This window comes from Artemia sp. Qi Xiang Cuo, chromosome 1 (genome assembly GCF_049724085.1).
Source record: "Artemia sp. Qi Xiang Cuo chromosome 1, ASM4972408v1, whole genome shotgun sequence".
In the NCBI taxonomy this organism is placed as follows: domain Eukaryota; kingdom Metazoa; phylum Arthropoda; class Branchiopoda; order Anostraca; family Artemiidae; genus Artemia; species Artemia sp. Qi Xiang Cuo.
The window spans coordinates 106,448,220-106,520,308 of record NC_142794.1 but is presented as its reverse complement, the minus strand read 5'-3'; the positions used below and the strand labels follow the sequence as shown (position 1 = coordinate 106,520,308).

Here is a 72,089-nt window from a genome sequence, read left to right as displayed (position 1 = left end):
AAAAGAAATTGTGAAATTGTTAATTTTTTCGATAACATTGTAAAAATCTCCAAATTTTTGGAGAGGATTGGACCTGAGGCCCCTTTTAGTATAGTGGAACAAATTCATAAAAATGAAGGGGAGGGGCAACGGTTATTTTCGATTTTCATAATGAATGTGCGAAAAAAGTCTTTTTACAAAGGGGAGGGGGCATTTGCCCTGCAATATGCATCACTGTTCTTGCCCACTTCCTTGCTGTTGGCCCAATATAAACAGGGTTTAGCTACTTGACTATAATGAGGGCTTATTAGAAACAAAGGTGAAATCATGTTTTACCAAGAGAGAAAAAAATATTGGATAAAGTATAGGAGAGCAACCCTTAACAAAAAAAAGGTAGTACCATTACATTTCCCAATATATGCTCTTTTGAAATAAAATATTTATCGCCATGACAATGATCACCACTTCCAAGATCCGTCAAAAGTATTTTCTTTATATGATTAAAAAGGAATTCCAAATATTAAAAAATTGCTTTAAAAAATGGATGGCAATGAAAGGAAACATGATAGTTTGTTTAATAGAAACATGCTGCAAGCTTGAAGTGAGGATTTAGTTGTTTTATTAATCGCTTTTAATACTAATACTATTTTTTTTACTGCTAGTAGTTGCCTCTTCAACAAAGAACTTCTACCGGGTATTCTTAAATTCTAGTAAGCGGAAGTAAGAACAGGGAATTAAATAGTGACTAAGTTGTTTGACAAGTTTGGGGTGGGGGCTTTGTAAAGCAGCACAAACGTCATATTTGAGTATGAGGCTATTGTATAATGAATTCTTAATAAGCTTTGTCTTCCAACTTAAACACATATTTCTTTCACAGCTTGACTGTGATGGATTTATCTTCTAAAACTAAAAAACCTTAATTAATTGGTGAATATGTGTGGATCAGTCGGTACATAAATGGTCAAGAAATGACAAGGAAGGGGGGGGACAAGAACAATAGACAACAATCTTGTAAGATTTTGAAGAAGATCATTCGCCAATGTTCCTCAAATTCACGGTTGGTTAAAAATCCCTGAGTTTAGCACATTGTTGAAAAATTACCCTTTCTCTGATGATTAATTAATTTAAGAAACTTTTCCCACAAAGTAAGTTTTTCAAAGAAAATAAAAGAACTCAATTAAACAAAAAATGAGCAAAAATAAAATCATATAATCTACCTCCATAAATAAATGAAACCCAAAACGAACAGAAATTACAATAATTAACCGAGTCAAACTCAAAACGAGAAGAAATTAACATAAGTTGGGCGCAAAACCCCTATGCCTTCCCAAAGCCAGAACAAAATTTACGCTTTACTGAAAAAATATTTTTTTTTTACTTTTATAACTTTAATAAATCAAATAATACTAAAATTTTGATTACTAAATATCTGTATATGTATATTAAACAGACAATGCACATTCATTTGTATTTTTTCAGTAAAGTGCAAATTTTGTTCTGGCCTTGGGAAGACATAGGGGTTTTGCGCCCAACTTATGTTAATTTCTGCTCGTTTTGAGTTTAGCTTGGTTAATTATTGTAATTTCTGTTCGTTTTGGGTTTCATTTACTTATCAATGCTGATTTGTGGTAGTTTCACGCTTGTTGTGCTTGGTAGTTCAGGTTATTTTATTTTATTTTTGTTCATTCTTTGTTTAATGGAGTTCTTTACTTTTCTTTGAAAAACTTATTTTGTGGAACAAGATTTTTAAATTAATTTCTGTTCGTTTTATATTGACATAGTCTTTTCAGGGAAAAATAAAATAATACTTTAAATCTTTTCGTTTTGTAAGACTTTGTAGTTTGGGCTGCTATTTGTATGCTGGAGAAAACTTTTCAGCAATTTTTAGCAACATACACTCTTTTAAAAATCTGGACACAAATGGTAGAGTTTAATTTAGTTTCATACCTCCTCTAGTTGACTTGAAATGGAAAACCTGATACCATTTGCAAAAAAATCTGTTTACTTTCTTTGATAGCTTGGATATACTATTTTGATTTGGTTAAATTTTAAGAGTAGAAGTAGCCCAGAAAGTTTGTACATGATACCCTCAGCATTTCTCGGGATACTGCTGAGATGCCTTATTGGGAATTAGTAATAATAATATGCATTTTGATTTAATCTTAAGGAAACATTTAGTTTTTAAACATAATGGGCAAATAGGAGGGTGAGCGTGGGAGGGTGATTAGTTGCCTTTAATAAATAGTACATTGTGCCAACATCGTTCTTATATGCCCTCTGGGCATAACTTAAACCCCTTGCCCTGAGGGTTGTGGAGGAGTATCCTCCTCAAAAACATATTTTCTATCTAGAAATCAACTACGCTGAACAAAATGGCTATCTCAAAATTTTGATTGGATACGTTTGGGGGAATGTTGGGAGTGGGGGGGCTAGTTGCCCTCCAATCACTTTCGACTATTAAAAAGGGCACTGGCAACTCCAATTTCCAATCGAATGATTTCTTTTCGAAGTTTCTGCGACAACTCCTTCGATACGAAGTGCCCGGGTGGAGAAAAAAAACACATTGTGCCCACATCATTCTTTACTTAGGCAGCGCTAGCGAGCTGCCTATGATAAGGCTTTGTTTTGCTACTGCAATGAATCTTTAATCTGTGGAAAGTTGGATCTGAGAAAGCATTGTCATTTAGGCTATCACAAAACTATGGTCAAAAGTCAAGATATGACACAGCATGCTATTGACAATAGTTTACTTGAAAAGGCTCGATCCAGTTGAACAATAGCCTATCGCTCCACTGGATCGAGCCTATAGCATCAATAGCCTCGAAGTTAAAATCACAGAGGTCAAGATTACTGCTTTCTTTGTAGAAAAGAAATTGATGCAACAGAGAGTTGTTAGAAGCAGAAGTAGTATTTATCTCGGACCTTCTAGGATTCTAATTAATTCATATTCTTTTTTAGCGTTCTTAAAAAACGTTCATCATTTATTTACAATTTATTTTGCCTTCTGGAACAAACATTATTAGACAAATTTCTCAGCATCAAACAGTAAAAAACTTTAACATTTTTCACCTAAAAGTCAACAATGTTAAATTTTAAAGCTTATACTTTATCGTCAAAACTACTCACATTCAAAGCCAAATCTTCACTGACATTAAATTTTTTTTTTTAAAGTAAATCTGCAAATCTGAAAGAAACTCCAATTCCCAGACTTGAAAATCAGGAAATTCCTGCAATCTGCAAACCGGAAATCTGGAAATTCCTGCAACCTCTGAACTGGAAATCTGGATACTCCTGTAATCTGCGAACTGAAAATCTAGTCCCAAATCCAATCAGAAGTTCTCAGTTTTTGGCTTGTGAATTTTTTTTTCCTCGCTACGTAGCAGAGCAAAGAAAAATCTAAAATCCAGAGAGCTAATATCAGTAGAGAGCTACTGATTGAAAAAAAAATGACTTTCTTGTGGAAAGTACAAACGCAAGACTTTGAAATGAGCTTCCAGAGCAGTTTCGATAAAAATAATCTTCATGAAAAGTACGGCTTAGAAATATGAATTCAAATCCCCTTTAAATCCTCCAGATTCTAACATTTCAACCATTTTTTCAGGTTTGTCTTTCAATCAGGCATATTTCAATCAGACTTGTTTAATCCAGTAAAGGCATTGCATTCGTCATAATTATATTCTTTTACTGCCGGGGTTCTTTAAAGCGCACACATTCCCAGAATGGGACTCAAGTATGGTTGTTAATGAGTGGCAAACAATACTAGGAAGTGATTTTTCACAAAGTAACATGGTTGAGTTCTACCTCATAGTAGCTGACACAAAACAGCAACTGGCGCCTTTCATTTTTCTCAAGTTTCAAATTCTGAGTGTTATTTCAAGCTTTATACCAGTAGCGACTTCTTTTTGTAAACATTACGCACATTTCATACCGCGCGTAAGGGCTCTGAGCCTTTACTTCACAACCTTAGTTCAGTTGATCTGTGTTGCCACAGTCACAGGTTTCCTGTGAAACTTCACAGGTTTTTTTTTATGGTCACAGGTTCACAGGTTTTTGTGCTAAAGGCTCCTAATATGACCTAATATTCAGCTAAAAGTTGAATTTTCTAGATCTCACATTTTCAAATTATTTTTAGTGATTTTGAGGCGACATCTATGTATCATAAATCTAAAGCTTCATCACATTAATCACAAATGACAGCCACGGCCATTTTGAAACAACGATTTTGAATTGAATTGAAAAAGACGATAGGTCGGAGTGAAAAGGCTTTTATATTATTGGATTTTTTCGCTGTATAAACCGATTTGCAAAAATTATCTGTCTGTTATAACAGTGTAAACAGTTAAATTGTAAACAGTGTCTTTTAAGCTTCTTTTATAAGCCTTTTAAGCTCCTGCTTCAGCAGCACCTAAAACCTTGCTAGACTGGTTATAGTCTTTTGTGCATGATACAATACACTACATTACCCATAGTCCAAAGAGCATTGGGGAATATCATGACCACCAGAAGTTCGCTAAAGTTTAAGTGAAACAGTTGTTATTGGTGGTTACTACGAGATGGCTCAGCTTTGAATCACCCATCAGACGACTATTAGAAACCTGGAATGCCTTGTTATTGTTTTACGGTGGTCACGTGCTAGGTGAGGGCCCTGCAGACACGGCGAGCAAGGAAAAGGCACTTAAAATATACAATGCTTTAAAAGATCCTGTCACGAATGCCTCTCTTTATTTTCTTGACCACGTTCTTGGGCTTACCAATTCCCTAAACACTGACTTTCAGAGTGGTGACACAAGAATCTGTAGACTGGTGAGCAGCTTCATTACGGCGCACGCAATATTACTCCAAATGTTCATAAGAAAACGCCTGATACTGGTAGCGAAATCACCTTTCTCCATAGATCTGGTTCCAGCCAACTATCTTGAACTGGATGACATGAAATTAGACACCAATACCGAATGTTACCTGGAGGAACGTGGATGAAGGATTGCTAAAGACTCAATCAAAGCCTTCAAGATCAAATATCTGAGGTTCTCCAAGCAGATGAGACAAAGAATAAACTGGGAAGATCCAATTTGTCCGATCTTAAGATTTTGGATCCCTGCGTTGCACTCGAATCTTACGAGGTTTTCATTATTCAAATTTCCTAGCACTTTACTACGCTTCTGGTAAGCGATGCAACGATTGTAGAATGCAAGAGAAAAAGCATTGACCGTTATCTGCAAGAGCTCAGGTTGAGCTAAGATGATTTTGGTCAAGATCTAGTCGACAAACTATCTGGTTTCTCGAAGAGTATTTTGCATCTAAAGAACGGTATTGACGAAAAAAGTTTGCTGATCTGTCGACCTTTATGTTGTACCTTTGTTGTCTTCCCCATACAAGCACTGCTGCAAAACGACAGTTCTCTTTCCTGTCGCACATGAAAACGAGACTGCGTAGCAAGTTGAATCCCGGGACAGTTAGTTCATTGACAATGACCAAACAGTTAGTTGGTAAAGCTGCTTCCTGGACTATTCCAAGTAATCTACTGAATAAGGCTATCAAATGGAGGGAGGCAGTTTTTAATAAAGAAGATTGTTCTGAGCCTGACAGCTAACATTCCGACACTGAATAGACTGCTGACTTTGACGGGATGAGTATTTTGTTGCTTCTATGCATTCCAGCTTCAGTGCAAAGGTTCAGCTCGTAATTTTTCCTCATAACAACGATAATTCATCCTTTTTTTCCTTTCGAAGAGAACAATTGTCTTTTATCCAGAATCCGCATTGCCTAAGGACATGTTTTAGTTTTTTTCCCAATTCTTGCTTTAGGATTCTCAATAGGAATTGGAGAAAAATATCTCTTTACATTCGAACAGATTTCCCTTCAGCCTCTAAAGATTCACTTTCAACCTTCATAGAAAATTTTATACATCTGAACCTAGCATCAGGTAACTGTTGATAGTGCTTATCTGTTTTGGACGGTTTGAGCTACTGGTGGAATTTATAATACCATGACTCGGATCAGTTGTGACTTATCAGAAAATATCATTATATCAACCAATCAAATCAACCAATTATGACTCGGATCAGTTGTGATTTATCAATCAATGTCATTATATCAACCAATCAATTTTTTTTGTTTGTATGCCAATCTTGTTTGCCAAAACCTGTAGAACCGTGGTAGTGATAATTATTTTTTTCTTCATTCGAACACGTCCCAGCAGTTACTTGAGAATCATATGCAAGCGGTCTAGTTCAAACCTTGTTTGCAAGACAAATGTGGGTGGCTAATTTTTAGTTCCTATTGCTTTATGTTAGAAGGTGCCAGAAATTGTACTTTGATCATAAAAATTCATCGTGGTTTCTAATAAAACAGGTTGAGTGCTTTAAAAAAATGATTTTTTGAGAATGTGAAATTCATTTCACTGTTGCACTTTTGAAAACTCTAATATCATAACCTGAGTTGTATATAGATGTATGTGGGTGACCAAGTTTGATGTCTAGGGATTGCTTTAGACCTTGGCAAAATTAACGTGCGAATGCCCCTTTTCTTTTTTTATGATCTACCAACTTATTTTACTTATGCAAGAAGTTTTGCTTTCTGTTAGTTAAATAAAATTACTTAAACCAGATTTCTGGTCCGTCAGGTTTGGAAGTGATCGAAATTTAGGAACACTGCATGATTTTAACTTAAATTAAACATAATGCAGTGAAGCCTTTTTCGCTAGATAATTCACCCTACAATTGCCTTAAGTAGCTCAGGGCTACTTCTAAATGTTCAGAAAACTCCAAGATAGAGGAGTTGTTAAACAATTTTAACCACTTGACCAACCAAGTGGCTAAGTAGTTAATATGATTGATGTCTTTTGTTCTAGATTCCGGAATCTGTTAATGAAGTCTGAACTTAACTAAGTTGTTTTGGAACAAACTAAATCTTTTTATTTTAACGTCTATTTTCTTGCGAATTTTTATCTAAGCAGCACAATTTGATATTCTATCTACTTCCATTATAAGTTGAGCTATGGGGCAAAACTTACAGAATTTGAAATAAAATGCACGAACCAAAAAAATTGATAGTTCCTGCCTGGTATTGCGAATAGATTTCTAGTCTTGGAGTTAGGATTTCTGTCAGGTTTGCACATGGCCTTTAAGGAAAATCCTATGTGTCTGAACTTAAGGTGCAATTTCACGATGCAGAAAACCGTGCAGAGGTGATCATACGTTTTTCCATGCAGATTGAAAATTTTTATTTTCGATTTCAAGACATCGTTGGTAATCATTGGTAAAAATCTATTTTTCTTTACTTCCGCGGTGCGGGCATTTTCACCGAAATTTTTTATTAATAGTTCCTAAATACCAATGTCCCGTATCCTTTTCGCATAACTAAAGCAATTATCGAGGTGAAAATGAGTCTCGATGATTGGTCCTTAACTTTCCGACTAAAATACTTAACGGTATTTATATAGAATTTCGCTCTTTGGACATTCTCGTGGCGATATCTTTCTGTCATCTATTGAAATTCAGCAGCAATACACGTAATTTACATATACCGTTAATGTCAGAACTGGAAATACCTGCAGAACTCATGCAGGAAACAGACCGCTAGGTAGCATGCCTCTCGAGTCCATGACGTGTTTTGGGGGCAGAGGCAGATTTTGCCAGGTTTAAGTATCTTTGTTAGTAGCATTCTAGTGCTGCTACTTCAGAGTAACAAATGTAAACTGTAGTAAGAATGTAAGAATGCCTGCACACGCTCTAAAAATGATCACAGGTTTTTTTACATTTTTTCACAGGTTTTGAAAATTTGTAGAAGCAACACTACAGTTGATACTTGGCATTCAATCACATCACAGGGTAATGACATTGGAAATTTTATGGTTGATGGCTGTAAAAACAGCGGAAAAAAACGAGAGCTGGCCACACACAATTTTCATTTTTGTCTACACTCTGCGGTTGAATCAGGACAGTCTAGAATAATTTCTCAGAAAGATCAGGCATTCTGGTGGATTGTGTGACAAAGCGACAACCAAGCGCTTTACGATTCTATATAGTCTTACCCTTTGTAAAACTTTATCTATTCTCATGAAAAACAGGGTAAATCGTGAGAGAGTAGTCCTCCATTCACCTTTTTTAATGATGTATTTGAAAAAAATACTGAGGAAAAGGTTACTTTTATCATTTCAAATTTAGCCTCCACACAAGCGAATTCCGTTGAAACTGAAGGCGACGACGGGTCTTTTTTTATTGATTGGGGAAGGAAAGTAAGGACGCTGACGAAGAGGGAAAATTCGCTTAAGTTGTTAAGTTAAGGGAAAATTCGCTTAAGTTTAAAAAATTGCTTCTCTCGCACCGTTGCGGGGAATACGAGAAGTTGAGCGTATCTGTGAATTCTGTTTTTGATCTTATGTACAGCTTTTGTCAGATGAAGGCTTATGAAAATTCTTCCCGAGATTTTTCTGGGCAAACCATGTCTTCTCTTGAAATGATTCAGTTTTTCAAAGAACTAGAAAAAATTGCAGTTGAGCAATTTTCGGAGAACTGTTGGGATCCTGGCTTGATAAACCGAGCACGGTTGCTTTCAGCCAAGCACAAATACATTTCTCGATGTATAGATTTCCCAAAGGAACGAGTCATAAATTTCAGAATGCGAAAAAAATTCAGAATGCGTTTCTATTATATGTTTAAGTTCTGTAACCATCAGCTTTCAAAAAACCAAAAAGCCGGTAAATGATAACCGAAATTATATTTTTTAATCTGTTAATTTTCTTAAATACCTACTATCTAACTTATCAAAAAGCGTTAACTGGCTTGATTTAATAAATTTAAAAACATTTGTTATTCGTCTCAAGGAAGCATTTACTTTACTTCCCTTTAACTTTATGAAAGAATGATTTCGCATTCGCTATAGGAGAACGAAGTTATCCCTTATGATTTATTTTCTTCATTAAAATATCGTCGTAAGTTTACTAATTGATTAATTGAGTCATGTCTAGATGTTGATTTTTTTTTTTTTTAAGTGGACAACTTCTCGGAATTATTATGACAGACCAGATTATCAGGTCAATTGACTGAATGATTGTCCGATCAGGAACATTGCATTCGCTATTAGTAGTACGACAAGTGGTCCACATGCTTCATACCAGTGAGGTGTCAGGAAATATATGGTCAACTATTTTATTTTACAAGTGGTCAACTTTTGAAACAAAAATAGTTGTTCTAATAACTAAATATTAAGGAAAGTATATAATTTTTGAATTTAATTTGGAAATTTTAATGCTAACATGAGTAAAAAAAACGGTCTTCTAACTTTATTGCTATTTAGCTATTAAAAGTGTATTTGTGATTCTACTCCCCAGTAATTGTTATGCAGATCTTGCAGGAACTTTTGAAAAATCTGAGAGGTAACCGACTGTGATTGGTAAATTCGCAAAACCCTACTATTTTTTATTGCAGAAGCTAAGTTGTGAATGGAGAACTTCATTTGCAAATTTTGTTTGAAACGGACGCTCTCCATTTCAAAGAGATGATTACGTATCTCTTTACCTTTTTTATTCATTTAAGATTTTATCTTCAGACATGTATCATACGGCACAGAAGGGGATAACCATCTCTTATGACTTCGTTAGAAAGTTCATACCAAAAACAGGCAATTGAACGTAGCATAATCAAGGACGTATCCGGGGAGTGGAGGGTACCATGTTTAAAATCCCACTCCTCCAAAAAAATCAAATCGTAGAAACATTATAAATCTGCATATAAATTATGTTTACCCATCCCCCCGCTAAAAAAAAATCCAGGATACGCCCTTGACTGCAATTCTGAACTTGGATGTGAATTTATAAAGCAATAAGTTTTTTGTAATAGTTTTCAGCTTCTTTTGTTTAACATTAGCATGTAATTTATTCTACTTGAGTTGAAGAATACATATGTTGTGTACTATTAATATTTTGACAAGTGTTCTGTTTTTGGCTTTGAAACTCCAAAAACTTAAAAGAAGGTATCGATCTTTGCTGAACTTTTCTCCTCCTTTGGTGATTTATTGTGACGCATCGGGGTTAAATTTTCCTACAAAAAGGTATATGACCCCTTAGCTGGGTCTCACTAGGTTTTCAGGCACATTTTTTCTTAATTTATACTTAATTAGTATCCTGTATAGTTCAGCTCCAAAATTCCATAATAATAATTTGCGGACTGCTATTGAGAGGCAGGAGGGGGCAAGGGTGAAACTATGATATATAATTGTTTTATTTGTCGAAATTTGTGTGTAAACGTTCCCTAGATATTTGTGACTGTCGACGTAAGGACATGAATCTAGTTTTTAGTTATTTAGTCTTTAGGGCAAGGGTCAAACTATGATCCATAATTGTTTTATTTGTCGCAATTTGTGTGCAACCATTTCCTAGATATTTATAACTGCGGATTGATCAGACTGCTACTAAGGACTTATGCGATTTTGTTCCTTCTGTAAAGAGCAACTGTGACGTCAAAGTAAATGAAACAAAATATATCGATATTATGAAAGGTTTATCAAATGCCATTGACTTGGGCATACTAATTGGCTGCGGCAATATTAAGGATGCAAAACGAACTGGCAATTCTTTTGCTGTTAAAGTGTTTTTCGAAAATGCAATTGCTCTTGCTAATGCGCTGAAGCTTGGCGTGAAAGTTGGTTATGAGATTTTCCGTGTTCATGAGTTCCAGCGTCCACAGAGGTGCTGTTATAATTGCCAATTACCAAATCACCTGAAGGCCACTTGTAATAACCCTAAACGTTGCTCTCGCTGTGCAGAAGAGCATGAATCGTCGCGCGATCCCCCTTGCCAGCCTACCCCTAAATATGCTAATTGTCGTGGAAATCATGTTTCTTTTTCTCTAAAATGCCGAATCCTTCGTAATGCTGTAGCTAAACGTTCTAGTCAACTAAGAAAATCATAGCCAGTGCGATGGCGCTACCTAAGTAAAGAACGATTTGGGCGCAATGTGTTTGCTTGTTTTTTTTTTTTTTTTTTTTTTTTTTTGTTTTTTTTTCCTCCATACCCGGGCACTTCGTATCGCAAGATTTGTCGTAGAAACTTCGAAAAGGGCTCGATTGGAAATTGGAGTGGCTAGTGCCCTTTTCAATATTCGAAAGTGATTGGAGGGCAACTAGCCCCCCCCCACGCCCATCATTCCCTCAGACACATCCAATCAAAATTTTGAGATAGCCTTTCTGTTCAGAGCAGTTGATTTCCAGATAGAAAATATGTTCATCTAATGATAGATGTGATGTCATACTTCTGGTCACATCATTGGCAGATGATCGTATTTGGGATTTGGTCGCTAAGTCGTAGCCCCAATATGCTCCTCAGGCATCTGTGTTCAAAAGTTTTGAGGGCATGTGCCTCGGTGACTTTTAAGGGCCACTTCTCAGCCGTTAGGTAAAACTGATCGGACAAGGGCATCGTAAATGAGAAATCTTGTTTTCCGGTGGATTTCCTTCCTTTTCCATTGCAGCTTCCACAGCTGTGCAAAAAAGCGGAAGCTGATGCAATGCGGCATTGGATTTCTTCGTTACATCTGCCGTTAAAGTTAATGTATGATCCGAGATACTTGAATTTATTGACAACTTCAATCTGCCTATGATTAAGGGTTTTAGGGGTATAGTTTATATCTGGGGCATTAGACATAGCTTTAGTCTTGTCAATAAATCTTGTCAATAATCGTGTATTTGCCTCTTTGGTATAAAAACCGTAAGATTATTCGAATATTTGAAGGAACTGATATATTGACGTCATATAATAAGTTGGACTCTAAGTTAAAAGATGAGGCCTGCAAGTGGTTGGGTCCTTTTCATCTTCTTGTGCAATTGTTCTGATTTGCATTTGTAGTTCTTTATATTGTTTAGTATGTGTTTGTTTTGTGTGTCTTTTCCTTTTATTTGTTTTTGTTACTCCACTTTTTTATAATATTAATGGGTCAAAAATAAACTATTAATTATTATAGACTCTTCAAAGTGTCTGATTGCCGGATTTTATTTATGAGGTCACGAAAAATAAGAAAACGAGCATACATTACCAGGTCTAAACGGCTTGGGCTTTTCAGGCAATAAATATCGAGCAAAATCTAAAAGGCTTGGGCTTGTCAGGCAAAAGTATCGAATTTTTTACGGTTACGAAAGGATTTTTGACTGACGATAACGGATGTTTAATTTTTCGATGTGCAAACGGTGATTACTTTAAAAGCAAAATATTTCAAAATATCAGAATGCACGTCCAGCAAATTATTCATAAGAATGTGAACAGACAAGGTTTAACAAGTGTCTGTCGTTATTTTACAAGTCAAGCCGATAGAGAAAAACACTATGATATAGCTATTGTTGGGGGAGGCATTGTTGGAGTTGCTTCAGCCCGTGAGCTATCATTGAGACATCCATCACTGAAGCTGGTTGTTTTAGAGAAAGAAAAATCCCTTGGTAGGTTACTTCAGCTACTACAGTTTGATAATGTTTTACTTTGAAAATGTTGCGGTGTTGGTAAATTTGCAGGTGGCACTATAATTTAGCTAAGATGAAAGTGAAAATGTCATTTGATGCGTTTTTTATGCTCTTTCATAGGCTAACACAATGATTGCACAATAAGGCCCTGAAGGTGTTTCATTTTATAACCAAGCAAAGAAGTTATCAACACTAGTTAAGTTATTGAAAAGTTGTTAAAACATATCCCTAGTTTATAAATAGGCCTAAGTTGTTCAAGAGTAATATATTCCAAAAATACTCATTTAAAAACTAACAATTCAAACCTTATTTATTAGGAAACTCAATTCTAACTGTTTCAAATTTTTCAAATGCCATTGACAAAAATAGCACCAAATTTTGCAATTTGAAACTTTGCTGTCAACAATTCCAGGTATATTCCAATTCAGGGTTGGCCTATATATTTGCACATTAAGGGGGTAGGAGGGATAAAGTACAAGATAAATTTGCAGTGGGCTATGTAATTTAGCTAAGATGAAAGTGAAAACATCATTTGATGCTTGTTTTATGCTCTTTCATAATTCACATAAAATACCTTTGGGTAGGGGTGTCCAGAGGCTCATTTTATTGGGGGGGGGGGCAAATTGCTACCTAATTTATGCCAAATTTTCTCCAGAAATCAAGAATTTGCTAAATTTTGACTGATTGTGCAAAATTTTTGCCTTTGGTGAAAATTGTGCCAAATGCCAAAAGATTGGGGGGGGGGTAGCACGCCCTATACCCTCCCAATGATAGATGGGACTCAAAGAACCAGCAGTTGTTAGAGTCAAAGAAACAGTTACTGATCACATCTGTGTTCCAGTAGAAGGCAGTGCAAAAAAATGGAAATAAATAGGTTGTGTGTTCTAGTTACTGTACCCTTATCTCTTTCTTTATATTTTTGTATCTGATTTTTTGTATTCAAAGGTAATGCGTTCAGAAAAAAAGAAGGCAAAAGCTCCTCCCATGAGATGATGATTCTCAGGTGATCAGTTTCTTAATTATCACTTGACCTCTGATCATGGAGAGATGTCTGCAAATGATCATTCCCATTTTTTTTTCTTAGTCAAGTGTCATTTGCTGTTGTGTCACTGCTTTTTTTTCCAAAAGCTTTCTGAAAACTGAGTTTTGGGATTGACTTTTGCATCCAGAATGGTCTCTAGAGAGGTCCATTTTTTAGTATAAAGAGGTCCCTATTTTTCACCACTTGAACCTGTGGCAGCCCTGGCCTTTGCTAAACTTTAATTTCTTTGACTTATCAACAACCAAATTTGTGTTGATCCTTAGCACCATAGAAGAATGCTATGTCAAAAGAATACCATGGTGCAAGGCAATCAAAACAGGCCCAAAATGATGAAATAGGCCTACCTTCAAATAGGCTATAATAATTCTGATTTTTAACATCCATAGTGTAGGTTGCACAACAACAAAGCAGGAGAATAGTTTGCTATGGGGTAGGAGGCAACTACATCCTCCTGACCCAAGTTTGTCCCCCAGACTGTCCCCCCTCCTCCAGCTGAAACTTAGTTTTTGCTGAAAATACTGACAAAATTAAGATAAGCCTGAATTATTTAAGTATCCAGAGAAACAAGTCAGTTTTCTTTAGTGTAACATTGCCTTTATGGAGCTATATGGATCATTTTTCATTTCACTTAATTTCAGAAAATTTGCTTCAACTTTGTCTCTCCATGATTTAACAAATTATGTCACTACTGGCAATGATGAGCAGAAAGCAAGTCAAATAGTATTCCAAGCTTGAAACTGCCACAAATCCCCATCAATAAATAAATAATTCCCAATAGAAACAGAAATACCTGAAATCACCCTTGCCAGCAGTAAGTCCTGTGAACACTGGTGAATGTGATGATAACTCAACTTGTTAGGTGCATTCCATGTTGTGAGCCAAGGTTTCATGCACAAGTCTTTGTCAACTGCAGACTTGAAGGCTCCAACCCAGGGAGACATGACAGAATTCTGGCTAAGGGAGTTCCATAGGCTGACTACACAATTACAAAATAATTTGTTTTGCATCCTGGTATTAGCTTGTTTTCAGTAAAGCTTCAAAGGATGACCTCTAATACTTGGCAAACTGACTATCTGGAGCAGGTTGGGAATCACACTCTGGTCACATACAAACTTGTATGTCATTAATATGTCTCCTCACCTATGTCTATATGTGAGCATGGGCGTGGGGTGGGGGGGCCGCGGCCCCCCCCCTAGACCTTCAAATTTACATTAGATGTGGCTGAAAAAGTAGATGGTTCAGAAAAAGCAGTTGATAAAACTCCATCACATGCTGCCTACACCCATCTATGTGAGAGATGGTAATTTGAGGTTATGTAATCTTGTAGGATATGGAAGTTTTTGAATTCCTTTTATGCATTTATTTGTACATTGCTGTACTGATTTCAGAATTGATATCTTACCTTTATTGACTGGAGTAGCAATACACATCCCAAATTCTATATTTGGTCTAATCAGGTCCTTTAAGAGTTTTGTGATCACAGCTAGAGATCTATTACAAACATTGGTTTAATTAAGCCAAGAGTTTGGTTGGCACTGGCTACTAAAGACTGTGTTTGAAAATTAAACTTGAGCTTGTCATCAACAAAGACTCACAGTTCTTTTTTTTCATGACTACAAATGAGTGGTTGTTTTGAACCATTGTTGGATTCCTTAAAATACTGGCAAAGTGGGTTATTTGCTCCAAAGTGAATCATTCTTCATTTCTGGATATTAAATTCAAGCTGCCAGGATTTTTCTCACTTTGAGAATGCATCAAGATCTGCTTGGATGGCCATGGCACATCATGGGTCATGGACAGGAATAATTATTTTTGAATCATGTGCATACATGCAAATTTTATTATCCATGATTGAAGGTGCATTGTTGAAGAAAATATTAAATAAAGTTGGACCCAAAATTTTTACTTGAGGTACTCCAGTTTTTACATCTGTTGATTCTGAGAAGATTGATCTGCTTTTTTTTTTTAAATACCTTTACCACCTGATTTCTACTGGTAAGAAATTACATCATCATTACATATTTAGTACTTCAGAACTTAGCAATTATAATAAATCAGCAACTCAAAACAAGCAGAAATTAAAATGAGTAGGGCCAACAACCCTCATGCCATATCAAGACAGGAACATTTGCACTTTACTGAAAACAAAATGCATTTTAAATGTTTTCACTTTTTCACTTTAACAAATCAAAAAGTATTGAGACTTTATGGAATAAATGTCAGTATATATATACTAAACTGTCAATCCACATTTTTTTTCAGTAAAGTGAAAATTAGCCTATGTTCTGGGTCTTGAGAAGCCATGGGGGTTGTCAGCCCTACTTTGTTTGTTTGACTTTGACTCAGTTATTTATTGTAATTTGAGTTTGTTTTGAGTTTTGTTTATTTTTAGATAAGGATCTGTGGTAGTTTAACACATGGAAGATTATTTGACTTAATTGCTGCACATTCTTGGTTCAATGGATCTTTTTAACTGTCTTTAAAAAACTTGTCTTGTGGAAAAAGTTTTTTAAATTAATCAGAGTATCATCAAAGCATGATCAAGATAATTATAAAAAAATGTTGCAATACTTAAGATTGGTTTTACCATGGGCATAGGGAAGGGGGGCAGGGGAGGGCAGCTGCCCCCCTAGAACTTCAAATTTATGCTAGATATTAGGGAGAACTTTTCGTCTTTTGGAATTTTTTGTTGGATGTTACCTGGTAGATGGATAAAAAAGCTGGAAATAAACAGAAATTTCCAAATATTGTTTGCAATATCAATATTGCTTTTTGGTCCAATATATAGATAGGAGATTGGCCCATGATTGGCTGATTTTGACTTGTTTAATTCTCCATGAATTGATTCAAGTGATAAGAAGTTGCTGAGCATGCCAAAGCAAAAGTATCTCATTCAATACCATCCTTGAAAAAGACAATTAGAAATACTCTACTCATCATTGATCCAGGATCATCTATGGAATCATCGATTCAGAGTAGAAATACTCCAGATCATCTACATCAGAATTGTCACTCTAACTGTAACTCTTGTTGTGAGAGACATGCCTTTTGCTTTTTAGTCTTTTCACTTGTCTGACTTTCTTCCGTTCCAGGACTTGGGCTTTTTGGCAGATACAGCTTTTATCCTAGCAGTAATGCATTCTTTCATGGGGGTGTCAGTGAGCACTTCTGACTTTTTTAATTTTTTTCCTGTTGAATTTTTGTGATGAGTCTTTTGGAAAGGGTTTTGCATGGATGATCTCTTTAACAAATCATCTATTTACCTTTGCTTCTCCTTTAGAGACAGAACCTATGCTGCGTCTGTTTCAGGGTTTATGTTAAAGGTGTCTATATATTGCACAGGATTTGTGCTGAGCATAGAAACTTCTCTGGTAAGTGCTTCACTAGATGTGGTAGGCATTCTGTCTGAGACATATGACATAAAGAACTGATAATCCTTGAAAACATCTCTGTTTGTAGGGTAGACACCACTTGCTCTGATTCCACTGATTGTATTCTCAGGAGTGAAAGCCTTGGGATATGCTTTCCCCAGCAGCTCAGCAATGCTATACACTGATATAGTTTTACATTTGTGGGCAGTCATAAAACTTGCGGCTTCCTGGTTGTAGTAGTCCTTAAGGCGCCCTATGACTATCATTTCTAGAGGTTGTAGTTTGTGAGTAGTGTGGGGAAGGACAGTTAAAAGGACAACACTATTATTTTTTAGATAGATCAAACAATGGTGTATTGGCTGATCTAGTGTTCTAATTTCAGAGGTACAGGTGACTGTTTGGACGGTTTGACTTGATTGATAAAATGCTGCAAGTAAAGCAAAGAATGAGAGGCAGTCATCCAGCCAGAAGTATTTTCTGAGCTGATCTTGATGGTTCCTGGTAAAGCTCCCCTGAGTAAAATTTCCAGACACTGCTTTTGCGGGGAAATAAGTAGAGGAGGGACTATGTTCCCAACACATTAACACCAGCACAAATCGTAGTCAACTGACCTCTTTCTGCTGACGGGACCTTCCCTACTTACTTCTGGCCTTGCTGTGCAATGATTTTACCAGGCTTGTGGATTTTTTCAGACCTGATTTGTCAAAATTTCAAATGTCTTGTGGTCTGAACAGGTGTTTATATAGGCCTCGCTCCAGGTTGTTAAAGAAAGCTCCTATACTGTGACGATTGAAAGCAGTTGTCCATCATAGGCTTGTACTTTCTGGCGCTTTTACTGATAGAGTTTTAAGGCAATCCATAAAACCACGTTACCAATCTTTACCTGTAATTCCTCCACTGTCTCTACTGCCTTTGCAATCCCGTTAACTGGTACGTTTATGCTCTTAATAATGGCATAAGTGTATGCAAATTTACATGCTTCTAGGGGAATACAGTCGAAAGCATATCAGCTATAGTTTTCAAGTAAGTTTTTAGTCCTTTTTCTTGTTCCTCTGTAAATATTTATCATGTGATGTAACAGGGTGTAAAGAAACTCAGGTCCAGACTTTTTAGAGGGATATTCAGCTTCTCAATTTTTTTTATGTAGTCTTGCAGCATTCCTATAGGGACACCCATGGCACTTCCAGAGAATCCAACTGACTTCTTGTAGAATAAGACAGAAACAACTGCTGTTTTATTTTCTTCTGGATCACAGCCATCTTTTTTCTTTTCTCTTCTGTTTTACTTTTAAGCATTTTATCTTGAATTAAATTTAACAGGAAAAAATAGAACTTGAGTTCACCTACTGTTCTGACAGGATTAAACAACGCCAGAATTAGCGTAGTTTTGGGTTTTAAGCTTGCCTTCAACCTTTAAATATGCTGTTTACACCGCTTTTACAAGCATAGCCCACTTTTGGGCACCTTGGTTTGGCATGCCGAATTTACCCTGGGTATTTTGGCCGAACATAGGAATTTGCTACCCTGCAGGATGAAAAAATACTAACAGTAAACTGGTGAAGATGGCTGGTGAACTGGTGAACTGGTGATTTCTAGTATTCGTAATTAGGCGTAGGTTTCCAGACAAAGTTGAACAAAATTCCAGTTAATCACCATAAAACCTGATCCAGTCTGATATTTTTGGTAAAAGTATTAATTGAGGTCAGACATTTTAAAAACATACACTTCCATCTTTCAGAGCTTTTATAATCCACCAGAAGCCCCATAGGTTTTTATATTGAATCTGTTTGCTTTGGCTAAACGTGGGCTGGTCTCCCCTATACCAATTTTGATATTTAATTTTGCCCAACTGTAAACTTTTGAATTGAATTCTTAGAAGAAGCTGTTATCTAACCAAATGTGATTTGTGTCAAATCGCTTTTATGATGTTTATGTTTTCTGGAAATTGGAAGTAGGATAGTGGGTCTCTTATATTATACTGTTGCAGGAAAAGTAGAACATTGAAAATGTTAAAGGCCGAGTTTTAGCGAAATATAGAATGACTAGTTTCTAAAGACCTTTATTCAAAGGACCTTGGGAAGTATTAGTAAGACCCCTCCCCCCTCCATCACAGAAGTGGCTGCCCCCCTCTACACAAGATGCTGCCTACACCCATGGGTATTACCCTAAAATCATTGATGGATTAAGGTATTTGAGTTTTCTTAAATTGGCAAAGGAAGAAAATTCTTCTTACAAAAAATATGGTTTTGGTTGATAAAAGCTGAAGATTAAGTGCCAAAATTTGAACTGAACTTTTTGCGTAATCTTGTAATAAAACATAAATAAAGATAAGAATAAAACTGAAAAAACACCTGTTTTCAGCAAATGCAAGTATTTTTCTGAATATTCAAGTGACTGACTGCCAAATTTGATCATCCTGTCTCAGAAAGTTCAAGCTTGAACTTTAGTTGAAAAAAGGAACTCCTTTTATATCATAATTATTAAATTAGTCAATTCTGTGATAGCACAGAGGATTGATTCTTTGCTTGGCAATATCGCCCCTTGTGTTTGATTTCTGCTGCTGCAAGGTTTGGTGATGGGTGTGCTACCTGCCCCTAAAAAAAAAAAAACTCAACTGAAAAATAGAATCAACAGCCTATGCATCATCAATTGCTATATATGATTTATATTCTCTTATAATCTTAGCACAGTTGGATTGTTTAAAGAATCAAGAAATTTCCTAAATTCCAAGTCTTCAAAAAACCACAAGCATGATTGTGATTCATCATTTAATCAATACAATTTTATAAAATTACACAGGATACCTGCCCAGACCTGGTGAAACTTATTGGATCAAGACATTTCCTGAGTTTCTTTTGGACTGAATGGTTATAGATATATTGCTTATTCAGTATGCCTAGATTTAGGTAATAAAAATCCATTGCTTAAAATTTTCTTTGTTTTATACTTTTAGTTGCTTTTGTAAATAAATTGGTTATTAATTAGAGCAAGTTAAGGTTATTGCAATAAAATGTATTAAACAGCAACCAGTTTTTGCTTTATTCATGTTTTTATTTCCAGTCAGATGTTTTGCCAATGGTAATTTTCACCTATGGTAAACTATCTTTTTTGTACAATACTTTTCAAAAATATCCTTTTGCAATTTTCCACACATTATTAGCCTATTTTTCTAATTTTGTTAAAAAAATACTGACAATTAAAACAAAATAACGAAGAACTAACTTGTCTGAGTGAGAAATAGGGAAAACTGAGTGGAGTGTAATTTTTTAATTTGTTTTGAGATTTAAAAAGGATAAAAAAAAATAAAAATCAAATCTAGGTTTTATATCCATGTGACATCTAGGGTTATAATTTTATTTGTTAATGCACACACCCTTAGCACTGCATAGTCTACAACGTTTGTATTTCTTAGTTTCAATTTAATATCCAGTTGACTGTTTGGTTCTTTTGGTTTGTAGTTTTGAGGACATATGACAATATTATTGTCTGTTAACTTTGATTTTTTCTTTTTTTTTTTACTTTCTAGCTTTTCATCAGTCCGGACACAACAGTGGCGTGATTCATGCTGGTATTTATTATCAACCGGGCTCCTTAAAGGCAAAACTCTGTGTTGAAGGGCTTCATTTATCATACAAGTATCTTGATGAGAAAGACATTCCATACAAGAGATGTGGAAAGTTAGTTGTTGCAACAAATAAAGATGAGATTGGCAGACTTGAACAGCTTCACAAACGGGCTCTCCAGAATTGTGTTCCTGGAATTGAAATGGTAGATGAGAAAAAAATAAAGGAAATTGAACCATTCTGTAAGGTACTGTAATCTAGGCTTTTGTTGACCTATGTACATACAATTGAAGTCTTGGGGCAGTAATGAAGGGTTTACCAATCTACAGGGAGGGGATTCCCTCATGTATACTTCTAAGTGTTGGTATTGGGACTAATTCATAGAACAAAAAGTACAAATTTAGACCCAAGCTTTTCTAATCTCTTTTGAGAACTGAGATCCTAATATGCCTAATCTTGGGGATATGCTATTCCTATGTCCCCTGTGTTGAGACTTGCTTTTAGTATGTATGTTTATCATGTAAGTGGCTTGGGCAATGACACATTCAACTAAATCTTTGAAGAGGAAGGGTTTTGACAAGTTTTTTTTTTTTTTTTTTATAGGCATCAATGCTTTTAAAGGAATATGTCTTAGAATTAAGTAACATGTTTTTCATATTCAATATTGTAGGGAAGACTTTTGGTTTGTCTGGTTTTGGCCAGACAAGGCCAGACAAGATTTGTCTGGTTTTGGTATTACTAGTCCTGCCATTAGGCACTCTATCAAGAGAGGTAAATGCACAGAAATAATAAATGACAGACACTCAAGGCCACCCTATATAGGTTTGGCAAAGTTTTAGGTGCTTTGATTGTCTGTTAGTTCAACAGAGAGCACAGGTAACTGGTATAAGAGTAAAAATAGTGGATTATTCTCCAAAATTTGCAAAGGAGTGAATTACAGTTTAAATTTTTAATGCTTGGAATAAGGGCTATCCTATATTTCAGATTGTATCTGAAACTATATGATTATTTTTTCAATTATGAGAATCCGGGCTTAACTAAACACTTCAACTATTGAATTTGGCTGTTTGTGTATCCTACAGAAAAACAAAATAGAGCAGAGTAGAATATTTTTATTTATAACACGTACATAAATAAATGTCACAAAACAGCGCACATGCCTGGTGGCATACTTTAGCGCTGAAAATATTGCCAACGAAAATACACAGTCATTGTCTAGCTAAATTTTACAACAACGAAAAAGAAAACCCTAATGAAAAAATGCTTAGCATGTAATAAGATATTTCTTCACCAGCCTTAGAAAATTTCGCTTGTTGCTGCATTCTCGAACTGATGCTGGAATTGAGGTCCAGATTTTTGGGCCAATGTGACGGATGCTGAATCCTGCTCTTGATGTCAGGAGAATATTGCACGAAAAATTTGAATGATGCGTAGTAGGATAATTATGAAATTAAGAATTAGTTGAAAAAATACCAGAGAAATTTACAGGTAAATTATTATATTGGTAATCATGACAAATACTAGAGATAGAAATTAAATGAAGTTGGTCCAAAGAGAAAATTCCTGAAGTCCCACATAGGTGTCTAACTGAAGTTCTGCAATCAACATTAAAAAGAATCCTCATTGCTTTATTCTGAAGTATTTGGAGAGATTTGATAACAGACGGAAAGGTAGATGCCCAAACCAAAATGCAATAGAGAAAATATGGGTGCACGAAATAATAAAAAATATATTTTAGAATAGCTTTAGGAAAAAAGTGACAAAGACACGTTAGCATGCCAATATTTCGGTAAATTTTTAACGACAGTGTTTTTACATATTTATGAAACGACAAATTTTCATCTAAAATAATCCCAAGATATTTGAACTGATCTACCCGTCTTAATTCAAGACCATTCAAAAAAAGAGAGAAGGTATCTGACACTACTAATCCAGTTCGTGAAAATAACATATAATGACATTTGTTTTCACTAAGAGCTAGTAAATTCCTTGAATACCAATCAGATACAGTTAGTAACGTACTTTCGAGGTTCTGGAAAAGAACTGATAGGTCGCGGTGAGAAGCAAAAATTACTACATCATCAGCAAACATTATAATTTTACAAAGAGGCAAAACTTCTGGCAAATCATTTATAAAAAGAATAAATAGAATAGGCCCAAGAACAGAGCCCTGAGGCACTCCGTAATTAATTGGAAGAGTTTCGGAACGGAGATCACGAGATTTATCAACACAATCTAGTCGTCTCCCAGAAAGGTGAGATGAAAAAAATTTAACAGCTTGTGTTGAAAACCCATAAGACTTTAGTTTAAAAAGAAGCAACGAATGATTTACGGTGTCAAACGCCTTTGCGACATCAAGAAAAATTGCCAACGCGTGTTGACCATCATCTAGTGAATCATTAATATTTAGTAAAAGCTCATGAATTGCCATTTCAGTTGACTTTCCTTTTATAAAACCATATTGAGACGTGTGTAAAATCTTACTATCAAATAAATATTTCTGTAATTAACTGTTTGCAAGTTTTTCCAAAATTTTTGCTATCGAAAGTAGAGAAATGCCTCTATGATCTGAAGGGTCAGTTGAACTCCCAGCTTTAGGTAATGCTATAACATTTGCTTTTTTTAAAAGCTCAGGAAAAAACCCATGCATAAGTGATAGATTAAAAATATGTGCCAACAAAGGTGAAATGCTTGACGTTATTTGCTTTACGGTTTGAGCCGAAAATCCAAAATCGTCCTTAGAAAAACTCCGTTTAAGCTTCAGAATAACTTTTTCAATCTCATGAGGCTTAATCTCAGAAAAAGAAAACGAATTATCCGCATGTTGCTCATTAACTGGAAGAGAGGGGGAATTCAGTTGCATATTCACAGTCAATGCAAGTCTAGAACCAATATTACTGAAATAATCTCCAAAAGCATTTAAAGAACTTAGCATTTTTTTCATGTATTACTGCAACTAGGTAGAGGAGGGGGGGGGGGCTATGGGGGCAATGCCTTGGTTAGGATGGCACAAATGAAGCAAATCTTGAAAAAATACAACAAATCTGTGACCAGTAGGAAAAAAAAGCGGAATGAATAATCAATAGAACATTTTGTCTGTATTATGACTAGGCTTCAGAGCTGTTGACAAAAGGAATGAGTTAACAGAAAAAGAATCAAAAAATGAAAAATTCATAAAAGCAAAAAATTTAACCAGAATGTGCAGTAACTGTTTCAACTGTATCTGTTCTATTTTTATTTCCTGTTGACTTTATCCATTTAGATTGTTTCTCTTGTTTTTGCAATTGTTTTGGTTTGAATTCTTTCCCTGTTTTAATTCTCCAAGCTCAATGTTGTGACATAGACAAAATAATTTTTTCCTGTTCATCTTTTCTTTCGTAGTGTAGGCTATCCATTATTTTCAATATTTATATCTTTGGTGCTGCCATGACAGGTCAGTCTGGATTGTAAAAAATTCCAAAAATTGATTGGTTCTTTCGTATGAAATTTTGACTCGTTAAATAGAACATATTCAATTATAATATATTTATAAGTTAGCTCTCTGTTTCTCTCTGCTTAAGCTGCAAAGACTCAATTCTATTCCTTTTCCTTCTATTTCTGCACATGACCGTTCAAGTTGTTCCATTTAGTTTAGTTGTATCCCAGTTTATATCCATATAGTGAAGTAGAATCAGAGTTTAAGTATATACCAGTAGCAAAATCTTTTTCCAAACATGACACACATTTCATAGCGCGTAATTAGACTCTGAGCATATACATCAGAGCCATAGTTTCAGTTGCTACTTGGTTTTCCAACGAAAACAATTGTCATTGTGCAAAGGCAGGTTCATGAATTTTGTGTGTTTTTAGATCCGTGTCAAAAATTTTCAATAGGGAGTATAGGACTTGTCGCTACTGTTTAACCTTTACTGTAAGTAGAATAAAAATTCTATTATAAAAAAAAAATTAATATTCACATTTTAATCTGTTCTGACATTTTCGTCAACAAATTAAAATGATGGAAGAATTTTTTCACTATCCAGGTCCTCTTGCTTTTTCATCTATTTAAGAAATTATCTTGAAACATTTTAAGACATAGGAAAATCTCTTCCCCTGTGCATAACTGTGTTTTTTTTTTAGTTAGACTATTTTTTTTTCCATTTCATATTTGATCTCATAGGGCCTGAAAGCATTATGGTCACCTAATACGGGTATTGTCGACTGGGGCCTAGTTACGCAATATTACGGAAAAGAATTTGAAGAATTGGGTGGTGAAATTTACCTCGGTTTTGGAGTTGATGGTTTTCATCTAGTCCCTGAAAGTCAGAATTCAGAATCAATTGGCAATGAATACCCAGTTAGAATAACATCAAAAGACAAGGTGAGTCTTTGTTAAAGTTGTTTAGTATGAACTTTGAAACTTTACATCAAAGTACCTTTACACTGCAATACCCAGATGGTGTGGTTATTTTAGTTTAATGCAGTTTTACAGTTAATGAATTCCATGATGTCCTGAATATCATAATCAGAATCTGTTGACAATAAACACTCAGTTAGAATACTTTGAAAAGATAAGGGAAGTCTTTGTTACAATTGTTTTGTATAAACGTTGTAACTTCAAATCGAAATGGCTTTACTCTGGTGTCTGTACACTTAGTGTTTGGGAGAAACATGGTGCAATTTCACACAATTTGATGAAAGTTTGTGTGAAAATGTAAGTGTTGAACCTTATTTTGGAACGTGCCTGAAATCATCTGATGTGCAGTTTTTCAAAAGAAGAAGAAGAAGCAGTATGTGTAAGTGCAAGGTAAGCCCGACGGCAGCCAAAGACCTCTTTGTTTTGCTATGTCCCAATCAATCATCTATGGAACTCTGATGTCCTCTCTAGTATAAATGTCTGATAATTTAAATTTAAAGCGAACCACGTTTTTAGTTTGTCATGTGTATTCTTAAGTCATCCGAGTTTTTCTTACGCAATGAAATTCCACATATTGAAAATGTAAGAATGCAATATTGATCCTAAAGCTAGTAGGAATTTGCTTTCATATTCTGACAATACCTGATCCTTTGTGAAACCGAATTGTATTTCTTTTAAACTTGATTATTCAAAAATTGCTAAGACTCTCAGGAGTGAACAGCAATATATATTAAAATTTCAATCTATATTCACTAGTTCTTTTCGGTAACCTTGGTTATTATGGTGATTTTCTTGTTTTTTGGTTAATATTTTAACAAATTGAAATAAAAATTGTTTTCAGTAAAGTGCAAATGATGCTCAGGTCTTGAAAAGGCACATGGGCCGTTAGCCTTGCTCTTGTTTGTAATAATTTTTACTCGTTTTAAGCTTGACTTAATTATTTATTGTAACTTTTCTTTTCCTGGGTTTCACTCATTAAGTTATTTTAATTTATGTTTATTTTATGGTTAAAATATTACTTGACTTAATCTCTGCTGGTCTTTAGATTAAACGTAGCACTTTACTTTTTCTTGAAAAAAAGTTTGACTGTTTTTTCTTTTAATATTACTACCAAGAAAAGTGTGATTGATTTTTCGTTGCTACTATCTGCTGCTTCACAAATCCTCTATGTTTTTTTGCAAAATTAGTTCATTTATCAAGCTTTGGTTTTCTACTACCCAAAGCATGCATGGCTAGCCTAGGGACTGTTGTCCCTTTTTTTTTGTCATGTCCCGACTATTCATCCTTCAAATTGTCATTTGTACTGTAGCATAAATTTTTATGTTATGTAGTATAAAGTTTTAAAAAATATTTAAAACAGCTTAATTTTAATATTTAAACTCTGTTTGAAAGATCTGTCATGCAAGTGCCCTTGTGAAAATGCCCGTTTCTTTTTTTAGATTCACAGAAAATGAAAAGTATTAGTCCAACTTAAACAATTGAAATATTTTCATTACAACTGGGACCAGACAATAACGCAGAGAAGTCAACTCTTTGTTTAATATTTGTTCAATTGTTCGCTTCAAGAATTGTTGTTTTTAAATTAGTGTAGGTGACATTAAAGTTTAAAATTAAGTAAAAAAGATTATTATGTCACCGAGAGGAGAGGAGGTGGGATTTAAAAAAAAAAGAAAAAGAAAAAAAAAGTGTAAACCTCAGGGGCTACAAAATAAATATAATGCAAAATTTCAACACTTAGATCTTGAAGACCCGTATATGTACAAAGGAAGTCTCTTAGATCATACTCATGACTATCATTCTGATCGTCTGTTTTTTTTTTGTTTTTTTTTACTTCAAGGAGATGACTGGTAACTCAGATGACGGAGATGACAAGCTAAAATGAAATGATCTAAATATTCTATGCCACAATCTAAACCAGAGAATTTGATCTTTCAGATCTTGGCCCAAACCATTTTTTTTACCTAAATCTTAAGTAATCCTGGCCACCGAAACACTTTTTCAAAGTCAGAACACTTCTTTCACTACTTGTAGTTTTCCAAACAGATACACAACGTCTTCAGTGAACCTTTAAACTTGCCTGATCCAGCTAACCAGTTTTGATAAGAGTTATGTATATAATTGACTTCCTGTTAATTAAACGGAATCGTATTTTTATATAGTATTTTATAATTATTGGCTGATCTAGTGAATATTTGAATGTTTAGTTCTATCACCAGACTTGTAAAACTTTTTATACTCTCAATATTACCGGAATAGCAAGGGCTTGAAGGCTGTCAAAAATACAATGTCCACCACAATGGAATTTAATTTTTAGATGTTTTTTTTTATTTTTACTATGGAATTTAATTTTTAGATGTTTTTTTTTTACTTCAGATGATTTCTTTTACTTCATTAGCCTGTGCTACTAGTTTTGTTAGCAATATGGGATCTCATTTGTCCCCCCTTTAAGATCTTGTACTGTTTTACTGAAGGTTCTGATCAACTTCACTAGTTATTACGAACAGGGCGTGAACAACGAGCTTACTAGTTTGAGTTTGATTTAAAAAAATGACCTTTCCCATGGATGCTTCATAGAATATCAATGTTTAGAGCAAATTTAAATACCCTAGTCATTCCAATTTGTCTCTTTCTTTTCTCTGAGGGATGGGATTTCTTTCTCGGCTAAAAGTTTTAAGTTTTCTTCATATCTACACCGTCACAGACGCAGAGGGGTGGGGAGGTTCTATTTCGTAATACCTTCGAAATTTCGATATTTTTGAGGGATTTTCCAAAAATCTCTTAAAGCAAGGAAAAAAATTGAATGATTAAGCAAGAAAAAGGGGTTTTAATTTTTATAAAGCAGTGAATACAATAAAATAAACACTTAATTAAACAAAAATGCTCCGTATATTTCGGCCCACGTCCGGGAGCCTTTCTCAACGGAAAAAAATAAAAGAAAAAAATGAAACAAAAATGTTCTTTTTAAACACCTTAACTTAAATCAAAATAACAACATACTAAACACATAAAGAAAAAAAAAACAAAAGAAAAAATATAAATAAATAGGAAACAAAACTCACATATTAAACGAACACTTCCATTCACTGGCGTATAAACAAAATCTAATGTCTATATTGATTCAAACACGCCTCCTCACAGTATATAAATGGAAATATATTAAATAAACACTTCCATTCACTGGCGTATAAACAAAATCGAATGTCTATATTGATTCAAACACGCCTCCTCACACGCCACGAACGTAATTTTCTGGTATATAATAATATTACTCTTGCTTCACTGGTGTGTCCTGATTTCTCTTTTCCTCTTTCCTATTTTTTGTTTCGTACTCTGCTACTTTATATTGAGATTAGGTATTACTTTTACAAATTCCATTTGATTATCCTGAAATTTTTGGTAATCATGCCAAGTATAATAGACGTTCCCCGGGTTGCTGTTATTCGGGTTTTTACCATCACTTTATTCACTACTTTAAGCCTATATCCTCTTTTAAAGACGAATGTTGCTATTTAAACATGGTCATTTTATTTCCAGTATTGCAGTTTTATGCATCCCCCCCTCTTGGTATATTAAATGTAGAATAACTAATAAATTTGATATCGTAGCGTAGTAGCAAAAAGAACTATATGTACAGAAATTTGTCTCCCCATTACTTCATGATTTTCATAACTGTTGTACGATAGAGACCAAAAATAAGCTATTCATATTATTATATTCCCTTTGATCATCCCTCTTGCCTTGTGTTTGTGATTGTTCGTAGTTTGATTATTTTTCTTTTCAATTTTCTGATGGATGAATAACCGATGCCAGTCATGAAACCTAATTTTTTCCATACATTCAGGCGGTCAGAGCTAAACATGTCCTTACTTGTGGAGGTCTTCAGTCTGATGTGCTGGCCGAATTATCTGGATGTCCAAGAGAGCCTAGAATTGTGCCTTTTAGAGGAGAATACCTTCTTTTAAACCCAGAGAAGTGCCACATGATAAAGGGAAATATCTACCCAGTGCCAGATCCCAGAGTGCCTTTCCTTGGTGTCCATTTTACTCCACGAATGGATGGTTCTGTGTGGCTTGGACCAAATGCAGTGTTGGCTTTTAAAAGAGAAGGCTATGGGTAAGCACTCGTTGAAGCATGTATTTGATACCAAGTTTGATTAAAGTGAAATTGTAGATAGATTAAACAGATTTTAAAAAACGATTTTGATGTAATGCAGATTTTAAAGTAAAAAGGAGTGTAAATGAAAAGAACTAAAAGAAATTATATAAATAAAATTTTTAAATAATTATTTGAAATAAAAATCACAATTACCTGCACTGAAGATTAAAATATATTACATGAGGAAAAGTTCTGAATTCAACTTTAAGAATATGCGTGCTCGACGTAAGTTTTTAATTTATCTTAAATTAATTGTTCAAGAAACGGGATTGGAGAAGAATTAATATTTATTTTTAGTGTTATTAAAAGGCAATTCGAAGCGGAGGCTGGAAAACAGAGGAGGCCGCAATGTTTTAGTGTCTATATATTTTATATGTTTTATTTTGAATTAAACCCTATAGAGCCTGAATAATGTGACATAATAAACATAGAAATGTTCTTTTTAATTTCTGTAGAAAAAGTGCACTTTGACTGTGCTAATTCTCACAACACATCCTTACCTTGACAAGCTTCTGTCCTGTTGTTAGTCGAGATTCGATTCTTTCTTAACGTTACTGTTCTGACCCACTGGATTGTAGGAGATGTAAATAGATGATGTCCATTGTGGGGCCTCTGTGTTCTAGTTTTATTACAATAAAGCTTCATCTCAGGGGTGTTTGTTAAAAAAAGTTTCCACTTTTACCCGTAGTTCTTCAGGATTTTGAAACGTGGAATTGTTATTTAGATTTCGATTGTTATCTGTTCGTGTTCAATGGAAACGGGATGAAAACGGGTTCCTAATTATACCACTTCTCTCTGCTGAATAGATTATCTCAAAACTACCTTGCGTCAAACTTACTTTACTTTACTTTCGACAGGAACCAGACGATCATCCATCCTGCCTGGCACCAATGGACGATGGGATGACTGATGTAGTCCAACACGACCCGTCAGCAGCAGCCTCTTCCGCAATATTCAGCCAGTCCTTATCCCAACGACGTCCGTGTCGACGGAAGCCATTCCAAGGATCCAGCTCATTCTTGAATGTCTATCAGAGATTCTTCCTTTGGTCGCCTGGTCTCCACTTCCAAGTTGGAAGGGGGTCGCTGGTGAGGACGTCGCGGGATATGGTTCCAGCTTGTCGTCGTAGTGTGTCCCAGGAATTTCAGTCGTCTTTGTTTTATAATTACCGAGAGGGGGGCCTTCTGGGCACAACGTCTTTGAGCCTCAGCTTTTGAGATATAAGACCATCGGCTGACCCGTAGTATGTGCCTCATGAAGCGATAGTCTAATACTTCTAGTAAACGTGTTTCTTCAGCCTTTTAATGCCATATTTCACTCGCGTACTGCAGAATCGATCGAATAGATTCCTTGTACATGTCCCTTTTCGTTTTTATGCTAATTAAATGTCTATTCCAAAGTGACTTCTTCATGCTTGTGAAGACACCCCATGCCTTTCCTATTCGAGGTTCAACGTCAGATTCTGCACCTCCGTTCGGTGTTAGGATAGAACCAAGGTAGCGTAACTCTTCCACAGTATCGATGGTTCTCCCTCTAGTTGGATATCTGGATGGTTTTGGGCGTTTGCTTTTATGACTTTTATTTTACACTTGCTGATCATGAGAGCAGCTTTTTTTATGTACAGGAGATATCGTAGACCATCTTTTGGAGCTCAGTCGAAGAGCTATTCATGAGACCCACATCGTCTGCGAAATCAAGGTCTGTCAGGGCAATCTGGTTGTCTTCTCTCTGGCTGAAGATAAACCCTTTGTGGGTGCAAAGTGAAATCAAAATTATCCAGTCTATTATGAAATTGAACAGAGCTGGAGAAAGGGGGCACCCCTGTTTGATCCCTGACTCAACGTCAAATTCGGTTGTTTTGCTGTCGTCAATTTGGACTCTGGTAACTGTAGACTCATTTGCTCCTTTAAGTATCTCGATAAGTTGTGCTGGGAAACCGTCTTCCACCATGATCTTCCAAATTTAATAACTTGATTTTCCATAAAAATCGTGGGGTATTCTTCGAGGGTGTATCCCCCTATCCTGGTAACCATAGTTTTAACCTTTCTCTTTTTTGTATTTAAAGTCGCTAGCACTTGAATTGTTGTTCCCCCTTCTATTTTGATTTTCCCGTTTATTTTTAAGTTATGATCCGAATCGTCACACTCTTTGTCTGTTGTTACGTAGATTTGCCTATTAGTTTCATTGACCTGGTTTATGGTTATCGTATCAGTTATGGGTTCCCATACGATCCCATATTTTCTTATAGCGTCTACTCATAGAATACAAGGAAATGGTAGCTGCTTACATATTATCACCATTACTGTTATTTCTCCTGTGCTAAAATTTAATGGACCTTCCCCCAAACTTGTCAGCTTGTGACCTGTTACCGATGTCAGGGTATTCTTGCATGTGTTTGTGCGATTTTTGACACTAGGGGGACACCTCTTAAAAACATCCTCTCGTATTAATGATTCCGACACACCCGTATCTAGTAAGCATGGTAAATTTTGAAAACACTTAATTTTAAAACAACGTAAAATCGGTAGACTATTATTATTTGCATTTGTATCACAACACTCTAAACCATAAAGGGGTCAAGGATAGAGCTCTGTCGACCCTTACAGGCTGGTTTCTCCGTTTAAATGCCCACTGTTTGACCAAAGGTTTCTGGGGCTATCCCAATTTTCTTCAGCGTTGCTATTTTGACCCTGGGTGTTGTTAACCGTTTGCCTTCTAGGCTTAAATTCAGGAATATTATTAGGTGTTTCCCAAGAATTACTTGTTCCGTGTCTTCCTAAATTTCTGCCCCCCTGTGTTCTGAACAAATGTTTGATTTTGTATGTCAGGCCTCTCTTCCGAATTCTCTGTCAGTAAACGGCCGCATAGTGGTTTGGTTTGCTATGATAAGATCATTGGAACTTTCTGTGGAATTGTGTCTTTGTTTTCTAGTTACTTCTAAATATTCTTAATTCCTCATTGTTGGTCCTCCAACTATCTTTCTCTGGTGGGGGTGGGTGCCAATATTTTCTATAGTTATTAGCTGTTAATCTCTCAAGGTCTTGGAATCTATCAGCTGCTTCCCTAAACGACGACCCTTGGCCTCCGTCGTGCCTTTTTGGTTCACGATTTGGCTCCTCAAAGTTCACCCGCTTCTTCGCCCTTTCATATTTTATACTTTCTTGGGCTCCTGTGTTATTTATTGACATTTGATCACACTTTTTCATGGCCTCGTCAATTTTTACGTCTGTTTCTACTATGATTATAGCCTGCTTTAAATTGCCAGGTTTCCATGATAATATTAGCCTTAATAGCTTTTTTGGTAACACTTGCGTAAAAGTATGTAATTGTACTTTTTGTACCGTCTTGTAACTTCCGCCTTTTTCCAACTGTAAGCATACAGATCGACAAATTTTGTCTGCTATTCCCTCATACTAGTTGAGGCATTGCATGTCACTACCTCTTTTCTTAGCCTCTCGGAGATGCTTGTCTCTATGAACCTTGTTTTAAAAGATTCAATTAGAGTATTAATGTCCTTGAGCTCTTTATTCTTAATTGCCTCAAAATGTTTAGGGGCGCTTCCCTTCAATTTGGCTGCAACGCATTGCTCTTTGACCTTATCGTCAAACGACTAATTAGTTTGTTGAAAATTTTTAATTTTTTGATTAGCTTATCCACATCTGAAATGCCCGCGTATTCTGGTATAATTTTGGCAATTTGAAGTACTGTTGATAAGGATGCCATTTTTTCCTCTGGTAAAGCCATTCTATTTCAATCTACAATTTTTTTCTAGTCCTCTTGGCCCAGTTTTTCCAACGGCCACTAGTTGTGGTAACGGGGTTTTATGGTTGTTGAGGTTGATACCTTTATTTTCCCTTTATAGGGGAGATAAACTATGGCCCTAAGGTAAGTAAACTTAGGTAGCGTGCCTTAGGCCATGACCTGACTAGTGAGGCGTACCAGCTGCATATATTCGAGAGACTAAATGTAGATTTTAGAGGGGTTGGCAATCATACATTACTTTTATTCAGTTAACATACACTAGTACAAGGTTTAATAATATATATATATATATATATATATATATATATATATATATATATATATATATATATATATATATATATATATATATATATATATATATATATATATATATATATATATATATATATATATATATATATATATATATATATATATATATATATATATATATATAAACCAACAAAGAGAAAAATCTCTAAAAAACAAACAAACGAGACTGTGGCCAGTGGAGAGAAAAGAAAACAACAGAAACAAAACAACGCGGATATTTCGCCTGTATACCAACAAGGCGTCTTCAGCACGAAAGACAACACAAAAAAAAAACAAGATAAAACTAAAAACCAATAAAACCACCACCAAAAAAAAAAAAAAAAAAATTTAAAATCGGCGCAAAATGATCCACGTAGGGAAAAGATGCTAATATATAGTTACTTCAGTGAGGACACCAGAGTAACTGAGGAAAAATAAAAAAACTGTAAATTACTTTAATTATTCAGTTGCGAAATAATCCTTTTGTTAGCTATTACTGAAGCAAATCGTTTTGGTCTAACAGGTAAAATAGTCCCCTGGGGATTATTTAAAATCTTTACTCCCTTTTCGACATTTGATTCACTCTTTAGAAGGTTATCATAAATTGGGTCAATATTTAAATTTCCCGTGTCCCTATTTATGGAAAGGTTAGCAAACATATGTTTTTTTTAATTTCTATGGCTTCCCTGGCCCATTGGGTGTACCCCTTATCACTAGAAATAGGCAAGGCTTCATCAAATTTTACAAAAAGATCTGGTTGAAGCCAAATATGCTTCTGCTAAAGCTGAAACGAAAGTTTCTGGAGGCTTGCTTAATTGTAGGGTTTTTTCTATTGAATTACGGTGTTCAATAAACCTTTCAACAAATTGTTGGTGAGTCCTACCAATATAGAACTTCCCACAAGAACACGGAATTTTATACACCCCACTTACTAAATTTCCCCGAGTTAAATCCTTACCAGAACTAAAAAAACTACTCATTGGCCTCAGCGATTGGAAACATGTATCAATACCAAATTTACGTAAAACCCGTGAAAGTTTCTCCCCAAACCAGGTACATATGGTAATGAAATGAAGCTTTTTGATACAACTAATTCTAAAGACTGAGAAACCTCAATAACCCTACTACTATGTTTGGCCCGTCTATTTTCAATTATTTTATCAATGAACTTAATTGGATAACTATTACAAAATAAAATATCCCTCAAGTATAACAATTCCTAATCCAGAAATTCCTGGGAACAAATTTTAAAGGCCCTATCCACTAGTGAAATTACAACCCCCCTTTTCACAGACATAGGGTGGCAAGAATGAAAATTTTAATACCTATCATTGTGCGTAGGTTTTCTGTAATTCGAGAAAAGTAAATGGAGATCCCTTTTAATTAATAAAATATCCAGAAAAGGTAATTTATTATTATCCTCAAATTCAACTGTAAATTTAATATTATTATCAAAACTATTTAAATGCTTACAAAAAAGGTCTAAGGAGTCCAGCCCGTGTTTCCAAACGCATACCACATCATCCATGAACCTACCCCAGAAGCAAGGGGAGATTCTAAAACTGTTTATAGCGGAGGTTTCAATGGCATCTATGAATAGATTTGCCAATAAAGGAGAAAGAGAAGCCCCCATAGGTAACCCAAATATTTGTCTATAAAACTCCCCTCGAAAACCAAAGTAAAAAGAAAATTCATTTACCAGAATATTTAGTCTCATAATGGCATCAATATCCAAACTGGCTAACGTCACATCCTGTATTAAATCAAAGTGTTTTTCAAATTTACTTTTTAAAATATCCTCGCACCTTTTTAAATCACAATTTGAATACATGGACACAACATCAAAACTGCAAAGAATTGAACTCTCCTCCAACGTGAACTTGCGCAATTTATTAGTAAGAGCAGTCAAATTTTTTAAATATGATTTTTGTGTTCCCAAAAGTGGACTCAAAGCTACCAACAACCATTTTCCTAATTTTGAAACAGGTGACAGACAAGTTGACACATTGGGGCGGAGGGGGGATCCAGTCTTATGAATCTTAGGTAGACCATAGATCTTGGGCGCCGAACAACCCCTAGGAGAATATTTGTTATAAAACTGTGGGGTAATGTGAAAATTATTTTTCATTAACTCTAATTCCTTTCTTGTTGATTTTACATATTTATCTGTAGGATCAAAATCAAGTTTTTTGTATGTAATAGTGTCCAAAATAATGGATTTCATTTGATTATTATAATCTTCAGTGTTCATAATTACGATCGTGTTTCCCTTATCGGCTCCCTTATGGACCCTTATGGACCAGAGGTCAGTCGGGTGTAAAATTAGTATCAGTCTACCCCTTCCCATAAAATGTATCTTTTATACATTTTTATCAACCACACCTTCCTGGACCCAACCGACGCAATAGCTAGGAAGTGATAATTTCTCAATTTCCCGTTAAGCAGAAACTTGGCAGGATATGTTCCTTATCTTAATAAAAAGTGGTATTTCTAAACTTTTGTATTTGCGTGTTAATATTTTTACTAAATTCCAAATTGACTAAGTTAGAAAGCTTCACCACAACATATTGAGACCATACTTTTTCATTTCATTAGCAAGGAGCATCTGAGTTGGCTCGGCCTTGCCACTTTTTGCATTCGAAGAACAAATTTTAAGTTTCTTGGTGGGGATGATTATCCCACTTCTCGAATCAGGCATCATCCGAATCTGATCTGCGTCGGCTACTACGGACGCCGTAGTATTGATCGTTATATCTGAATCTTCTGTATCCACCTTGCGTCAAATGGCACCGATGATTATTATTAGATTTACGCAGCAAATATTATTAAATTCGCGTTAAAAAAGGAAACAAAGGCAATGAGTAAATATCCTGAAAAGAACTCGCGGTGCAAAAATTTGCGCCGTGTAATTATCCGCAAAAAATTGCGAAACTCAATAGTGCAAAAATTTGCACTATCTTGCAAATTTATGTTCAGTTGTCTGACCGCTACTATGATTTATTACCAATACAACTATTACTGACAGTTTATTGACAGACCTGGCGTTGTCAAAAGACCCCCAGTACTGGTAGATATTATTGATTGACCTGGAATATACAAATCACATCGTGATTCTGATCAGTCCCTGCATAAGTTTACCGGAAATGTAGAAGAGGCTTCTTAACACGTAGAGCTCAGTGCAAGTAAATCTTGGATATATAATAACATCTGAAGGTGAAGCTGAGTAGAATAGTGTATCCTGAACTTTCTACACCTAGGCTTCCAGCACCAAATTAAAAATACCAAATCAGAAAACTTAAGAAATCTTCATAGATATTTAATTTAGAATCAAGGACGCCAGGGTTAGATCTTCTAGTGACTACTGTTGTAATAAATAGTCATTTAAGGTTGAAAAAATAAGGAGAACAGACGTCTTTAGTCTTGATTTTGAAGATGTGTATGTCTACTTCTCCTGTCAAGATTTTCTTTTAGAAAACATGTCCTTACTTTAAAAAGTTAACCAAAGATTTCTGGCAATGTAGTGTATAACCAAACTACAATTACCGCACATTGCATTACCACAAAGTTTTGGTTTCTAAACTGATCTCTTTGTGAAGAAGGAAAATATGGTGTCAAGAAAAGAAGCTCATGTATTTTCATAATAATGGACGCAGAGCTCTGGGAAGGTTCTAAAAGTCGCAATTGACCGTGGGCTGAGATTTGCTTCATATTGCAGAAGAACAGTGCATAAAAAGGATGATCAGCAGAGGTCATTCTTGTATCTATTAGTGGGACAGAGTCTTGTTTCCACTCTAGGTATGAGACAACCTTTTGCCATTCAATCGACCTTTTGCCATTCACGTTTTATGTGAGCCATTCTGGTTCAAAATGAGATGGGGCTAAATACCCCATAAACAGAGGGGGCTAAAAAGTGCCTAAATCCCATCTCTTAAGACTATTATCCTTTCTAGGGAACAGGTTTTTTTTCCTATATTCCTTCTTATTCCTTTCCTATAGTTTAATTTTGGCATATAGTTTTAAATACTCCATATGAGTCATGGTGTTCAAATATATTTGCTTAGTTCTACCCTTGTCTTGGTTTGCGTGAGTTTTGAAACAAAAAGAGGCTATCTTATAGCTTAATAAGTTGTCATGATAGAAATAAAATGAATGTATTTTTTTTTGTCCAGACTCCAAAAGTTTGATAATTGGTAGTCGTGTAAATAGTATTATTGGCAGGGCCTCCCTGAATCTTGGGGCTTGAAGGGTTGTGGCAGCTAAAAGCAAGAAATTAAGTCGTCGAAGAAGCAAGTGTTAATGCAGTATTATGTAAAGTGGAATAAAGGATGTTGACAGTGGTCTGCAGTGATAGAAAATCCTGAGACTGGGATATAATATCATCCTTGCTTAGACAATTAGGTTTATTAGAAATTATTGAGTGGGTAATGGTTAAAAGTTTTTTCCTAGGTTTTATTATAAATCCATATTTGTAGGCGATTTGTTTGACGGTTAAATCTTGGAACAATCTGGACTTGCTTAGATAAGCCACATAATTCAATAAATTGTCCATTTCTTACGATTATTTAATTTTTTCTTTTTCAAGATATCGAGACATTAACCTGAGAGAGCTTTTTGATGCACTCAAATACCCCGGATTCCAGAGGATGGCGCTCAAGTATGCCCTGTTTGGCATAGGAGAGATGATGCGGTCTATATTCATATCTCTTCAGCTAAAAGAATTACGAAAATATATTCCTAATATTGATGCAAAAGATATTAGCAGGTAATTTAAAATAATTTTTCTATGTGTTTTTTTTCTACAACAAAAAACAAATTTTCTAAGGATTAAAAAGAGATAAAACTTTGCTTTCTAGAAATAGAACCTAATCACAGGCCTTATTTACAGTCCAACAGTACAGGATTACGGTTCTTGTTTCAATCCGACTGTAGCTTGGTCGTTTTAAATATATTATAGTTTTACTATTTAAGTATCTGTTCTTTATAATAATTCATGCCCTCCCCTCCCAAGAAATGATCTTTGAGATATTGACGGTCCTTTCTTAAATTTCCCTAATTAACCTTTTAATTCGCCTGTTTTTGTGAGCCACCTGAAACGTAAGAAAGAAAAAAGAAAAATGTTTTTGAATCAGTTTCTATTGACTTTTTGCTTTTTCTTAGCGATCTAGGTATATGAAATTTTGATCTGATGACGTTGAAAGATACTGGGGTGGCCAGGGGCAAAAATGCCTTCTATAATTGCTTTCTAACCTTTAAAAGAGCACGGGAACTTTCAATTCCTAATCGGAGTTCCCTTCTAAGGCTTTAAAACCCCTCCTTCTGTATAAAAAAAAAATCAGAAAGATGTCCCTCTCTTCTAAATCAGCGCTGCTGCGTTGACTAGGATAAAGCGATTTCGAAAATCCCTATGATTTTTATTTTTTGTTTCGAATCCAAAGTCAGCAGTGACGTGAGAATTAAGCATATTGTGAAGATTTATCAACACAAAGCAAATTTAAGAAATTATTCGTTTTTAATAAAGAAAATTGGGTTAATACACGCTTAAAACTTCATGTACTTAATTTAATCTTCGCTGATCAGAGGCAACGCTCTAGTGTTCCTTATAATAAGGAGCCGTAATGCTGCAATGAATTTATTTCATCATTATTTTATTTTTTTCCAGAGCCACTTTATATGGAAGAGTTGGGTCGTATAAACCTCCGAGGGGGCTCATTTGATTTGATATCGAAAGTTCTAGTGTCCTTTTCAAGAGTCAAGAGTGATTGGAGGGCAATGAAACCCCCTCCCACGCTCTTTTTTCTCCAAAGACATATGATTAAATTTGAAGATGGTTATTTTGTTTCAAACTTGTACGAAGGTCAACTAACAATGCCTCCGTTCTAGACATAACCCCCCATTACCCCAGGAGCGAAGGCTTTAAGCTATGCAAGTTGGCTATTTTTAACATATAAGGTTTCTTTTTGGGAAAGGGGGCATGTTTGATCGTTGATCTCCAAAATGAGCTATAATATTAAGGTGAGACTCTAAGGTAACGTTCAGAGAGATTTCAAAGGCAATCAAAACTCAATATTTGCATACAGGTTATGAAAAAGTCATATCAGCAATATCCAAGAAACGGCCGAGACTAATAAGTTGAAATTTCCAGATTATTTTGAGGGGGATAATCAACAGTGATTAGACGGAAACAAGGCTCTACTTTCTTTTTTTAAATCCACCTCCCCTCAATACTGATTAAAATTTTGAAAAAATAATTGTGTTCAAAATAGTCGAAAGATCTAATAACAATGCCTTTGGGGATGCCATGCCCCCTCCACTGCCCCGGGACAAGGATTATAAATTGTGCAATTTTCCTATTATTTACATGCAGGATTTGTTACTAGAAAAAAGAAAGAATGCTTGATTCTGTGTGTGTCCGAAAAGGCTAAGTGTGTTAAATTGAATCCATAGGAATGTTGAGTGGAATGTTAAACTATGTCCACCATGTACACTCAGTTTATTAAAAAGACATATCTGTAATCTCTTAAGAAAGGCTGAGGATATTTAGTTGAAATTTTCAAGATATGTTGAGGGGAATTTCGAAAAGTGGACGAAGGGCAACCAGTTGCCTCCTATGTCCTTTTTTGCTGCCCTCCTCCCAAAGAAATTCAATCCAAATTTTGATAAACCATCTCCTTCAAAATAGCCTAAAGGGATTGGAAAAAGGAGGCATTTTTGATCCTAGGTCTCAAAATAGGGTTAGGCTATTAAGGTGAAAACTTAAGGAAATGTCGAGAGGAATGCCGAACACAATTAAAACACATATTATGTGCATGGTGGTTTTCAAAAGAGCATATCAGTAATATCTAAGGAACGGCTGAGGGGATTAAGTTGAATTCTATAAGTCTGTGTTGAGGGTGGATGTTAAAGAGTGACCGCAGGGTAATCAGTCCTCTCCTTTCCCTTTTCAAGTATCTCCTACCCTCAACAGCGACTGAAATTTTAGAAAAGGTATTTTGTTCAAAATAGTTAAAAGATGAAATAGCTATGCCTCCAGGGATGCCATATCCCTCACAGACCCAGGGCAAGGATTTGAAATTATACAATTAGTCTATTTATATAGACTAATTAGTCAATTAGTACTACTCATAGGATTTATCACAAGGAAAAAGGGAAATTTTGGTTCTGTGTGTGTCCAAAAAAGGATAAAGTTATAAAGGTGGAACTTTGCGGAATGTTAAGGGGTATGCTAAACTAAATCAAAAGTCACTATGTGTATCAGCAACATCCATGGGACGGTTGAGGGACTTAAGTTGAAATATTTAAGGGTATGTTGAAGGGGTTGTTGGTGAGTGACCGGAGGTCAACCAGCCTCTCTCTCCCATACTCTTTCAAGTGCTCCCTCCCTTAAACGCTGACTGAAATTTGGAAAAAAAATTATTCAAAAGGTCTAATATTTATGCCTTCAAGGATGCCATGCCCCTCACAGCCCCAAGGCAAGGATTATAAATTAACCAATATACCTATCGTTTACATGCAGGATTTAGCACTTGGAAAAAGGGCAAATATTTTATTTTCAATTCAATTCAATCGTTTATTACCCACAACTACAAGAGAACAAGTAGTACAAGTGGAGTATAAGCATACTAAAAAAAAAAAGAACATCAACAAACTCTAGCAATTAATTTCTACTAAGAAAAAAACTATCAAAGATCATGGCCAGGGCCAATGTTACAAAATGCATCTGAAAAAGGTTTTTGTGTAGATCACGGAGCCTTTGAGGTACATTCGTATCATAGAAATTTTAACTACATACCAATTTCTAGTCCATGGCGGCAGAGAAAGACGAAATTTGCAAAATTTGAAATATGTAACATTAATCTTTTTTAAATCCTTTAGCTTAAGAAAGGAATGAACACCCGAAAAATAAAGTACAGAATGATCAGAAAAAGTCGAGAATAAGCGCCCAAGAGCTCTTCTGCCATATTTTTCACGGTTTGTTACGATTTTTGAATAACTGAACCGAATTGTTCTTACTTCATCAGCAACGATCTGTTTACGGAAAAGAACTAGAGAATTAAAAACAGTAGTACCAAGCCACTGAAAGGAAGAGACAGAAAAATCATTACATACCAGAGGAGTAGACGAAGACAGATTATAAGATAAGAATTCACACTTGTCAAGATTCAGGGATAGACTAATATTTAGGAAAGACTGAGAAACTAAAGAAAGTATCGCAGAAAGAGCAGATTTAGAACGACTAATCAACAGAATGTCATCAGCATAGGTAATGTATGAAATAGCAGTAGAACCAGAAAAATAATTGCCTGAGATCCTTTCTAGAACAGTAGAAATACAAATTTTGAAAAGGGTTAGTGATAAAACACCTCCCTGCCTTACTCCTCGAAGCACTTTAATAGTTGTTTCTGGAGAAGATTTCAGGTGGAGGTAAGAATTAGAGTACCTAAACCGTAGAAGTTAAATAACAGAAAAACTAACACCAGAAGAAGCCAAAGAAAAGATGGTTATGAACAACAGAATCAAAAGCCTTTGAAAGATCAAGTGTACAGAGATATACGCCTTTACCCTTAGAAGAATTAGACAGTAGAATAGAAGAAAGGACACGACGAGCATGTTGGCACCCAACACCAGGTCTGAAACCATGTTGATTTTCACCAAAGAAAGAAATATTTTGAGTTAGACTAGGTAAAAGAATATACTCGAAGACCTTGATAATATTGCAAGAAACAGAAATTGGACGGTAATAAGAGCAATCTGTTGGCAGTTTACCCTTTTTTAAAATTGAAGTCACGCTGCCACACAAAAGGCTTTCCGGGACGACAGAAGACGCCAAGCACATTTGAAACAAAAGCGCAAGATGTGATACAAGTTCAGCACATTGGGGAGTTAGATGCTTTTAAGAGATTCAATCAGCATCAATAGATTTCGACTTAGGCAGATATAGGCAGAACAAAGTGCTGACTTAGAAACCTAGGGACAATTTTAAAAAACGCTTCACCAAACTTTCTATGAACAGAATAATTCAAAACGGAGAATATCTTCGAATAATTTGCATGCCAAGAACTTGGTGGAATAGCATCACTACTCACATCGGAATTGTCTGTTTTACTTGAATTAATTGCTTTCTTCCATTCATTAGGCGAAGATGGAAAATCAAGCCCACGGTATTGGACACTAATTAGATACTTCTTGAACTTTAGTTTAGTTTTTTTGCTTAATAAGAAAAACATTACCAGACCTAGGCCGACCACATTCTGTCCAAACTTTTAGCCAAAATTTCGCTTTATTTTTACAGGCCTTAAGGTTAGGGTCAAGTGAACAAAGAGGCTTTTGAGTATTCTTTCGGATTCGCTTTAATGGGACAGAAATTGTGTGTGTGTGAAAAGGTTAAGGGTATAAAGGCGAAACTTCGGTAAATGTTAAGGGATGGGTATATCTTCATCAATGACACTGTGCATCCAGTTTATCAAAAAAGTGTATTTGTAATATCCTAAGAAAGCTAAGGGTATTAACCTGAAACTTTCAGGTGTATTCAGGGGGATGTTGAAAAGTGGCCGGATGGCAACCAACTCCCTTCCATCCCCTTTTTGGTTGCCTTCCTCGCAAAAAAAAAAAAATCTAATGAACATTTTTAAATAGCCATCTTGTTGAAAATAGTCTGAATATCAAAGAATTATGCCTCCGGGGGTGATATAACCACCAACAGCCCCTGCGACAGGGGTTGTAAGTTATTCGAGGTGCCCAATGTTAACGCAAAAGTTTTTATTGGAGAAAGAGGTTATTTTTGATCCTTGGTTTAAAAAAAGAGCTAGGGTGTTAAGATTAAAATTTAAGGAAATGTCGGAAGTAATGTTGAACACAATCAAAACTTTATTTGTATGCTCATTGTCAAAATGGTGTATCAGTAATATCTAAGGAATGGCTGAGGGTATTAAGTTGAAATCTTCACAAATATGTCGAAGGGTGACCAAAGGGCAACCAGCTTCCCCCCTTGCCTTTTTAAAAGTCTAAAGGTCAAATGACTATGCCTTGGAGGAGGAAAAAATCCCCAATAACCCCTAGGGCAAGGGTTGTAGGCTATGCAAGTTGTTCATTGTTCATATATAAGGCTGGTTGTTGGGGAAAAGGGGCTTGTTTGATCCTGAGTCTCCAAAAATGATTTAAGGCATTAAGATGAAACTTTCATAAAATGTTAAGGGGGATACCGAATAAAACAAAAACACATTATATGGAGGATGGTTGTCAAAAGGGTGTATCAGGAGTATTTGACAAACGACTAAGGGTATTAAATTGAAATTTTCATGAAAAGTTGAGGGGGATGCTGGAGAGTGATCTGAGGGCAATCCGCCCCCTCCCTCTTCCCCTTTTAAATACCCTCACAGTTGTGATAGAAATTTTGAAAAATTATTTGGTTCAAAATATTTAAAAGATGTAACAATAATACCTCTTAGGATGCATGCCTCGAAATCTCTCCCCCCTGGACGAGGATTATTATGCAATATGTCTATTTGTTCATGCAGGATTTATCATTGGGAAAGGGGGTGATGTTTGGTCCTGGTTTCGTTTAAGAAAACTAAGGATATTTAGGTGAAATTTGTGGAATGTTGAGCTAAATCAAAAGGCATTACGTGCGTCCAAGTTATCAAAAATTCGTATCGGCAATATCTTAGGAACGGGTAAGGTATAACCTTGACATCCCCAATTGCCCTATTTGGATGCCCCCTCCACTACACTGATCAAAACTTTGAATAAAAAAATCTTGTTCAAAATATTCAAGAGGTCCAATAACTATGCCTCCGGGTATGCCACTTGCAACTTGACTATTCTTTCACAGGCAGAATTTATCACTGGGAAAATTTCAGGGAATATCGAGGGAGATGCTGAACTAAATTAAAAGACACCGTGTGAATCCAGGCTAGCAACAGGGGTAAATTGCAATATCATAGGAACGGCCAAGTTTATTAACTGGAAACTTTCAGGGGCAACTGCTACTACTGTGGCGGCAACTGCAACTGGATGAAACATCGATTTTGACTACTTGCAACTACGACTATTTGTCCTTCTCATTAATATCGGGAAATTTATAGGAAGATGTTGTTCAAAATTAATACATACTATAGATATCCTGACTGTCAATGGCTTACAGTCAAATGTGGCGGCTGAGAGTATTCAGTTGAAAATTTCATGGTAGGTTAAGCAGTGCTTGCAGGGCAATGGATTCCCCTCCCCTTGTTCTTTTTAGAAGTCCCCCTCAACATTATTAAAAGTCATAAATAGTGACTTAGTTCAAAATGGTTTAAAGGTCGAATGACTATGTGTCAGGGGATGCTATGCCCCCACAGCCCCAGGCAAATATTTGCAAATTATGCAATATGTCCATTGTTTACACACAGGATTAATCTTGGGAAAGGATGGAGGGGAATGTTAGATCCTGGGTGTGTCAGGAAATTTTAAGGTGAAATTCCAGGCTGTGCTGCGTGGGGGGGGGGGGTGCTAAGTTAGGTCAAAAGACACTATGTACATCCAGGTTATCGAAATGGCATATCTGCAATATCTTAGTAATGGGTAAGGGTATCAACTTGAAACTTTCAGAACCACTATTGTTAATGCTACTCTGACTGTAACTGCGATTGCTACTATTTGCGACTGCGACAATGACTACTTTTGACTACTTGCAATTATGACTACTTGTGACTTTGACTATGACCAGTTGTGACTAGGATTGCGACACCTTGCAACCGTGACTACTTGGGACTGAGACTACTTAAGACTTCGAGTACTTGCGATTGCCAATACTTAGCACTATGACAACCTATCACTGCGACTGCATTTACGTACAACTGCAAATATGAATGTAACTCTACAACTTGTGCTGCTACTTGCGATTGTGACTACTTGCAACAGAGACTGCGACAACTCGTCACTGCAACTGCTACCATTTGCGACTGGTACTACTACTCTTAGTGCTGCTACTATACTATGTATATCCAAGTTATCAAAAGGAAGTATCTGCAATATCTTAGGAGTGGCTAATGGGATTTCCTTGAAACTTTCAGAACCACTATTGCTAATGCTACTCTGACTGTAACTGCGATTGCTACTATTTGCATCTGCGAAAATAAATACTTTTGACTACTTTCAATTCTGACTACTTGTGACTTTGACTACGCCCAGTTGCGACCAGGATTGCGACACCTTGCAACCATGACTACTAGGGACTGAGACTACTTAAGACTTCGAGTACTTGCGATTGCCAATACTTAGCACTATGACAGCCTATCACTGCGACTGCAACTACTTACAACTGCAAATATGAATGTAACTGCACAACTCGTGCTGCTACTTGTAAGTGTGACTGCTTGCAAACGCGAATGCGACAACTCGTCACTGCAACTGCTACCATTTGCGACTGGGATGTCTGGGACTACTACTCTTATTGCTGCTACTATACTATGATTGCGACTGTGACTGCAATTACTACTGCGACTTCTATTATTACCTCTAGAACTTGTAAAGTAAATCTACAGAGTTTTATTGCACCCTGCCTGTCAAAATGGTATAGTACATCGAGGTTGTTAAAAGGGCTTATCTGGAAAATATCACGAATGACCAAGGTTATTAATATGAAAGTTTCAGGGAATATTGAGGGTTATATTGCACCAGATCAAAAGACGCTAGGTACATCCAAGTTGTCAAAAAGGAGTATCTCGGCGTATTTGTATTGATCTCAGAAACGGCTACAGGCATTAAATTGAAACTTTCATAAAATGCAAAAGAGGATGTTAAAACAAAATAAAAACACAGTATATACATCCAGGCTGTCAAACGGCATTTCTTCAATGTTACAAGAACATTTAGGGAAGAGTATCAAGTTGAAAAATTAAGAGAATTTTATGGGAACGTTGAACTAAAAGACGTTATGTGCATCCCAGTTGCTAGTGTCGTAGGTGCAATGTCTCAGAAATAGCTGAAATTATTAGGTATAAAATTTTCGGAAATGTCAATGGGATGATGAACTAAATCAAAGGACATCGCATGGATTTGGGCTGTCAAAATGGTCAAAAAGCCTTCCTTTACCATGTATCGTATCATCTTTCTAAGTTAAGAAAATCCCATAAACAAGAGAAAACAAGCTTGCTTCTCCCTCACCCCACTGAAAAAATCCTTACAACAACAACAAAAATTCTACATTACTACCAAAATCATACCTCAAGAGGCCATAATAAGCTATTTACTTATTTATTTACCCCCTTCCCCCCCCCTCCCAAAGAAAAAACAACAAACACACACAAATAAATTAGATTCGTGCTTACAATTTCATTCTTAAACTCATAAATATTACTATTATTTTTAATACTCTGAATTTAATCGTCGTGAATCAAGTCCAAATTTGAAAAACCCATGTTTTGTCAATATATAGATCGATGTGAGTATCTTGTCCAAGCATTCTTCCTCAGAGAGACAATATTACATTTGTCAGCTATGTCATTGGCTATATGCAAAAGAGTTCTCGGTGACACTATCAATGGCAATATGCTCGATAGCAGGGTGGACCTTTAGACTGAAATAGTAATTTGAATAATTGAATGGTTTTCACAAAACTTCTCAAATTTCAACTTTAGAATCTGAGGAAATAGGGTATTATCCAGCCATGTCAATTAAAATTTACACAATGTAAATTCCAATTATCGCTGACCATATTTTCGGCAATTTAGTTGAATTTTGATTAATTAAGCTGAAAATAACTCGAAAATCTTGGAGAAAAGTCAAAATCTGTTTGAACCATTTCTGTCTACACTAAAAATACCCAAATCTCTTGACATTTTCTTGATTAAACCAATGGTTCAAGTTTGAGAGTTCAGAAACCGGAAATTCTGTTTTTGTCAGTTGTGAAGATTGGCGTGGAAAGTCGTACAGACACACTTTCTGTTTTACAATCAAGAGGGTATTCACCATCCATGTTAATTGTAACATCCATGTAAGAGGGTTATGTCAAAAATCTACCCTTATTGTTGACAATATTATCAGCAGTTTAATGGGTATGAGACCAAGCATAAATTGAATAAATGAACTGCTTTCTGAAAATTCTTTAACGTTCACAAAATAACTGAAAAACTTGGGGGATCTAAGATTTCATACTTATTACAATGTTCGATATAAATGGAAAGGTCAATTTCATCTTTACTTAAGTTTTGGTCTCTCGCGGATAAATGCTGTAAGGTTTCATTAGCAGTTGTAGTGATAGTAGTCGTAATATAGGTGTCAAAGAAGTTATTCACTATTCATTTAACGTAGAAGTATCAGAACCTTTAAATGTGTGGATTGATCTTGGAATTCACGTAGAATTTTTTTAAACCAAGAAAAGGGGTGTACTCAAGAGTCTTGTTAACGACGATGTGTATTGCCAATATTAATTATGATATTTTTAGTAATTTAGTGTGTTTTTAGAAAAACCACAAATTATATTGGTTGAACCATTTTTTGAGAAATCTTCCATTTTCACTTTCCGAAAATGTTTTTCGAAATTGATAAATGTTTAAGGAGAGGGGAAGAGTCTAAAATTTATTACTTTTTCTTTGTTACTTAGCTTTTTTTGCATTTTCTTGAACTTTTTTTTCTTTTCCAAATCCTTTTCACTAAATTCGTAGACTTTAGACCAAAACCATAATTAAACAACTTGTTTACAGAGGTCCGGCTGGTGTTCGTGCTCAAGCAATAGATCCAATTAGAAATATGGTTGATGATCTTGTGTTTGGTATGGGTGTTGGTGAAGTTGGGAAAAGAGTGTAACATATTCGCAATGCACCAGCACCTGCAGCAACAAGCTCAGTGTCCATTGCCAAAATGGTTGCAGATAAAGTTCAAGCCGAGTTTCTTGTGTAATAATAAGAATATTCTTGTCCTAATATAGGATGCTAGCAGGAGAAAAAATGGCAAACTTATTATATTCAACTTGTTCCATGTGTATGTTCACCATGTCGTATTTTGGCCTATAATCCCGTGATAAACCGTTACGGTCTTTGCATTTTAGGGGTAGCATTTTAGTCCAGTTAAAATTCTCAATTTGATTAGGTAAATTTTATTTTAGATTTTTGTGTTTTTTTCCTATTGGCCTAAAATCTTAGCCTGTAAATACTATTCAGGACTTTCTGGAACAAAATTTGGACCTTCAAGACTTTATATTGAAGTTTAGCAATACGGATTGGTACTTATATTGCAGATTGATATCATACGGATAACGGATTTATATCAGAGATGGTTTGAGTTTTTTATTATTAGACCGTTAATCTTTATGTTTACAGTGTTTCTGTGCATTACCATTGCGCCAAGGCGACTCTACTGTGGGGCTACCACTTCTTGTATATCGAATTTATTTTGCGATTTTCTTATTTCGATTTTCCTTCATAAGAATAATAATTTTTGTTTTTGGATTAATCTTGGAATATAATGAAACAGCCAATGGTAGTCTTAACATATAGTTTACAAGGAGCTTAATTGTCTACTAAAGTTCTAGTTATGACTGTCACATAAAGAGAAACTCCAATGGCACCAGACATATTTAAAGTAAAAGTCGGGATTGGGGCATGAATCATTTTCTGTCAATTCTTCTGCTCTAAATTGTCCACGTGAACAAAAAGTATGATATGGATCATAGTGTCAAACCATCCTCAAAATTATTTATTTGGATTTTTGGGTTGTAGTTGTCGTTTATACACCAAGATTAAAGTGAAAGGAGGGTAAAGAAAAGCTGAAATTTCTTTTGATTTTGGGGAACTTAGTGACAAAATAACTTCTGATGCCAGTTTGGTTGTTGGACGAAATTAGAAGAATAAAAAGGGTTTTAAGCTTATCTGTAGCTATTGACCTTCAAGTATCATTTTTTGAATAAATAAATGTATCAACCAGATACTTGTCGTGTCTCCATAAGACTTGAGTTACTTGAATTAGTTAGGACTTGAGTTTGAATTAAATTCTCTGCCAAAATAAGCTAATCTTCTCTGCCAAAATAAACACTATCAACGCCAATACCCTGATAATTTATTGTCAAAAGTAAGCTTAAACACCTTCTTCCATATTATAAAATGGTGTAGTTACCTTTAAACATGGTGATTATGCTGAGATAACGATTAAAGAAAAATAACCTAAATTGAATTTGTACTGGACAGAAGTTAGCAGAATAGTGACATTCAAATTTGGGGATTAGTCTAGAATGATAAATAAAATACTTAAATATTTTTATTTTTATGTTATAAAGTGAAAAAATGAGCTTTAAAAAGGTAATTATAATTAGATTATAATTGAAGTAAATCTCTCAATAATTTGGGGGTTTTGATGGAAGTTGGCCTCAGAATAACATTCAAACATGATAATAAAGCTGGAATGAGAATAAAAAAAGGTCCTGAAATATCTTAGGCTTTAATGGAAGTAGGCCACGGCATAAGCTTTTAACATAGTGAAGATAATGGACTGCCAACAACAAAAACTCCAATAAGTTGTCAATTTTTTTGGATTGGATAAAATTTGACCATAATATAACGTTCAAAATCGGTGCTTAAACTTGAATCAGAACTTTAAAAAGATTCAGCAAAATTTTAAGAAATTTTGGCACTGCATATAAGCTTTATACGAGGTGGAAAGGGGGAGCAGGATAAAATTAGGAGGAATTATTTCAAGATTTCTAAAAATTTAGCCACAGGACACAGTATAAACATGGTTGGGTAGAGGAAAGTGGGTTCACCAGTGGGCTAACCTCGGGCTGCTTAATGTTTTGACGAAGTTCGGTAGTGTAAACAATAATGATAGTGGACATAACCTTTTTTAAATGTTAAAAAGATCAACCTTGAAATATACTTATTTCGACAAAACGTAAAATCTTGTTTAGAAAGGTCGTTTGGGCTAAAAAAAAAACAAAAAAAAAACCTCATATTTTTGTTTTGGTTTTAGTTTTGCAAGTTTTTTTTTCTTTTAGGTTTATTCCTAATGTTTTTTGGGTTCAATGTAATACATGCGGAAATCTTCAAAAGCAGCAGGTTTCCCTGAATAAAGAGTATGTGTTACCAGAATGCACTTGAAATCTTTCATACTTGAATACCTTTATCAAGTCAGCATATTTTTTTTTAGCAGCATGACATCGGAAGCTTCCGATCATCTCTTTATCTATAATAAAAATTATTTGAGAAACCATTCACAGGGGAAATTGTACACATCGAAGGAGCTTCGAGGCCTTTTCCAGATACAAATTTTGGCTTAAAAATGAAAAGAAATTGCCAGAATATGTTTGTTCTTGCATTATTTTGATGCAATAATTAGTTGTTTACGGCATTTTAGTAAAATTATGTCCGTTGTTTGTAAGTCTTTAGTGTGCGACCATAACCTACGAGGGTAAGTAAAAAACAAAACAAAATACTCTTGACTATTGTTTTAGAAACTTGATCCTATGCCTTCGAGGGGGGATTGTAAAACATACGAGGGTTTAAAACGAATCAAAACTTTGCTGGTTTAGGTGGGGATGGAGAGGGTGGTCAATTTAGACAAACCCCAGGTGCCCTTGAATGGGAAAAATTGCACACAAATATGCATTACACAGTTGAATTATGGCTAGAAAGCTTAGAAATTAATTTTTCAATTCTTGGCCCCTCCCTCTTCCTGTCAGTTTCTTCATTTTGATTTTGGAAAGCATTTTTTTTTACGTTTACATTGAAAAAAAAAACGAAAACCAAAAAATTGACCCCTGACATAGGTCTTGAATTTTTTTTTTATCTTCATTAAAAAAAATAATGTATTTTATCATATATTAATAAGTTATAATACATTCTAACCCTGTATTTGATGTATTTTGTTTTTTATATATATATAGCTCCCATTCAGGTCTAGTTATGTTTTACTATGTCCCACTAATTTGGTTTGACTAGTAACTGTATTGAGGTGATATCGAAAAAGAAGAGTGTATGAAACCAACTTTCTTAGTCACCTCGTTTAGGGGGAGTACCTTTTTCTTCTAAAACTATGGAGAGTTTAATATACTCATTGCTTATGATGAGGAAATTTAAAGTCAATGAATTTCACGTGTTATACGTCTCTAACACGTATACTGCTTATAACACGTCGTATATGCAGTTATAAACTGCATAAATAGTAGATTCTGTTGATGAAAGTAGCCTATTCATCTAATTTCCATTTTCTAGAGTTTTGGTTTCTTTAATTTGGTTTCTTTAAAGAATTAAATTCTTAATTAAAGTTTTGTTATTAAGAAGTGTTTGATTCAAAAATCTGTTAAGAGATTGAAGGTCTCTTGAATTTTTCCGTTAAGATTTCCCTGTTCTAATTTTACATTGGAATTATTTTACGTCATTTATATAAATTATATACATAAATTATATACATGTTTATGTTGTTCTTTTTTTCAAATTTGTTAAAACTATTGTTCAATTTGTTGATTATAAAATTATTGAATTCTGAATTTTATTGAATTCTGGGTAGTTTGAGGTGAGTTTGATTTCTTAAATAAATTTTTGTAATAGATTTTTGTTAATATTCTGAAAATGAAAGTTAGTAAGTTTTATAGGTTTTGAAGCACTATATTAAGCTCTGAGGGGCACCTCGTTCTTATCTTGTACAGTCAATTTTTTTCGATGAATAAATTTTAGCAGTGAGGTGCCTGTTCATGGTTTTTGGATTAAGGTTTTTTTCCGGTGCAATATTTTATAAGGACAGCAAAGATCCAACTTTTTGCTTAATATCTTAAAAAATGCATCTAAAGCATTATTCTGATCCTCCTCTTTAATAATTTAATTCCAGTCTATATATCTAAGCTTTCATAATGACCTTGTTATATTTGTCTCTGAGTAAATTCTCCTTTTTATAAAATTGCTTTTAGAGACTATCCTTTGTAGTGGTCAGAGGAATCTTCCACAACCACAAAGTAGCTTCACATGGATCAAGTGCAAAAATGTTGTCAACAAGAGAAGAAGAGAAATTAGGTACTCAAGTTGCAAAAATACATACTGGGTTTATACCGTATGATACAGCACACTCTATGAAGTGCAGAACATGCCTATCAACTCTTTGTTGGGCAGATGGGAGACTATTAACTTGAGGTTTAAATTAACCCTTTTAATCTTTCAATAACAATTTTTGCACTTAGGGAAATTTTATTTTATCAAGACATTACAGATAGCTTGTCCTAGTTCCCTCCCCTCCCCTTTTGAACAGCCCTGCTTGTAAACCAAGCTTAATACCCTCAGTCATTCTCTAGATATTGCTGATATTCTCCTTTCACAACCAACAGGCACACACAATAAATTTATTGGTTAACTGAAACTAGAATAATTTTTGAAAATTTTAAATAAATAATTTTGTTTAACTGCAAAATTATTTATGATGCATGAGTAATAATTTAAATTTCTTAATTCAAACCAGGAAAATGCCTGAAAATTTTAAAATTAGTTTGGTAGTTCTTTCGCTTAAAATGACTCGTTACGCCATTTTATTGGGTGTAATTAGTAAATATTTCAGATGAAAAACCTAGAAGACAAAAAGGGAAATTTTATTTTATCTAGAAATTACAGACAGCTTGTCCTAGTTCCCTCCCCTCCCCCGTTTGAACAGCCCTGCTTGTAAACTAACCTCAATACCCTCAGTAATTCTTTAGATGTTGCTGATATTCCCCTTTCACAACCAGCAGACACACACAAAAAATGTGTTGGTTAACTGAAACTAGAATAATTCCTGAAAATTTTAAATAAAGTAATTTTATTTAATTGCAAAAATATTTCTGATGTCTGAGTAATAATTTTAATTTCTTAATTCAAACCAGAAAAATACCTGAAAATTTTTAAATTAGTTTGGCTTTTCTTTTGCTTAAAGCTACTCGTTACGCCATTTTATTGGGTGCAATTAGTAAATATTTCAGATTAAAAACCTATTAACCCTTTCATGCCTGTGGTCACCATAAGGATACCCCTCGCCCCCTATTTTTTTTCTCTCAACTCGGCAAAGTTACAACCGTGATTTCTTTTCCACTAGATAGTGCTTGCTTGACTCTATCGCGTTTGAATTTATTATCCCTCAAGGCTTTACCCGAGCGGTCGAGCGAGCGTCCAAGTTTAGACAAAACATAAAATGTCGAAAAAGAGGAAAGGTGCAGATTTTGACCTCGATGACCTGGACGTTTCTCGTAAGTTCAGAGCCTGATTATGATATTATTTTGTAGCTAAGAATGCGATCTTTCGAATGCGATATCACTAGTCTAATTCTGAGCTGTAGTTTAGCCCCAAACAAGGTTGCCAACGATCGGTTACCAAATGGTCACGTCAGGCATTCATTGCCAAACCACACCTAGGCAGATTTGTACAGCAAACGAGGCAGCAAGTCCTTTTTATGATCGGGAATAGGCACATTTTCTTTCTGTTACTCCTTTTTACTGGTAACAAGGATCAAAGAGCTATTTTGTGTGAGGCCTCAAGCAAGTGTAGAGGCGAACGGCCTATTTTATTGCATTATATTATTATTATTAAGTGATGCACCTACCTTGAATTTCATTTCAGCAGGCCCAAGCACGAGCTCTGACTCCATGAGAGGTCATGGTCCTAAGCCCTTGGAAGAGAGACTGATCAAGGAAAGAAGTAGAAGAGCTACCAAGAAAATGACTGCAGAAGAAGCAGCAAGGCTTTTATTCATACCTGATTGTGATTCAGATCTCGATATCTCGTCCGACGACGACAACCCAAACTGGGCACCAGACAATACAGATCAAGAATTTGAACCTCTACGTTCTCTCAACTGTTTTGGCAATGACGACTGAAGTGATAAAGAGGATAATGACCGCACAGACGACATCCCTTTATCAATGCTTGGCAGGTTCGAGTTAGGCGATGGCGATGACACGGATCAATTCAATTTGCCTCTCCCGGGCTTGAATGACACAGCAGTGTCAAACAGTTCTTCAAGTACATCATCAGCACCAGTGGCAACTTCTTCTGCAATGCAGTCAGCAACAGTTATTGCACATGCTGAACCCTTTGTCCTTATAATAGCTAAGAAAAATGCTCCTTCCCAAGCAGTGGCCGGTCTAGTAACTCCAACTGATGCTCCTCAGGTCACGCCAAAACCAGTAGCAAAAAAGAAGGTAGCAAAGGAGATAAAGCAATACAAGTGGATAAAAACGGAGCCCGAACCTCGAGATGCTACCTGAAAGGGTTCTATGCCACACTATGACGAGGTACAGACGCCCCTTGATCTCTACCGAATGTTTATCACAGAAGACATTCTTTCAAACATTGTGGACCAAACGAACCTGAATGCCATGAGAAAGAAGAATCTTGTCTGAAACTTTCTCTTGAAGAGCTGCACAGATTTCTTGGAGTTCAAATGCTTATGAGCATTCTCAAACTTCCGGCTATGAGAATGTACTGGGAGAATGGAATACGATATTCCCCGGTGGCTGATACCATGAGCAGAGCTTATGCTCATGGCTGATACCATGAGCATTTTCTTTTCTATTCCACAGATAGATCGACACTGAAACATCGTAGAGAGTTCTTCAGTGTCTCAATTTAAGGAAATTACTAATCTACTATATTACTAGAATTACTAGTAATAAGTGACGTGACGCAATAGCTAGCACCGATTGTGTTACTAAAAACTGCATTTTTGATGTCTGTTCATACTGCAGTCTTTTCCAAGATATATGATTTTTTAAGCAAACACAACTATATATGAAGTAATAAGTGACGTGACGTAATAACTAACACCGATTGTGTACTAGTAACCATATATGATATAATATTTGACGTTACGTAAAAACTTAGAAAATCAATTTTTATTTTATTTTACTTTTCAATCCATAATCGCTAAAGTTATTAACAGCAAAATTATTTCTGGTATCTGAGCAATAATTTTAATCTTTTTAAAATATTGCACCGGAAAATAACCTTAATCCAAAAGCCTAACCTCACTGCTAAAATTTTTTTTCTTTTTTTTCAAAAATTATACACCATTTTCTCAGGTACTCCGTCTCCTTGGCTATGTAGTCTGGTGTAATTTTTTGTTTAAGAATCGTTACCGTAGACAGGCTTGAAATTAAATCCTTTACATCTTAAGGATTGCCTCCTTACCATTACGCTACAGCAACTGATTGTTAATTAGATAATATCAAATACGTCATGATTTTACAAACAAAATAATGGGTGACGTTATAATCAAAGGGTAACCATCATGGTTGAAGTGGTACCTGCAACCTAATATTACTAGAATTACTAGTAATAAGTGACGTGACTTAATAACTAACACCGATTGTGTACTAATAAACATATATGATGTAATGATTGACGTTTGGTAAAAATTTAAAAAATCAATTTTTTTTATTTTACGTTTCAATCCATAATCGCTAAAGTTATGAACTGCAAAATTATTTATGATGTCTGAGCAATAATTTTAATCTTTTAGAATATTGCACCGGAAAAGAACCTTAATCCAAAAACCATGAAAAGGCACCTCACAGCTAAAAAAATTTTTTTTTTTCAAGAACTGTACACTATTTTCTCAGGTACTCCGTCTCCGTTTCCTTAGCTAGGTAGTCTGATGTACTTTTTGTTTTAGAACTATTACCGTAGACAGGCTTGAAATTGAATCGTTTATACCTTAAGAATCGTCTCCTTACCATTACGCTACACCGACCGTTTTTAATAAGATATTATCAAATACATCATGATTTTGAAAACAAAATTATGGGTGACGTCATAATCAAAGGTTAACCATCATGGTTGAAGGGGTACCTGCAACCTAATATTACTAGAATTACTAGCAGTAAGTGACGTGATGTAATAACTAACACCGATTGTGTACTAATAACCATATATGATGTAATGTTTGACGTTACGTAAAAATCTAAAAAATCAATTTTTATTTTATTTTACTTTTCAATCCATAATCGCTTAAGTTATAAACTGCAAAATTATTTCTGGTATCTGAGCAATAATTTTAAATTTTTAAAATTTTGCACCGGAAAATAACCTTAATCCAAAAACCATGAACAGGCACCTCACTGCTAAAAAATATTTTTTTCAAGAATTATGCACCATTTTCTCAAGATAGGCGGGGAGGGAATGCCAGTCGTCTCCAATCACTTTCCAAATAGTATCTATTCATTGCCTCATCTCAGTCCAGCATTCTGAGCAAATTTAATTTTTCACTATTTTCAATGTATAGTGACCCCCTCACATAAGGTCTTTGGATTATCGGCAGGGGTTCAGAATGCAAATTTTTAATTAATTATTAGAAAAAAATTTGACATTTTTTTTTTGCGTTCAGTGCTCAGATTGGAGCGTCGGGGTCTAATTATCTGGGCTTTATTTGTCAAGGCCTGAATGCTAAGCAATGGACGTAAGCTAGATTGGGACCGAATGTGAAAATGAAAAAATATTGTTGTTATGTGTGTAAGCTGAATGCTAAGCGATGGACATGGGCTAGATTGGGACCCAATGTGAAAAAAAAATATTGTTGGTATGTGTGTAGCGCATGCATGGTTACCGCTAGGGCAAAAGTCTAACCGTTGACGGGTTTAGGTATCCGTGAATAAGTTCTATGGCGAGAATGGAAGTTAGGACAGTTTTCGGAGGTGCCCCCCTCACCTGCCCAGAGTATAAGGCAATTGACCCTAAATTTGAATAAGTGGAAATTGGCTCAGATTGCTTAACTGAGCTGAGAGAGACAATGAATAGATACTATTGGGAAAGCTACTGGAGACGCTGGGAATCTGTGAACAAGTGCTAAACTGAGAAATTTGGGGAAATATTTGGGGGTGCCCACCCGCCCAGAGTCTCTGGCAAGTGACCCAAAAATTTTAAAAATTTTTGAAACATTCAATTTTTTTTCAGAATGTGGGGCTAAGCTTAGGCAGTGAATAGGTACTATTTGAAATATAAAGAAGGCTTTCAACGATTGGTTGCCCGTTATTTCAAGCAAATTTATGGTCCTATGTCAATTTTAAATTCTTGGTCAACCTTCTTAAGACCATAGGCGGGTGTGCCTTGTTTGCCCCTTTTTGAATTCTCGATCAGCATGCCTAAGACTCTAGGCAGGCATGCCTTTCCAAAAACTAACCTGACAAGTATATGTCCAATAAGAGAGTCATGCATACTCGTGCCATTTACCCGTGCCCCAGCCATTTAAACATTTGCCTCTCAATTACTTGGACTATCTGTCTTGGCTTTTCTCTGTCTGCAATTACCCAGCGTTTTGATCAGACCTATACAATATTGCAAAATACTTTATAACTTCGATTCAAAATCAACGGACTCAGTCGACGCCTTTGGCCTTTACCTCGTTTTGAAAAATACTCTCCTTGTGTGTGCGAAGCGCACATATAGATCGCAAAAAAAAAAGACCAAAAGTACTGCCTGGGCTTGGCAAACACAGACAGAGAACGGGATAGTTTTTATTCCCGTTCACTGCCCGTGTCAAGAGATTCAACGAGTCTTGACACTCTCGCCGAGTCATTCTAATTTCCGCTACCCATACAATGGATTTAGAATGACCCCCCTTCATTTTTGAGAACTTTGTACTCACCCTTTTTACTCTCGATACACAATATTCCCTTACGACCAACACTTGAAAATCATTCAAGTGAATTTGGGGGAATTGCCCTCTGGCAAGACAAATCTCCCGGTCGTAGGCTTAGTCTCAGCAGATCGTAGCGTAAATTTCTGCTCTACCATTTACAACACTCCAGCCGGTGCCCAAGTCGTCTACAAATGATTTTGGCATTTGACCTTATGGAATTTTTGATTTATTCGACGGTGAAGCTGCCCTGTCGCCGTCTCCCGAGGGTAAGCAACCGCCGAACCTTGGCTCCAAAGCACTAGCATCCATTGCTAAAAGCTAAAGGACCAGGTTACGTTTAGCCACCAGTGAGTCCGAACGCACGGTACCGTTGTGAACTCCAGCACATATTCTACCTTCAAAGACTTTCAGGTATAATCACACGGACGTAGCCTCGCACCATTGGCCGTTCGACCAAGTGCAAAACCAACTGTCCGAACCTGCGGTTCCTTTCGTACTTCGCAGGACTACTATAGCAACGTCTTTGAACGTCTCTAGGGTAAAACTAATCTGTCTCACGACTGTCTAAACCCAGCTCACGTTCCCTGTAGTTCGGTGATTAATCCTAAACTTGGCGAATGCTGCTTCGCAATGATAGAAAGAGCCGAAATCGAAGAATAAAAAAGCGACGTCGCTATGAACGCTTAGCCGCCACAAGCCAGTTATCCCTGTGGTAACTTTTCTAACACTTCTTGCTTAAAACTCTTAAAGCCAAAAGCATCGATATACCGTGCTTTCGCAGTTTGTACTCGTACTGAAAATCGGGATCAAGCCAGCATTTGCCCTTTTGCTCTATAGAGAGGTCTCTGTCCTCCCTGAGCTGGCCTTAGGACACCTGCGTTATCATTTGAGAGATGCACCGTCCTAGTGAAACTCCCCACCCGGCACTGTCCTCAGCAGGGATTAAGAGCGCCACCCGCAGGTGGACTCCCTTGACACCACAAACAAGTCACCAAAGAGCCTTGCCTCCGCTTTACTGAGTAAGTGAAGCGACCATGAAAGTTGTTGTATTTCATTGCCGAAGTTACCATCTCCCACTTATGCTACACCTCTAATGTCACTCCACGATGCAGAACTAGAGTCAAGCTCAACAGGGTCTTCTTTCCCCGTTGACGTTGTCAGGTCCGTTCCCCTGGCAGTGGGTTCACTAGACAGTAGATAGGGACAGTGGGAACCTCGTTAATCCATTCGTGCGCGTCACTAATTAGATGACGAGGCATTTGGCTATTTTTGCTTGAACATTTGTCTCCTGGCCGCAACCTTGGTCCTAGAACCTAAGACTACAACTAGGAGGAGAGAGTACCTGCGCACCTATACTCAGCCATACAGCCCGAAGGCTCCAATCTCTAGACTCACTCCTTCTAACTAAGGAGTGAGCTCACCCTGCGCAGGTTCTCAGCTGAGCCTTATGAGGGTTAAAATGCCGGGCGGTCTGGGTTGACAACGGGATTTCAGTGCCCTTTGCCAACCTAGTGGCCCCAAACAGTCCTGATCAGCCCAATCCCATAAGGGGAGTGGACTGTGACGTAGTAACGTTTAAATTAGAAAAGAACAAAGATAGGAAAGGAAAATTCAAAAGTCTATTGAGAAGAAGCCTTACAAAGCCGCCGGTTTGGTGAGATACCACTGAAAGCCTGATAAACAGACTTGCCCTGGAAACTCCACTCTCTGGAAGCCAGATCCCAGCTATAACCTTCCAGCACCCGTCATCTACATACAGAACTGCCCGGTATCGGGTGTGGCCTTAGGGACCCCGCCTGTGGTCCATCTTGTCTCAGTCTCAGTGTCTTGGGAAGGTTCTTGTCCGTTGAGGCCGAACCTACTGCCAGACCGTCCCCCACCTCTTCTAAGAGAAGGCGATCTGTCCCGAAAGAGCAGTCCCACATCTGCCATAGGCACCCGTCCATGACCTCCGAAGAGATCCAGCCCTACTTTTGGACGGTGCCGTATATGGGAGTGAAGCAAACTCATAACTGGCTTGTTGGGTTTAGCGGAGCATATCCATAGGAACAAGTCCGTCCAACGTCCAGGAATTTCTATAGTGACCCCGTCATATAAGGTCTGTGGATTATCGGCAGGGGTTCAGGATGCAAATTTTTAATTGATTATTAAACAAAATTTGGACATTTTCAGAATTGGGGTGTCAAGTCCACAAGCCTAAATGGTTGAAATCCGTTAGCCATTTCATCTCATACAATACACTCAGTGGTGGTCCACCGCTTCCATCGCTAACCACCGCTAACCCAATTTTTTATTTTTTTATTTTCAAATGAGTTCCCATTTCCAACGCTTCCATCGCTAATCATCACTAACCCAAAAGTCTCTCTCCAACAGCCTTAATGGTATAAAACCTCTAGCTCGTAATTAGAGTCTTAATCCACTAGTCTAGAAGTTTAAAATCCACTTGGTCAGTCCTGCGGCCTTGACCCATTAGCATGAGTGCTTACAATTAACAATCTCAGAATTAGAGTATCAGTCAAGCAGCCTGAATGACTTAAATTCAATAGCTCATAATTGGGGTTTTTTCTTACCAGCCTGAATGGTTGAAGTCCACTAGCTGAGAATTTAGGCCTCTGTCAACAAGCCTGAGAAGTTGAAATCCACTAGCTGAGAATTGGGGTCTTAGTCCACCAGCCTAAATGTTAGAAATCCACTAGCCATCTCATCTCATACGATACATCTAGCAGCGGTCGACTGCTTCCATTGCTAACCATGACTATCTCAATTTTTTTTTTCATTTTTTTTATAAACTCCAAGCTTAGCGTCTACATTGCTAATCATCACTAACCCAATTTTTTTTTTTTTTATTTTCAAATGTTACAGTTAACTACAACTAACTGTACACTATAGATGTCTAATGACTAAATAATTTCCCTATTACTACTCCGTTCAAGAATAATGAGAACATAATCAATAAAGAATCATATTGTCTTTTATTATAAACATAAAAGTAGCAGCACTTTACAGATAATACGATTAGAAAAAGGCACATTAAACAAGAAAAATACACTTTCTTCTCAGTCCACCAGCATGAATGTTTGAAATCCACTAACTCAGAATTGGAGTTTCAATCCACCAGCCTGAAAGGTGGAAATCCACTTGCTCAGAATCGGGGTTTTAATCCTCCAGTTCGAATGACTGAAACCCACCCCCCAAAAATTGTCCCAAACTCTTTTCTCACCTTATCAGTAGTTAATGGAGGCTTTAGATCTTGAATGACTAAACTGTTGCTCAAATACTAACCATCCGCCATCCGTCAATCACGCTCAAATTTTCTTTTATATAAGGACTCCCTCATATAAGGACTGTGGATTATCGGCAGGGGTTCAGGATGCAAATCTTTAATTAAATATTAAACAAAATTTAGACATTTTCAGAATTGGGGTCTCAAGTCCACCAGCCTGAATGGTTGAAATCCGCTAGCCATTTCATCTCATACCATATCTTTAGCGGGAGTCCACCGCCTCTATCACTAGCCCATTTTTTTTTCAAAAGAAGCGCCATTTCCACTACCTTAATTGCTAGCTGTCGCTAATCCAAAGGTCTTAGTCGACCGGTCTGACTTCTTGAAATCCACTAGCTCAGAATTGGGGTCTCAGTCCACAAGCCTAAATTGTTGAAATCCACTAGCAAATTTATGAAATCAAGCAAATTTATGGTTCTATGTCAATTTTAAATTCTCGGTCAACCTTCTTAAGACCATAGGTGGGTGTGCCTTGTTTGCCTCTCATTACAGGCAATCTAACGGTCTTATGTAGATTTTTGAATTCTTGATCAGCGTGCCTAAGACTCTAGGCAGGCATGTCTTTCCAAAAACTAACCTGACAAGTATGTGTCCAATAAGAGAGTCATGCATACTCCTGCCATTTACCTGTGCCCCAGCCATTTAAACATTTGCCTCTCAATTACTTGGACTATCTTTCTTGGATTTTCTCTGCCTACAGTTACCCAGTGTCTTGATGCAACCTATGCAACCTATTGCAAAATACTTGATAACTTCAATTTCCTATTCAAGCTCATGGGTACTATGGAGATTTTCCTTCACTGTTGATAGGTATGCTTGTATATATATTTTTATTGCTGCTACATAAACTGCAATGGCTCCTTCCAAAATTAATATACGAATTTTCTAAGAAGTAAGCCTCCGTATATTCACTGTGTTGTCGAACATTTTCCATTGCATCTATAAACTGTTCCTCAGTTGCCAATCCATACCTTGGAAGCTTTTCGTTAAACTGACAACATTTCTTTTGGATATTACTATGAAGCTTTGCCAAAGAATTTCTAGCCGACTTTTCAACAGCATCCGCTCTTTCAAAGAGAGTTTAATCTGTAATTTTGAATACTTTTCGTGATCCCGATAAAACATGAGTAAAATGTTTCTCAATTTACAAAGATCAGCCTGCATTTTTGCCATCTTCTTGTATTTCTGAATGTAATTTTTCTGAATGTAATTTGTTTGGCCGTCTCAATTTTTGCATGTCTATAATCTTCATCATTGTGATAACACATCTTGCTGTTTTGTTTTGCTCTCTCAATTATTTCTTCTCGATTCGCCTGGTCGGTTGAATACCTTTGTTTTGCTCTCTCAATTTTTACTTCTCGATACGCCTGGTCGGTTGAATACCTTTGCTTTTCTCTTTTCAAGATACTATCTCTGTTGTTTGTGTAGTACTGTTTTTTCAAATTGCGTATAGCTTACTTCGATCTAACCATTATCCGGGTTGGCAGCGGTAGCTAGCAACCTAGTAAGAGACGATCACGTCCAATGTTAAGAAATATAAAAACCCATAGTTCTTAAAAAAAGAGTCAGATCAAAACAAAAAGTACACCATTAGAACCGCCTTGTCCGAAACCCCTGCATAGTAAAATTTCTGTCCCTTGGCTTGAACAGCAAGGGAAATATATTGGCTTGAAAATCAAGAAAAGTGACAGCTACTACAACATTCTGCCTAAACGGGATATTTTTTTCTTTTTTTCTTTTTTTTTCTTTTTTTGTATCCAGAGATAGCTTGGCACTGGAACATCGTAGAGGGTTGTTCAATAGCACATTTTAAAGGAAATTAATTGGGTTAAAAATCTATAGTAACTAAAATAAATTATTTCTAAAAGAGAATAAATTTTTCCACCAAAAACTGCATTTTGATGTCTTTTCACCCTGCAGTCTTTCAAATATAATAGTATACCAGCGGTAAGAATTGAACCCACGCCTCTGAAGAGACTGGTGGCTAACACCAGTGCCTTGGACCACTCGGCCAGGCTGCCTCTCATAAATAAATATATATATGAATTTGGGTTACAGCAGTAGCTAGCAACCTAGTAAGAGACGATCAGTCCAATGCTAAGAAATATAAAAACCCAAAACTCCTAAAAATAAAGTCAGATCAAAACAAAAGTACATCATTAGAAATACCTTGTCTGAAACCCTACTAGATAAATAATGAACGTCATCATAGTTTTATATTAGAGCTATGACGTGAATAGAGTGACGTCATAATTAGTATATAAGGAAAGTCAAAACTGAAAATTCTCTCATTCTTGATTAGAATAATGGTTAGATCAAAGCAGGCTATACACAAGTTGAAGAAAGAGTACTACACAAACAACAGAGATAGTAACTTGAAAAGAAAAAAGCAAAGGTATTCAACCGACCAGGTGTATCGAGAAGTAATAATTGAGAGAGCAAAACAAAGGTATTCAACCGACCAGGCGTATCGAGAAGTAATAATTGAGAGAGAGCAAAAGAAAACAGCAAGATGTGTTATCACAATGATGAAGATTATAGACATGCAAAAATTGAGACAGCCAAACAAAAGATCAAGGAATGGTATGGTAATGATGAACATTACAGAGAAGCAAAAATTGAGCAGGCTAAACAAAAGATCAAGGAGCGTTATCACAATGATAAACTTTATAGAGAAGCAACAATTGAGCAGGCTAGACAAAAGAGCAGGGAACGTTATCACAATGATGAAGATTATAGAGATCAAGGAACAGTATGGTAATGATGAACATTACAGAGAAGCAAGAATTGAGCAGGCTAGACAAAAGAGCAGGGAACGGTATGATAATGATGAAGATTACCGAAACAAACATAAGAAAATTGTTGCTAACAGAATAATGGGTAGATACTGGGGTGACAAAAGCTATAATGAAAAAATTAAATTCTCTGCGAGGTTGTGCCGAAGAACGCCTAAGGACAAAGGGAAAAATTACATTCAGAAATACAAGAAGATGGCAAAAATGCAGGCTGATCTTCGTAAATTGAGAAACATTTTACGCATGTTTTACCAGGATCACGAAAAGTATTCAAAATTACAGATTAAAATTCTCTTTGAAAGAGCGGATGCTGTTGAAAAGTCGGCTAGAAATTCCTTGGCAAAGCTTCATAGTAATATCCAAAAGAAATGTTGTCAGTTTAATGAAAAGCTTCCAAGATATGGATTGGCAACTGCGGATCAGTTTACAGATGCAATGGAAAATGTTCGACAACACAGTGAATATACGGAGGCGTACTTCTTTGAAAATTCGTATATTAATTTTGGAAGGAGCAATTGCAGTTTATGTAGCAGCAATAAAAACATATATACAAGCATACCTATCAACAGCGAAGGAAAAGCAATGTTTTTCAATTATGGCGAAAACGAGCCTGTTAGGGTTATTAGTAAATGTGTTTGTAAGACTGATGATTTAGAACAAATTCCTGGAACACCGACTCAAGAAAAAAGCATTTCTAACTGTGTTTTAAATAGTTCTTTTAGTTCTACTGAATATTTGGCAAAAAATTCTCTGTGTAGTAGAACAAACTGTCCTGAAAAGTACGAGACAACTATTGAAGAATGCTCTGAATCTAGATCTGACAAGAAAATTATGATGGCTGAAGTCACCTATAACAATCTGAGTAAACATTCAAAACCAAAAATTGGGCAGCAGGTTACTTGGCAATGTCACCCTGATATCTGTAAGCTCTATCCGACGGATATTGAATTATGTCAAATTCTTTTTGATATCCTTGAAAATAATATAGCATTAAAATTTTCAACTGACAAAGTGGTTAATTTCTACCTTGGCGGCTTGGATTATTGTGAAATCAATTACAGGGACACAAGAAAGCATGGGCATTCGTTATACTGTAGCCCAAATGAGGGATGTCAGAGCTATTTGCGTTCTCTAAGGGCACTAGCTCCACATTTTCCTGTCTTGAACTGTTTCATTAATAGCGTATATAAGGCAGTATCAAAATGTAAGATTATACAACATATTAATCTACTAAAAGTCGAGGGCTCGTACAAGGAACTAAGTCATTACATAGAAGAAGCGTCAAGTAGACTCTGTCGTAATAATAGTCAAGACTTCATTTACGGTGATAGCAATATTAGAGTTTCTGTGGATGAAAATACAATAATAAAATTATTTGGTGAGAGCCTTGATAAGGTAGCTAACATTAGGGATGTATACCCCACAATGCATTGTGACAGTTGTGAGGAGATAAAGACAAAATACCAATTGAAGAGTCTAAGATCCCTTTCAAATAAGAAAGGTTTTGATGTAATGATGGCCACGATTTTAGAACACCTACAACAGGACATACCCAAAGATGACAGAGAACAACTAATTCAATGTACAGGTTGGAAAGATGATGTCATAGATTCATTCTCTGTCTGTGATTACTGTGCTGGGAAAATGTTGAAAAGTCAGGAGAATGTCCGATCAGTATTAAATAACCTTCATATAGACTGTACACCGGAATGTATAAAGTGTTTAAATAATTTTGAAATGGCAATGATTCGACTTGTAATGCCTTGTCTTACGATCGTCAGATTAGGGCAAGTAACTGCATTGAAGAGACCTTGAACAGAACTTGTTGACACTCTTAAGGGGAGAATAGTATATCTACCTGTTGATGTGCAAGCAAATGCAGATATTCAGCCTGAAAAACTTCTTAACATTGATAGTTTTGTAGTCATTGTTAATGGTCAGCCTACTTACAACAAGAATGTTTGGACTGTACTAATAGATCTGAGAAAAGTCCATGAAGCACTGTTGTGGTTAAGAGAGAACAACAGTCTCTATAAAACAATACATGCATACACCCTAGAAGATTTGAAAAAATACTTGAAGCCCGTCTTACTGAAAAAGCGGTTGGTGTTGATAATTTACCTGAAATACCGGAAGCTGCAATCCTTCAGAAACTGACAGAAAGCGCAAAATCTACATTGGTTGAACATTTTTCTGTCCAGCCTCTCAATTAAGCAGTTCCAAAAGACTTCATTGAAGATTTTAAGCAAATGAAAGATCTTGGTACTGACCAATTTCAAATCAAGAAACTAAAAGGTGAGAGCGAAGACTTATTTCAGGAAGAACTTGATCTAAAAGTGTTTCCAAATCTTTTCCCGAAAGGCAAATATGGCTTGCGTGACAAGGCAAGACCATTTCGGATTAGGAATGCAGAATATTTTAAATCAAGGCTTCTTAGCAGACATACTAAGTTTCGTCTTGACAAACAGTTTCTTTTTCACAGCTTCCAATTGCAAGAATTCTCTTACATGTGTAATAGCGTTGGTCATATGCTGCGGACTGTGAAACCAAATCAAAATACTCGTTAATTTATAGACAGGCTTCATTCCCGTGATGGAGAGATGTAAGCGACTTTGTTTTCTGTTCAATCAAAAATCAGAGGATCTCAGCAGTATTTTCAATCTCTTTCCTATAAAGTAAAGTCAATGATTGAGCAATTGGGTCCACCGACTTTGTTTCTGACAGTTTCATGTGCTGAGTGGTACTCTCCTGAATTTATTGACTATTTACGGACTGTCCATAAGAACTTACCTGGTGTGGCAAAAATGACCCCAGTAGAGTTGACGTGTCTAGATCCAATTGCAGTTTCCATACACTTTGACCAAAAATGGACACCTATATTTAATGAGCTAATTTGTTCAAAGACAAATCCTTTGTTTGGTAAAATTAAGGATCATTTCTGGCGTATCGAGTATCAGAAACGAGGTGCGCCTCATGTACACTGTGTGTTGTGGATTGAAGATGCTCCTATTATTGGGAAATCAACAGCGTCTGAAGTGATTCAGTATATCAATAGTAATATAACTTGTGAAATATCAAATAGATTGACTAGTCCAACTCTTCACAAACTGGTCAAAGACCATCAAGTGCACCGCTGTAATACATACTGTCAAAGAAAGTATAAGAGAAAAAGAGGAAGATGGGTTACGTATTGTAAGTTTGGCTTTACTCGTCCTACAAAGGAACGAACAGAATTATATGACATCCTTGACTGCTTGGCTCATGGTACAAACCGTAAAAAGCCAAGAAAAAGAATATATCATCTGCTTCGAAGAGATAACGAGCGTTATATAAATGACTATTCTCCTGCGTTACTTATTGCTAATCAAGCAAACATTGATGTTCAATATATTGGCCATTTGGGCTCTAAATTACCGTATTACATTACCGATTACATGACAAAAGCAGAGAGTGTCGAAATAGAAGCAATTTGGGAGGAAGCAAATAATGCATGCAAAAGTCTTGGTCAACGAACTATGTCCTACTTGTTGAAGTCCATAAAAACCCGTCAAGTTGGAGCAGTTGAAGCTGCTGATAGGCTTCTTGGTACTAAATTATATAGTATTTCTTGGCAATTTAGATATATTGACCTTGCGAAAAAAAGCGAGGTGAAGAGGACACTGAGAAGGTATGAGGAGCTTGAAAAGCTTGCTAAAAACGATCCACAGAGTAGTGATTTGTACATTGCCCACTGGGTTATTGATATCTACCCTAAAAGACCGGAACATATGGAAATTATCAGTCTTTTTCAGTTATTGTCTTGGTATGAACGGGAGCGTAATGGTACTGATGATAATATGATGTTAACGGACGGGTCCTTCTACCTCAGAAAAAGGCTTTTTAAACCGTATATCATACAGCACAGAAAGGTAAACCCATTTGAAACTTACGAGAACAAAAATGCTTACTATGGAGATCTTTTAAAATTGTTTAAACCTTGGAGAGATGAAAATGAACTAGTAGTCAGTGGAAATAGCAACTACGAAACCTACTGTGTTGAAAGTGTAAACTATCCCGACATGGTAGCTTACCACGAAAAATTTGTTGTTAAGAGGAAAAGCGATATAGAATTTGAAGAAAGGGTTCGAGAACGTGCAAAAGAAATTCTGAAGGCAAAAAATATTGATGAAAACATTGAAGATGACCCAGAAAATGCAATTCAGGGAGGAGTCATTGACAGAGCAGCAGATGCTATGGATGATTTGTTAGACGCAAAAAAACAGATTTTAAATGGTGACACCGAAGACAGGCTGAAAAATGATTATGAGTCGCTCAATATTGATCAAAAGAGAGTTGTTGAAAAATTTTTAGACTCAGTTACCAAGTGCAATGGTGCAACATCTTTGAAGTTGATTGTATCTGGATTTGGGGGTACAGGAAAATCTAGGGTTATCAGTGTCGTGAGAAGACTACTTTGCAACAAGTTCAAGAATGAAGATTGTCCCGTTGTAGTTATGGCACCTACTGGTATTGCTGCACATAGCATAAATGGTTTAACAATACATAGTTGTTTAAGTTTAGCTATTGATCAGGAAAACACCACAAAATACACACCTCTCTCCACTGAAAAACTTCTCATATTGAGAAAGACACTTAAGGAGACAAGAGTTTTTATTATTGATGAAATTTGTATGGTCTCGTCTCTTCTTTTAACCTACATTCATTTAAGACTATCAAAAATATTGGCAGTTGATTTGCCAATGGGTAATGCTAACTGCGTATTTTTGGGAGATTTTCTTCAATTAAGACCAGTAAGTGGTAATCCTTCTTATATGCCTCTCACACGACTAGAGGTAAAAAACAGGATCGGATCAGTTGGTACTTTTAACCTCTGGCATCTATTTGAGTATGAGGAACTAACCATAAATGTGAGACAAAAGATGGATAAGAGTTATGCTAATACACTTGCTGAAATTCGACAGGGGTTTTGCACTGGTGAAAATTTGAATAGTCTTTACAAGAGAAAAATTGGGAACTCCTACAGAGCTTCAAATGACGAAATAATAGATCTTTACTCAAAATTGTATGAAGAGGGAAATAGACCTGTCATTCTTATGCCCACCAATGAAAATTGTATGGTAGTTAACGATTTACTTCTTAAAAAAAGCTGCTCAGACTACGTTAAACTTTCTGCAGTTGATTGACTCTCTTCAGTTGTTGACGACAAACAAATCGAACAGAAAGCAGCAAACACTGTTTTAAACTTTGGCAACGACAGAAAAAGAACAGCCGGGTCTTTCATGAGCTTGTTACTTGCAGTAGGTGCACGTGTAATGCTCCAAAGAAATATTTGTGTTGCTAAGGGGCTAGTAAATGGATCAATGGGGACAGTAACAAGCTTCAAGTTGCTACCAAACGGAGAAATAATTGGAGTTCTTGTAAAATTTGATGGACTGGAACTTCTGGTTGAAATTGGCAGAGAAACCGTGCGCTTTGAAGTTTTGAAGGAAGTCTTTTTTACGCGAAGACAGTTTCCTCTTCAACTGGCCTTTGCCATTACAATACACAAGTCCCAAGGACTAAGTTTACAGTGTGCAATTGTTGACGCAGGTAATTGTTGCTTCGGTCCAGGTATGTTGTACGTTGCTCTTTCCCGTTTGACCACTAGTGCAGGTTTACATCTAGTAGAATTTGATAAGACAAAGATTTATTGCGATGTTGATGCTTTAATTGAGTACAACCGTTTGAGACAAATTTATAGAACAGATCTTCCATTGTTTGATTTCCCAGAAAGGCAACTCAGAGGTACACCAGATGAAGTTGTGTAACAAATGAAGTAAATTCTAAAGGACTACAGACTCAAGGAAAAAAAAATTCCATTGTTGGAGGTCCCAGAAAAAGAATGAGAAGCCCTTCAGTTGAAGAACCCTTATTAATAGAAATTTATCCCAAACATAAGAAAAGGATAAATAGAGTCAGACCGGTGGTGTCAACAAAAGAGAAAAAATTAAATATTAATGCGAAACTTCATCACAATGATATATTTCGTGTCATTCAACCGGCCCAAGATCGTCAAGAACAACACAATAATGCTAATAATGCAAATGCACCAGCAAGTGCATATGTTACTCTTGATAGAAATAGAAAGGTATCAAGAATTATACATGCTGACTGGAATCAAGCAGTCAGCAGTCACCAATGCTTTGCCATGGTACTCGCAAATATTGTCCGAGCTGCTATTATACCTCCAAGGCAATGGAATAAAAATATTCTGAACAGAAACATGATTGAAGGGGATACTATTTATACTCTCATACGTGAAAATAATAATAATAGAAATCCAAGAGTTTTTCCGATTCCTCCTAGTGGCTATTTTGTATTGAAAAATTTAGATGTCATCAAGGATGATTTTATAATGTATGACGCAGTATTTTCCCTAAATTGAGACGATAATTGGTTGTGCAGCGGAAGTTTATTGGATTCTATAAATAATGGAGAATTAGGAATTACATTATTGGCGGCTTTAAAAAAATTATTTAGAGAACATAAAGCTGGAATAATAGTCGCATACTCGAAATCACTGGGTCTTATGCATTATGATGAAAAATACTATTTTACAGATTCTCACATGCGGACCCAGAGGAGCACCATTGCAAAATGATAATGGAAAAGCATGTGTCATCGAATGCGACACGATTGAAGAATTATATCGCATTGCTCGAAGAGTCTTCAAAGCTAAAAATGAACAATTTACTATTCATTATATTGACATTACAGCAAGTACATTAAAAGACGATCACTAAAATAACAAATTTACAGTAAATTTTATAATAAAGAACGACCTGTTGCCTATACTAAATTATATAGGCCACTTAACTATATCCGGGTTGCAGCGGTAGCTAGCAACCTAGTAAGAGACGATCACGTCCATACAGTATCCGGGTTGCAGCGGTAGCTAGCAACCTAGTAAGAGACGATCACGTCCAATGTTAAGAAATATAAAAACTCATAGTTCCTAACAAAGAAATCAGATCAAAACAAAAAGTACACCATTAGAACCGCCTTGTCCGAAACCCCTGTATAGGAAACTTTCTGTCCCTTGGCTTGAACAGCAAGGGAAATATATTGGCTTGAAATTATAATAAAGATCGAACTCTTCCCTATACTAACTTCCATGGGCAACTTCACTATAGTGAAGATTACAGTATTTATATTATCCATCATAACTATATCCGGGTTGCAGCGGTAGCTAGCAACCTAGTAAGAGACGATCACGTCCATACAGTATCCGGGTTGCAGCGGTAGCTAGCAACCTAGTAAGAGACGATCACGTCCAATGTTAAGAAATATAAAAACTCATAGTTCCTAACAAAGAAATCAGATCAAAACAAAAAGTACACCATTAGAACCGCCTTGTCCGAAACCCCTGTATAGGAAACTTTCTGTCCCTTGGCTTGAACAGCAAGGGAAATATATTGGCTTGAAATTATAATAAAGATCGAACTCTTCCCTATACTAACTTCCATGGGCAACTTCACTATAGTGAAGATTACAGTATTTATATTATCCATCATTATAAATTATAAAAGGTTTTCTAATCAAGAATGAGAGAATTTACATCTTTGTCGTTCTTAAGTAGTAATTATGACGTGACGGCGTAATGATTTTATTGACGTCATGGCGCAATGATACTATCTCATGACGTCATCAGAAACAACAATATAATTCCGTGTTTTTCTATTCACGTCAAAGCTCTAATATAAAGCTATGACGACATTCATTATTTATCTAGTAGGGTTTCAGACAAGGTAGTTCTAATGATGTACTTTTGTTTTGATCTTACTCTATTTTTAGGAGTTTTGGGTTTTTATATTTCTTAGACTGGGACTGATCGTCTCTTACTAGGTTGCTAGCTACTGCAGCAACCCAAATTATAAGAGGCAGCCTGGCTGAGTGGTCCAAGACACTGGTGTTAGCCACCAGTCTCTTCGGAGGCGTGGGTTCAAATCTTACCGCTGGTATACGATTATGTTTGAAAGACTGCAGCGTGAAAAGACATTAAAAATGCAGTTTCTGGTGAAAAAATTTATTCTACTTTAGAAATAATTTATTTTAGTTACTATAGATTTTTAACCCAATTAATTTCCTTTAAAATGAGCTATTGAACAACCCTCTACGATGTTCCAGTGCCAAGCTATCTGTGGAAAAGAAAAAGAAAAGAGAAAAAAATATCCCGTTTGGGGAGAATAACGTGGTTAAAGTCAATTTTCTTGATTTTCAAGCCAATATATTTCCCTTGCTGTTCAAGCCAAGGGACAGAAAAGTTTCCTATACAGGGGTTTTGGACAAGGTGGTTCTAATGGTGTACTTTTTGTTTTGATCTGACTCCTTTGTTAGGAACTATGGGTTTTTATATTTCTTAACATTGGACGTGATCGTCTCTTACTAGGTTGCTAGCTACCGCTGCAA

General features: G+C 36.0%; 1 protein-coding gene and 1 pseudogene across 1 annotated transcript; one reads left to right on the top strand and one right to left on the bottom strand.

Annotated features, from left to right (window-relative positions):
- Positions 1-12,196: 12,196 nt before the first annotated feature.
- Positions 12,197-47,885, top strand: L2HGDH (L-2-hydroxyglutarate dehydrogenase). The gene is given in 6 exon segments (XM_089088550.1): positions 12,197-12,405; positions 20,365-20,648; positions 24,561-24,761; positions 28,639-28,910; positions 37,591-37,770; positions 47,690-47,885. Coding segments are annotated over 6 exon segments (1,341 nt in total). The 5' UTR covers position 12,197.
- Positions 47,886-57,658: 9,773 nt separating this feature from the next.
- LOC148957072 (large subunit ribosomal RNA) lies at positions 57,659-58,720 on the bottom strand (annotated as a pseudogene).
- Between the last annotated feature and the right edge of the window lie 13,369 nt (positions 58,721-72,089).